Below are 70,777 nucleotides of genomic sequence, written 5' to 3'. Positions count from 1 at the left end.
TTTCACTTTCTATTTACCAGTAAATTGGAAATTAGAAACTGCTCTTGTTTAGTAATAGGAGGAGTGATTTAAAAAATAAATCACTCATGTTTAGTGTATGGGCTGCAATCGCTAACAGAAAAGCGCAGTTTAGGTGGAGTTGGATTGTTGTTCTGGGAGGTGACCTATTCCGTGGAACAGAGATTTCAGAATATCACTTATTTTTTATGGGTTAAATTCCCCCAAGGCCTGTGCCCCATTTAAATCCCCCTTAAGCCCTCAAAACAGGATTTAAGTAGGGCTTAAATGGTGCATAGGCCTTTGGCCAATCCTCCGCATTGGGATGAATTTCACTCTCTATGAATAGATCTTTAAGGCAGCTGTCAGGTGAGCAAATGTAACAGGCTGAATTTGTTGTAGCTGATGACCCACAGAAATGGCACTGCTGGAATTAATGCATTCAGGGGTGGAACAGGTAAAATCCAAGATGATTCTGCCCACAACTCTGACCTGACCTGATCATAGCGAGAACCAGTTTGCTGCGCCTCTTATTGGGCAATTCTCTTTGTGAGAGGCTTTGTACACCGTGTTTTAAAGTATTCTCATCTATATCTATATCTATATCGATGTAGGTATAAATATATAACAAGCGGTGGGAGAGGAAGCTTGTTATCTAATGCATTAGGTTGAAGAGAAGGAGGATGAGAGCAATGGAAGCTGGAGAGGGGAAAGTTAACTATTCTAGCCAGAGAGCAGTGATGTGAACTGGGATTAGGCCGAGGGGCCAGAGAGGAATCGGTGGATTTTACAAATATAGAAAGAGAAGAGACAAGAGTGGATGACAGCCTGGATATGAGGAGACGAGGAAAGGAAGGAGTCAAACATCTATGAGGAAAGATTAAAAATACTGGGTATATTTAGTCTTGAGAACAGACGACTGTGGAGGGATATGATAACAGTTTTCAAATGAGCTGCTTCAATGAGGAGGTGATCAATTTTTGTCCATGTGCATTGAAGGTAGGACAAAAAGCAGTGGGCTTAATCTGCAGCAAGGGAGATTGAGGTTAGATATTAGGAAAAGCTTTCTAACTATAAGGATAGTTAAGCCCTGGAACAGACTTCCAAGGGAGGTTGTGGACTCCCCATCATTGGAGAACAGGTTAGACAAACACCTGTCCGGGTTGGTCTGTGTATATTTAGTTCTCTCTCTCGAGGTCCTTGCCAGCCCTACATTTCTATGATTCTGTAACTCCAAGGCTGCAAGCTTGAGTGACAGGAAGAATAGCAGAATTGTCAAGAGTGATGGTGAAAGCAGGGTGTGGGGAGGGATCCAGAGAACAGATGTGTTCAGGTTTGTCTCTATTCAGTTAAGCAGGAGAGACTGGGAGAGATGCAAGCTTGGATGCGGGTGGCAAAGAGCAGGTAAGCTGTGCAGGCTAAATAGATACAGTTCAAGGAATTTAAAAGCTTAATTGGCAAAACCTACAGAGTTTGTACAATGAACAAGCTACATAGTGATGGATTTTTCTCATTTCCCCCATTTTTTCATTTTAAAAAATCCAAGGAAATGAAAACAAACAAATTAAACAAACAAACAAACAAACAAACAAGGGATTAACACAATTTGCGGAATGAGAAATCAACTGCTCAAAAATCAGCCAGACCCCAGAGTTCAGTGTCTCCCTGCCATGCTAATTCAGGCATGTTGCACATACGCAGCAATGTCTTCCTGGGCACAAAGCCCAGTCTTCATCCCTCCTTCATGCACATGGTCCTCCTTTCTCCTCAATGCTCCCTTCTCTCGGTGAGCTCCCATCTCTGATCTCCACTTGGATGCTATCTACAGTAGTCTGATTACCAATCAGTGTGTTAGACCCATTTGATTTAGTCTGTAAGCAATTTGGGGCAGATTACAAACCTCGTTCTCCTAGAAGTTTGTAAAACACTATGCCCACCTAGGGTGCTAAATAATGATGATAGGTGAGCGTTGTTGTCTGTCACATCCGCCTCACTAGTGGCCTGAGCAGTGAGTTGGAATCATTGTGCATGTGACCACAGTTAAGACTTGAACCAGGACCTTTGAGGTCTGTAGACAGCTAGTCTGCTAGACAAGGTGGGTGAGGTAATATCTTTTATTGGACCAACTTCTGTTGGTGAGAGAGACAAGCTTTCGAGTCATACAGAGCTCTTCTTCAGGTCTGGGAAAGGTACCCTGAGTGTCACACCTACGTGCAAGGTGGAAGAGAGAGTTTAGCATAAATAGTTAGCACATATTGTAAAGGACCTTTAAAGGTAGAGTCACCCGTTAACACCTCTGAAGTCATAGGACAAAAAGAGAGAGTTAATGGATTACAGATTGTTGTAATAAACCACAAATTCAATGTCTCTGTTCAGTCCATGATTTTTAATGTCTAGCAAAGTTATGAATTTAAGCTCTCAGGTTTGTCTTTTCAAAGTGTTGTGCAGGTTTCCTTTGCAGATGGGGACTGATAGGTCAGATATAGAGTGATCACTTTGTGAAAAGTGTTCAGCCACAGCTGATGTGGTGTTTTTGTCTTTTATCATTTACCTGTGTGAGTTCATTGGAGGGTGTACTGATTGTCAGGTTTCACTCACATAGTTAGTGCACTGGATGAGGTATGGCACATGTTGTGATAGGCATGTGTAGGATCCATGGATCTTATAAGGTGTGTTGTGGGGGGTGCTGATCATTGTAACAGTGGAGATATGGCTGCAGGTTTTGCATCTGTTGTTCTGGCAGAGTCTGGTGCTGCTTTGAGTTGGTGTGACATGGTCTGCGGGGAGCTTGCTTCTGATGATGAGCTTGGAGAGATTGGGGGGTTGTTTGAAGGCCAGAAGAGGGAATTCAGGAAACATTTCTTTCAGGATGGGGTCCCCATTGAGTTTGGATTGTAGTTTGATGATACCCCATATGGATTCCAGTGTTGGGTGGCAGGTAGGGTATGCGGTCAGAGGAGGTTTTATTTCTGTACTGAAGCAGGTTCTTTCAGGGTATTTGGGTGGCCCATTCTATGGTGCGATGTAGTTCTCTGGTGGACTGTCCTTGTTTGGTGAAGGCAGTTCTGAATGTGTTGAGGTGTATATCCTAGACTTTCTCCTCGGAGCATATTCTCTGTGGTATCTGAGTGTCTGGCTATAGATACCAGATTTCTTGCTGTGCTTGGGGTGGTTACTGGATCTATGAAAGTAGGTGTGTTGATCCGTGGGTTTCTGGTATATGGTTGTCTGTAGGGTTCCATTGTTGAAGCTGATTGTGTGTCCAGGAAGCTAGTGTGGCAGTGTTAGAGTTTAATGGACGCGTGCTGCAGGCAAGCTGAGAGTAAGCACTCACTGGGGGAGGGCAGGAGGTGTGCTGAGCTGTTCTCGGGTAGGAATCATTCCCCCTGAGCAAGCCATAGAAGTCGTGCTGAGCTGGTAGATTTCATGCTGCTGTATGATGTTTTAATGGCGGATACACGAAGAACAAAATTCAAGAGCGAATGAGCAGGTGCCAAGTTCCTGGCCATGCCTGCTAATGACACTAGATGCCAGTAATGATATAGGGTCAACTTCACACAGAATGAAGGGAAAATGGTCTGCCCCTTGTCTCTGTAGTTCCTTGGGGAGTGCACTGCACATGTGAGCACTGTGGCGGAAGCAGGTGTTATGTACCAGGCAGGAGACTAGGATATTTGGAGACTGTTTGCAAGACTCTCGCTTAACATTAGTGCACTTATGTTAGGTACACAGTGAAACCAGTACGGAGACATCAGTCCTATTAAGCAACCTCCTGTTTTCAGAGTCTGCCCCCAAAGTATCCCCATGTGCACGGAATGCAGTCCTATAACACCTCTATTAGCGGACCCAGCACTGTTAAACAGCCACTCTTTCTTGGTTTCTTTAGTGGTAGTTTATCACACTGTATCCAGCCATCCCTTTATCTCTCTCTCTCTATCCACACTACAACTGATGCATCACACTTAGAGCTAGAGTTCAGCAGATACATGGGTCAGTTAATTAGTGTTTAAAGCACTCTTTCCCACTGTTCATTTATTTATCGATCCATACTTCTCCGGGGAATTTGTTGCCCTGGTGTAGACTCTGTCATTGCCTGATTGTTTGGAACAGTATATTGTTTCCTGGGAGATTTGCCCTTTGGCAGGGAATAAATTGATTTCTCTATATGAAGATTTTTCTGAAATGTTAGATGTGATGAGATTCTTTAGCAGACTGTGTCTAGTAATAAGCAAAGGAGTTTACATAAGAAAGAAACCACCAAAACCTTCGTTGAGAGCTCTAACAAAACCAGAACTTTTTTTAGGATTTCAAAAAAGCCAATTATATCAGAAACAATTTCCCCACCAAAATACCACAGCAAAGCTTGTTCTCCTGATACTTCTTGAAAGTATTGGAAATCTCATGGCAGAACCTATTGTGGTGGCATTTCTAGCTTGGTTTACAGACCAGAAAGGTTCAAAAAAGCATCCAAACTTCTAGGTGAGAAATCAAATTTCTCAGCAGTTTTTGGAACACACTGTTTATCCTCAGTCCGTATCATGGTGCCTCATCAGAGCTGTAGTCTGGACATCTTATGCCCCTGTTCTGGACTGTATCTCCCATGAACACAACTTCCATTCAGCTGCAATTGTCTTTCTACTTCATAGGGCTGAGCTAAATTCCCAAAGGAGTTCAAAGGTTGTGTAGGTGGTTTTTCAACTGCTTATCCGACTGTACAGGTCACCTAAAGCAATTGAAAATCAGAATTTTCACCCTGTGGGAAATTCCAGTATTTCAAAATCTGTTTTTGTCCTTGTACAGGATCAGGGCCTATCATACAGCCCCCTCCTCCTGTTTGGATCTGAGTTTGCGCTTGCTGAGCCAGTTTCCTCTCTGGGGAAGTCTGTCTGGAGCAGTCTCACAGAATCCAGGGAAGCAGTTTCCAGCAGAGTTAGTTGTTTTGTTTTTCATTTCAAGCCTTCTTAACAAAACAAGATCAAAGCTTCACAGACTCTTCCCTCAAAAATCTGTGCAGGCCAAGTGGTCCCTTTCCCACAGCTGTTCCTCACACCCATAAGTTTATCAGTCCAAGTTTCCTGGCTTTCACCTCAGAACTCAGTGATGACAGGACTTCATAGTCACTCATCTGTGTATTTGGCTCTTGGAGCAGTTCCTTTCTGCAGTTGCTCCAGCCACAGTCCATCTGGCACACTGCCACGAGCCCCTCAGCTTTCTGGCAGGTATTGCAGTCCCTCCCCTCCATGTCCTGCTGCCTTCTTTTATGAGGATCAGCCAATTAAGTCGCAGCTCTTTTTCCCAGGTGCAGTGGGAGGAGCTAATCAGCCAGCCAGCTGCAGGCCTCTGACCCAAAAGCAATGGTGTCCCCTAATACCTTCAGAAGTCCTGAATTAAGATGGAAAGCTGAAACATGAAAACTTGGCATGGAATAGAAAATTTCAATCCAGAAATATCAAAATGCTTCATTTTGGGTCAGTTCAGCATTAATCTGTGTCTCTCTGCATTATCACGATGCCTCATCGGAATTATAGTTTGGACATCTTATTTCCCTGTTCTGGAGTGTATATCCTATGATGCGCCGTGGTAGTTCAACAAAAGAAGAGACTGCCATGCAACATGGGAGGTATAGTCCATCAGGAAACCTGGCCCATAATGGATAATGGAGGCATGAGGAACTCCAGCAGCTCAGATGGAGTTGACCAGACCCAAAACAAAAAAAATCATTTTGATTTTTCCAACAGAAAATCAAAAATTTTAGGCAACAACAAGAAATGACATTTTCTATTGAAAAAACTTTTCAACCAAAAATCCCCAACCAGTTCTAGTCTGCAGTCATGGATCTGAGAGCTAGGGTATGTTGGTTTTATTTCAGAGAAAGGAGAATTTTGTGGTATAAGTGACTGCTATCCATCCTGGCTCTAGAGAGAGACAGTGTGGCTCGTGGTTAGTTGAGTGGACTGGGAATCTGGACTCCTCAGTGCCATTCACATTTCTGTCACTGCCTTGCTGTACAAGTCAGTTCTCTGCTCCGTGTCTTAGTCTCCCCAGGAATTCAGTGGAGATGGTGATCCTTGCCATTATGCACTTCATGGTGGTGTTGTGAGGCTTAGGGCTGGTCTACACTATGGAGGGGGAATCAATCTAAGTTACGCAACTTCAGCTACGTGAATAATGTAGCTGAAGTCAACGTACTTAGATCTACTTACCACGGTGTCTTCACTGCGGTGTGTCGACGGGAGAGCTTCTCATTGAGGTGGAGTCCTGGAGTCGATGCTAGAGCGATTGGTGGTCGATTTATCATGTCTATACTAGAAATGATAAATTGACCCCCGCTGGATTGATTATTGTGTGTCGATCCAGCCGGTAATGTAGACAAGCCCTCAGTTAACTAACTTTTGTGAAGAGTTTTGTAATCCTCAGATGGCACATGCTAGAGAAGAGCAAAGGACTATTATGGTTGCTTGTATTTGGCACCCACAGATGTCCTAGGCTTTGATGGATAAACTAACACATAGAGAGGGCCAGGAGCCAGATAACTGGAGGCATTTTACCCAGCCCAACCATTTGCCAATAAGAATTAGATATATGAAGAACACGCTCTCTCTTCAGTTTACAGGGAGAATGATATCCTAATCCTGTGTAATAGCTGGTGGAACAGATAACAGACACTCCCATCATAGGCACACAGGCAGCACAAGGAAATTGAGACCTGGAACCCATGCCAAGAATTGAGCACCTCCTGGTGAAAATGAATAGTGAATGAGAGTTTTCCTTTATTTACCCCCCTAAATGTTGTAGATGTGTTGTGGGACTTGGCAGGGAAGCCAGGGAGATAGGATTTGCTAAGCATTCATTTAACTGACTGTCTAAGAAATGTGCATATAAAACACAAGTAGAAACAGACATGGGTGATCCTTCTTTCCTAAATCACTGAAAAAGATTTTGAGATAATGACTTGATCTCCATACATGACCTGCACTGGGAACCATGGCACCTCAAGAAGAAAAGGAGTACTTGTGGCACTTAGAGACTAACCAATTTATTTGAGCATAAGCTTTCGTGAGCTACAGAAGTGAGCTGTAGCTCACGAAAGCTTATGCTCAAATAAATTGGTTAGTCTCTAAGGTGCCACAAGTACTCCTTTTCTTTTTGCGAATACAGACTAACACGGCTGTTACTCTGGCACCTCAAGAGTAATTCAGTGCTGATGTTGTATCAAGTGTGAAGAATGCAACTTGTTTCCCATTCATTCCCAGATATATTACGCCTTGTTCCTGAATGCTTGAATGGTGGAAAAGTTGATGGTGTCCATTGCAGGGCATTCTGTTCTCTGCTACTAGTTTCACTAGTGATTTGTTGGAAAATTAATGTTAGTGGTTGAGTGGGAGATGTGACTGCGCTGTTGGGGGCCAGAAGGACAGTGTGTCTAGTCTAATTCTGCTCTCACTCACACCACTGTGGCTCTGGAGTAACTCTGTTAATGTCAATGGAGTTACATTGGTGTGAGACTGGCATAAATGAGAGGAGAAGAAGGTGGCCCATTGTGTGGTAGGTACAGCCCATAGGAGTTTATATGGTATTATGCATTCAAAAGGAAATCTGCTCCATGCAAATCATAGAATCATAGAATATCAGGGTTGGAAGGGACCTCAAGAGGTCATCTAGTCCAACCCCCTGCTCCAGGCAGGACCAATCCCCAACTGAATCATCCCAGCCAGGGCTTTGTCAAGCCTGACCTTAAAAACCTCAAAGGAAGGAGATTCCACCACCTCCCTAGGTAACACATTCCAGTGCTTCACCACCCTCCTGGTGAAAAAGTTTTTCCTAATATCCAACCTAAACCTCCCCCACTGCAACTTGAGACCATTACTCCTTGTTCTGTTTTTGTCGGGGTTTGAATTCCACTACCTGAAACTTAGCAGTATTAGTTGTTCAGGTTGTTACTGGAATCTCATCCTGGCATCTCACTCCTCAGAAAGTGGGAGCTTGTCCGCCTGGTAAATGGAAAGTGAAATAACTGTATCGGTTGTCCTTGACACCCTTAGTTAGTTTGGTGTAAGTCTGTGTGGATACTCTTATTTTGGTATAAGATTGTCTTTGTGTTGATTTAATTAAGCTGGTAGTTATAGTTATGTTATATGGAAACAGAGCTCTTATATTGAAATAAGAGTGTGCATACAGGGACTTAAACTGAAATAACCCAAGGTGTAAATTAGAGCTGATTGGTTATTTCGGTTCCATTTACTGCATAGACAGATCAAAAGAGAAGGGCTAAGCCATGTGTTCTTGAGGTGCACAACATTCCTGCCAGTCAGGGGGGAGGGGCCAAGTCCTGCCAGTCCACCGAGTGTGTATAAGAGAGCCCCTGACCGCAGCAGCATGGAGTACTCCAGGACAGGAGTGAGATAAGTTGGCTGAGGTGTGTGATGAAATCTGTTGCTTTCCTGAGTCCTAAGCAACCCCTCCTTTTCTTGCTACCCTCACTCTAATAAAGTCTCTTTCTGTACCTCCAGCTCACTGTCTGACGCAGGAAACTGATGTGGGGAATATCAGCCCCCGTTAAGCTGTGGGCAACACACCGCAATGACACAATATCACAGTAACCACTGCCACGTTTCATTCTTGGTTCAAAAAGGACTTTCTTGTCCCAGGAGTCACGTCAAAAACGGCCTTGGCGGGAACAACATCCGAGCAGCCCACTGCATAAAGGGCTTAGTCTCAGAATGGTTTGGAAGCCAGACAGAATGGAATAGTTTTCCTATTTTCTTTACAGCTGAGAAAACACAAAAAGTCACAGGAGCATATTTATTACGATACTTCTATTCCAAAACTTGCCTTATTTTAAAAGAAAAAAGAAATAAAATTGTTTCTCTCCCCCCCCTTTTTTTTCTTCTTTCCCTCCCATTTCCTGGAGCAGGCTGGGATTTGAACAGAAAAGCTCTCAGTGCTGGAAAAGAGCTTATAGCATGTGAAGACAATGGGGGATTTGTTTGTGGAGGTGATGAGGGAATACTCCATATTCTCACTGAAACAAAAAGCCACTGACAGTTCTGAAGGCACCTGGGACGCCCCATAGATATGTACATGAGGGATCAAAGACCTGACATCCCCCTCTGTCAAGAGGAGGTACCTTTTCTTAATTCTCCTTAAGCCTTCATCCAAAGTTTTGCCATCATTATTAAGTCTTCAAGTAGCTGAGCTGTGAGAGTTAGTTGAAATACACCAGATTGGATGGAGGTGGTTGGTGTTCCCTGGAGAAACTGAGGTGCATTCCCTGGAGGGGAAGAAAGAGAGAGAGACTAAATCTTTGAGGGATGAGAATCCAAGACTAAAGTATTGCTGGTTTGGTCTCTTATTAGATGCCTCTTTATATCCAAATTTTAAGAACTATGTTCTCCTGGAAAATGTTGCTATGCTAAAGGCACAAGCTCCTACCCATGAATGCTGTTTTATTACCAGTCTGAAACCCTACTAAGGTTTATCAAAAGTTTTCCAAATCTTTTAATGTGCCTGGGTCAAATCAAAGCATGGAAGCTGTGTGGAGCATGGTAGCATCAGATGAGTTTTGCAATGAGATGACACTTGTATTGTCCTGAAGATGGTCTGTTGCAATGATGTAACGTCAAGATGCGTCATTGTGTCCACTTTGTCCCAAATTTCAAAAGCTGACAATCTCTCAGTGGGTAACAGGCTCAGAAACAAGAAGGTGTGAAATGAATCCAAGAAAAAGAGGGCATTAAGGGTGATTAAAGTAAACTTACTTACTGCAAGGGTGATTAATGTGGAATGGACAGCCAAAAGCATAAGGAGAAACTGTGGAGCTTATAGATTCAAAACAAAGTGCTTAGTATAGATTCAAAAGCAAGCTAGAAAAAGAATGGAAAATGCATTCCAAAAAACAAATATATTGGATAGACAGACTGGGCTCTAAATGGGCCACATCTGCCTACCTTCCTGGGATGTTATTGTGTAAGCACTTTGTTGGATCTAGAACTTTCCTTGCCTCTAAAATGCAATTTTTACTCTCACAAGGTTTTCTGGTTCTGTGAAAATCTGGGGAAGGGGTCAAAGGAGAGAGGGGTTTAAAAATTCCAAAATGCTCAGATTTTTCAAATATGCACTTTTACTTGCAGTCCCCTCGTGACTGTTTGCATACAATCCCTGATGCGTGAGCTGAAACTAGAGGTTACACACATGCATAAGTCCATCTTTGAAAAAATTGGGCTTAATATCAAATGGCAATAAACCAAAGTTAAAATGACAATTGTTCTCCAGGGCAGAAATCTCCTGTGCTATCCAACCCTTCTCAGTTCTGGATGGTTTGGAAACTCAAGGTCTTTTTCTCAATTATGTCCAGACCTGGCTGAATTAGGAAGTGCATAAATAAATCCAATGTAAAATGCTAACCAAGCCTCATTCCAATCTCAGTTAATGCTTAGAAGAGGAAGAATGTCTGGAATTTTGGGTGACTGTTAAGTCTGACTGTTGTTAATCCAGACTGGTTGATCTAGCATGTGCTCAGAGACTCCATGTTGGTAACAGTGACCCTGTATAACACCTCCTACCTCCTCCTCTCCCTCTTTTCCACAAAAGCTAGAAGAAATTGTCTTGCAAACTCCATCTGCCCAGTTTCAATGGATCTGCAGTCTCGCTAAACACAAACACAGCCTTTAAAGCACTTTAAACACACCCTGGGGGGTGGAAGTTGTTGTTTTCCCATAACACAAACTCTTCTAAGATGCTCAGTACAATCCTGACTCTCCATTTGTGGCACTGGCTGCCATCAGAAACAATTCTCAACCTATGCTGGTGCTTGGTAGATCCTGTCTTCTCGGTATAACCTATTCAGATACCCACCCCCCAAAGTACCCATTCTCAGGATCTCTCTGCCTAGGGGTGAGGTTTTCTACTGGAGGATAATGACACCCACAGGTAATTTGGGTTTGTCAAAAGGGACCTCTAGTGACTGGTGTGAGTTAACAAACTAATTTTCTAGCAGTACAGATACTCAGGAGCGTTCAAACTGAGGCATTTATAGAACTTCTTGGTTGTATATTTTACTTCTTATGCATTTTATGGTAGGCAGTTTATATCCCTAACCCTATGCTAAAATTCATCTTTGTAACACTAACCTTAACCATAATCCTAACTACTAACACTAACCCTATCTATGACCATAAGAGTAACTGACCCTAACCACAACTTTAATTGTAACCCCCACATTAGCCCTAACCCTCAAATGATGTTTTATGTACTCAGAGAGGTTAAGAGCCCTGACAGACTGGAGCAGAGGGGAGCTTTGGGCCCTGTAAAGAAGCTTCCAGTTTTCATTTAAAGCATTTCATTTTCATGTTCATGCTTTTCCTTGTGAAAAGCCTTGAAAATGCAACTGATGCAGGGGAGAACTGCCCCCCCCATATCCCAGCCAATGGGAATCCATTTCCTAACTGTCCACCCAACCTATCTCTAGACCAGGGGTGGGCAAACTTTTTGTCCTGAGGGCCACATCGGGGTGCAAAACTGTATGGAGGGCTGGGTAGGGAAGGCTGTGCCTCCCGAAACAGCCTAGTCCCCTCCCCCTCCCCACCCCGACCGCCCCCCTCAGAACCCCTGACCCATCCAACCCCCCCCGGGATCCCACTCCCCCCTGCTCCCTGTCCCCTGACTGCCCCCCAACCCCTATCCCCACCCCCTGACAGGCCTCCCGGGACCCCACCCCTATCCAACCCCCCCTGCTCCCTGTCCCCTGACTCCCCCCTGACCCCTATCCACACCCACACCCCCTGACAGGCCCCCCAGGATCCCACCCCTATCCAACCCGCCCTGCTCCTTGTCCCCAGACTGTCCCAACCCCTATCCACTCCCTTGCCCCCTGACAGGCCCCCTGAGACACCCACACCCTATCCAACCCCCCCGTTCCCTGACCGCCCCCCCACAGAACCTCTGCCCCATCCAACCACCCCCTCCTCCCTGTCCCCTGACTGCCCCCCAGGACCCCCCACCCGCTGCTGCTGTCGCGTGCACACACTACCGCCCCCTTACCATGCCGCTCAGAGCGGCAGGAGCTCACAGCCCTGTGCGCGCGGAGGCTGTGGAGGAGGGGGGACAGCGGGGGAGGGGCTGGGGATAGCCCTCCCAGCCAGGAGCACAAGGGCTAGGCAGGATGGTCCTGCACTTGGAACAGTCACATGATTAACGGCCCCAAGTTCCTTCATAGAAGCATAGAATATCAGGGTTGGAAGGGACCTCAGGAGGTCATCTAGTCCAACCCCCTGCTCAAGGCAGGACCAATCCCCAATTAAATCATCCAACAGATTTTTGCCCCATATCCCTAAATGGCCCCCTCAAGGATTGAACTCACAACCCTTGGTTTAGCAGGCCACTGCTCAAACCACTGAGCTATGCCTCCTTCTTTTCCTTGAAAGCCCATGACGTATCCCAGCCATAGCAAGCACACATCACTCCGGGTTTGCTCAGCATCGTACTGGACTGTACCTTCACACGCTGAGGTCTTTAGGCAAGGGCCTGTCGGTTACAGGAGCGCTCTTTAAAACAGAGATGTTCACCCGCTGTCGAGTGCCAGGCGAGCTGACATCCCTACAGAAACAAAACGGAGTCACAGAATAGTAGAATATAAAATCATCACTGCTACTGATGGCAAATTATCCAGGACACTCTAAGCAGCACAGAGCAGGGCTCTCAGATTTCCCTGCGGTAGTTAGAAGAGTGAGAAGTGGAGAACATGTTGCAAACATGACCGTGAGGAATAGGCACCTGATTGAATGTCGCACTGGCCAGGAGTCAGGGCTAGGAAGCTGGCACAATGCACTCCACACACTATTATTCTAATTTGTTTGAACTGCTGCTGAGAGAAAGAATTCACTGTCTGTGGGATGCTGCAGGTGAGGGGAGCTGGAGGGAGGGCCTTTCTTTTTCAGGAATAAACCAAACCTGGAAATGTTCCTGTCTCCCCTGCTCTTACGGTATGATGAAATAACCCCCTGTGCGAAGGACCAGCGCAAAGCAAAGTGCAAGGTGACCAGAGGCCCCGTTTTGGCTGGGACAGTCCAACTTTTAAGCTCTGTCCCGGCCATCCTGACTTTTTTGACAGAAATGGGCATTTGTCCCGTTTGCTCTTCCCAGCTGATCAGTTGGAAAGAGCAAACGGACAAATGCCCAGTTTACCAAAAAAAGGGGAGGAACATGGGGGGCGGGGAGGCAGCAACATGAGGTGCTGGGCTGCGGGGCTCAGGAGTCAGCCCCAGCTGGCATTGGGATCAGCCCCAGCTGCAGCTGCAGGCGGAACGGGGAGGTCAGCCCCAGCACCAGGCGGTGGGGGGGGGGGCATCAGCCCCAGCCACGGGCAGCACAGGGCTCAGGTGCTCAGTCCCAGCTGTGGGTGGCACAGGGCTCAGAGCTCGAGGAAGGGGGAGGTCAGCCCCAGTCCCAGACAATGCTGAGCTTGGGGTGAGGGGTGTCAGCCATGGGTGGCACACAGCTCAGGTGCTCAGTCCCTTGGAACTTAGAATCATAGAATCATAGAATATCAGGGTTGGAAGGGACCCCTGAAGGTCATCTAGTCCAACCCCCTGCTCGAAGCAGGACCAATTCCCAGTTAAATCATCCCAGCCAGGGCTTTGTCAAGCCTGACCTTAAAAACCTCTAAGGAAGGAGATTCTACCACCTCCCTAGGTAACGCATTCCAGTGTTTCACCACCCTCTTAGTGAAAAAGTTTTTCCTAATATCCAATCTAAACCTCCCCCACTGCAACTTGAGACCATTACTCCTCGTTCTGTCATCTGCTACCATTGAGAACAGTCTAGAGCCATCCTCTTTGGAACCCCCTTTCAGGTAGTTGAAAGCAGCTATCAAATCCCCCCTCATTCTTCTCTTCTGCAGGCTAAACAATCCCAGCTCCCTCAGCCTCTCCTCATAAGTCATGTGTTCTAGACCCCTAATCATTTTTGTTGCCCTTCGCTGGACTCTCTCCAATTTATCCACATCCCTCTTGTAGTGTGGGGCCCAAAACTGGACACAGTACTCCAGATGAGGCCTCACCAATGTCGAATAGAGAGGAACGATCACGTCCCTCGATCTGCTCGCTATGCCCCTACTTATACATCCCAAAATGCCATTGGCCTTCTTGGCAACAAGGGCACACTGCTGACTCATATCCAGCTTCTCGTCCACTGTCACCCCTAGGTCCCCTTCCGCAGAACTGCTGCCGAGCCATTCGGTCCCTAGTCTGTAGCGGTGCATTGGATTCTTCCATCCTAAGTGCAGGACCCTGCACTTATCCTTATTGAACCTCATCAGATTTCTTTTGGCCCAATCCTCCAATTTGTCCAGGTCCTTCTGTATCCTATCCCTCCCCTCCAGCGTATCTACCACTCCTCCCAGTTTAGTATCATCCGCAAACTTGCTGAGAGTGCAATCCATACCATCCTCCAGATCATTTATGAAGATATTGAACAAAACTTGTTGGGGGGATCAGCCCCATCTGTGGGTGGCACAGGGTGCAGAGCTGAGGAGATGGGGGGTGCTGAGCCTGGGGTGGGGGGGCAGCCATGGGTGGCACACAGCTCGTGCGCTTAGCCCCTTGGAGCTCCGGGGGTGGGGGTGGGATTAGCCACAGCTACGGGTGGCGCCAAGCTCGGGGGTGGGGGTCAACCACAGGCAGCACAGAGCTTGGGGCAGGTCAGCCATGGGTGGAGAGGGCTCGAGTGCTCATCCTCAGCTGCGGGCCACAGGGGGCTCAGAGCTGGAGGGGGTCAGACCCAGCCATGGGCGGTTCAGAGATCGGGGAGGGGGTCAGCCCCAGCCTCAGCCTCAGCCCTGGATGGTCAGCCCCAGCCCTGGATAGTGGGGGTGGCTGTGGCAAATCCTACAGGTGGGACAGCGGGGCGGCTCTGACTCAGGCGAGCCCCGGCCATCCCGTTTTTACTTTAGGAAGTGTGGTCACCCTAGCAAAGTGGGACTCCAGGGATGGATGGGGCTTGTGCTGGCTTTCCATACATGAGTGAATTTCACCCATTCAGAATAATCATACTCTTCAAATTCTAACCAGCGCGAGCATGAACCTGCTCTCCTGCTTCATGTGTCTCCCTGGCAATGAATACTGACACAGAAACAACTTTTTTGTTACAGCTTTTGAGTGCTCAGTGACAATACCAGCCTATAATAGGTAAAAGCCCTGGAGGTGTTTTCAGACAGCCAGGGCCCATCATATTTGATTTCTCTGTTTCAGTGCTCTTTAAGATGCTTCAATTCCAGGTTTCTTCTGCAGAAAAACCCAGACAAAAGAATGCCTGTCTCTTTGCTAATCCAAGGCTATTTATTTTAAATCGTTTTCAGCATAATGCTGGCGCTGCTGAAAGGTTCCAGATTTTTGACTCTGGAGAAGTGACAGCTTGTCTTTAAAGCTAGAACAGGTACAATGCAAGCTGTGACAGTATGAGTTTCCAACATGCTGACCCCACCAATGTGCCTTCTGCCTTGGAGGACTCCCCCACCACAACACCTGGGGATGATAGGGGAATTCCATCTCCATGGCCCATTCAATCCTTGGCCTCTCTATTGATTCTGTCATCAAGAGATCCAATTAGTCCCCAAGGCTGCTTATTGTAATTACATATTTTGCACGATGTGCTCACCTACCACATTAGATACTGGACTGAGCACCCCTTTCCCCGCTCCCAATTCATTTAACGTACAGTGGATCGTCAGAGGGTAACAGCTGTATAGGACCACACTTCAAGTTGACAGGTGTAATTTTCAGCCTGAGGAAACATAACCTACGCTAGCTCTGATCAAGTTAGCACACTAAAAATAGAAGTACAGCCGTAGGAGGGACAAGCCCGTCTGAGACACTTGGGTGCCCATCCCCTCCCACCATTCGCTCTGCCTCAGCTACACTCTAGACTATATCTAGTGCACTAACTTGATTGGAGCTAGTGCAGGTATGTCTCCTGAGCTAGAATTTACACCTCCAGTGCTCAGTGTAGACATACCCTAAGTCACCAATGGCCTGGGCCTTATTAAAGCTAGGGACCTATTGGTGAAAGGCTCCCTATTACATAAACAATCTCCTGAGTCATGCTATCTCCAAGGATTTGTTCTTTCTAACAAACCAGGAATACATTGCCGACACTTGGCTTGAGTTTTTTCCCAGTGCTACAGTCCTTACCTAGAGACTAGAACTGAGTCTGTCTGCTTTTATGGCTTTGTGTCTAAAGTGGGACTCCAAGCTCCTTGGCATACAAATAAACAAATAACAGCCAGCACTGATCTTCAAATTTAACAGTGATGGGTACGTAACTTTAGCAGCCAGAGAGAAACTGGAGTGTTTCCTCATGATACAAATTAATATCTTACTCCCTGTCTCTTGCTGGTTAACTTTCTACTCAACCTCTGCATTGCTGTTTGACAAAATGCCATGGGGGTACTGTGAAGACTGAGCAATGGCAGTCTTATGCTGGTGGGGTGGGGGTTGTTGTTTTTTTAATGTATTTATTTTATAGGGAGCTTTTGGTCATGGATGCTACAAGATAGATAAAAAATGTGTATGAAGTAAATATTCGTAAAAATGACTTTTTGTACTGCCTAGAGCCAGACACAATAAATAATACAATAGGAAAGATTGAGACTTCTCATAAATATTTCAGTCTTACCCTGCAGCACCCACTTCTGTTCCAGTCGTAGACACCCACATGACTCCTGGCTGGGATGATTTAGTCGGGGATTGGTCCTGCTTTGAGCAGGGGGTTGGATGGATGACCTCCTGAGGTCCCTTCCAACCCTGATATTCTATGGCTCTCCTCAGTGTTGTCTGGCAGCTCCTTCCCCACCCTCTATGCACATAAGTCCTGACCGTCAACAACCCAAATATTCCAAATCTGGGCCCACACACATCTCTGCCAATGCACCTCAGCCCTGACCTGCAGCAGCCCCTGCTAGTTCAATGTTTAGCCTCTCTTGAGTAGAGATTTCCAAAGGGTTTAATATTTGTTCATGTAGATAAAGTACCAGGTTGTGATTTATAAACACATTTTCTCTTTTGGCTTAAGTAGGATTTGAACCGAGTTCTTCAGAAGTGAAAGCCTAATGACCTGACTTTATAAGATGTAATTTATATTTTCCCTTGTCCTGTGCCATGCTTTCAAGTATGCTAGTTAATGAACTTTACTACTGAGCCAATAGATATGTACGCTGTCTCTCATAATGTTCTGTGACTGCAGCCACATCAACACTAGCTGGGCTCCCTCTAGCTTTCCGAAGACAAATAGCCAGCATTTGGATAGGTGACCACCGAGGAAAACCTAAATGATCCAGTAGGTGGGGCTCTTCCTTTTGACTCAGTGTTGAATCAGTGTTGCCCTGCAGAGTTAGTGGGTGCTGTGCCATCTTGTGAATGAAACATAAAACTGAGGTCCTGCCCACTAGTGGTTATTTAAAATCCCATGGCATTATACACAAGACTAAAGGCATTAACCTGGCTATTCTGGCCAAATTCCAGTTTGCGTGATTCCTTTCTGCCTCCCTTCAGTCCTTCTGCCGTTTCACCTGGATACAGGACAGTCCTCCACTGTCTCTCTGAAACTGTTCTGAAGTGGTGAGTTCCCCTGATGAAGGGGATCCCTGCGCAATGTATATGTCATGTAGTCCTTACAGTGAAGTTGCTAAAGAGCTGTGGAATCCATTTGTATTTAAAGTGGTATAGACTGTAAAGGCAGGATTATTGGTTGTGTTGTGACCTTTAGCCTTTTCACCCTGAAGGGGCCAGACTTCCGCTAGAATAGTTGTACAAAAATTACATCCAAGCAGCTGGCCAAGGATTCCATGTTGGCTTAGTAGAGGAAGGATATTGGTAAAGTGAAGAAGCTTCTATTCCAGGTGGTTCAGGCAACGGTGTAGGGTTAGCTAGAGAGGGCATCTGACCCAGTGGTCGTTGCTGGTATAGCTGTAAAACAAATGAGAAACTCCATGGCAAAATTGTCTTTCTGAACAGAGGTGAAGATCACAAGAGAGAGTGTGAGAATAGAATAGTAATGTTACTGCACATAATGGACACCCTTGTTTGGAGCAAGATGCCTTGTCCCTCCCTCTATTAGACAAGGTGTTGCTCTGAAAACTCTCTTTTGTTGATGGTCATATGTAAAAAAACCCTGCCAGGGTGTGTTTGGGTACTGTAGGTTAATGGGCCTGTTCCCTCTTAAGAGTCCTTGAAGGGTCCATTCCATTATAATCACCCAGCAGTAATTAACCCCTGCCTCTAATTTGTTGTTTGTTGCAGGTAAACTATGACCACTTTACTATTAGTGTTTGTGTGTTTGCGAGTCATCACTGCAGCCATCTCTGTGGAAGTTTCAGGTATGTACAGTCGGCGGGACCACTGTTCAGTGCAGAGGACCATACATGTAACAGGCCAACATGCCCCTCACACAGCAGACCCATGCAACTTTACAGGTCTACCTATGAGCTCACTAATTTCGCCCACCATTGCCAAGGGCCTCCTCTCTGGGCTGCTGCAACGCCATGACATCCTGCTGTTGCTGTGCTTGGTAGGGTGGAAGATAGTCCCAACTTGTAACCTAGCGCCAAGGCCCCCAACCTACCTTCAATGTAATAGCATAATATTCCACCAGGGCTGTTACCAAGGCTCAGGGGCTGCTTTAGGAACATCAATTACTTCAAATTATATTATTAGAATATATACAAATAGATATATTTCCTAATATTGTGGGTGCAGATTTACAAGCTAGATTGAGGCTACTTTGAAAATGTTGGTAGTTATGACTGATGTGTGTTATTGATTAATCCTTGCTTTTTCTCTCTCCATATTGGGACTGGGCAGATCATGGTAACACACTGAGTGTGAGCATACCTGAACGGTCTCCCCTGCGTGTCATCCTGGGAAACTCTCTGACCATCCCCTGCTACTTCATCGACTCATTGGATCATGTCACCCCAGCCCCCTATACGCCTCCTCTGACCCCAAGAATCAAATGGAGCAGACTCTCCAATGGGAAGGAAGTCGTCTTACTAGTGGCCACAGAGGGGCAAGTTCGAATCAACACTGAGTACACGGAGGTGATCTCTCTGCCCAACTATCCTGCCATCCCCACCGATGCCACCTTGGAAATCAAAGCGCTGAGGTCCAACGACACTGGGATCTATCGTTGCGAGGTGATGCATGGTATTGAGGACAGCCAGGATACGATAGAGGTCATAGTGAAAGGTGAGGCCGTTACTTCAATGTTTCCTCTTGGTGATAGTGTTGATGCTTACATTGATTTGCCTGTGGAGAAAGAAGGAGGAAGAAATCTGACCAGGTGCATTATGAATAGGAGTGGAGGCATTTTACCCTTTCCATGAGCATCTGGCATCACTCGCTGTCATAGACAGGATGCCAGACTTGGTAGATCATTGATCTGATCTTGTATGTGAGCAGGAGCCAAACAAGACAGGCCACTGATTTATTCTAATGTGGGCAGGATCTGGAATGCCATATTAAACAGACCATCAGTGTCACCCAGTGTGCTAGAAGATGGCACCAGTCTGTTTTGATATGGGCAAGAGATGGAACGCTGGATGAGATGGATGGTGGTCTGATGTGGTGTAGCAGGAAACAGGATATTGGACCTATGAGGATGTTTGGTCTCACCTAGTATGTTAGGAGATGAGATATTTTCCAGATGGCCCATTGGCCTGTTTTGTTAGAGCCGTTCTTATGTTCTTTCAAGAAATGTAAAAGTGGTTTAGTTAGCTAATATGTAGACAATATAACACACAATTAACTTTCCCCCAGTTAACACTGTTACTCTCATCAATAAAATTGTGAGTAAGAAGAAAAGGGGCCAAGAAAGAAAGCATCCAAGAGGTTTAACCCTTCTTATGCCAGGCCTGAGTATGCATACAGCCACACACTCCTTTTAAAGGCCACTCTATATGGAATAGTATGGCTTAACTACATTTGCAGTACATATAACTATTCAAAGCACATTTGCTATAGTATAAAATGTATGTATCATCAGGGCAAGGACCATGCCTTCCTGTGTGTTTGGACAATGCCTGGTGCACTGGAGCCTCAATACTGATTTGGGCCATTGGACATTACCACATTCAAGACTATAATAAAATAGTACAACATTGTACTTATAACACACAATTAGCCAATTTCCATAGAGTATTTTTACAACACTGTGCAATGCCATGCCAGCCACTTTAAATGTCTTGAAAGTTTTGGATCCTTCTGACGGGGGTGTATTTGTTGCATTCTGGGATGTTGGTTTATGCTGAAGCAGTCAGCTTTAAAACACTGGATTTAGATGTAGCATTAGGGTGCTCCAGCATCACAGGAGAAAAGAACCTGGACTGGACAGCAGGTCTGTTCCTGTAGATTTTTCTGTTCACCAAAGGGAGTACATCTAATTCCCCTTAAACTGAAGCCTGGTGGCCTTGGGATGGTGGAATATACCATGGGGAAGAACAGAGTCTCTTCAGGGCACTACCCACGCAATACGAATGATCTGTGGCAAACGCATGAGTTTCTACATGAGATAGAATGCCTTTTCTCTGACTTGCTAACCCCTTTGAAAGGGAAACTGGTGAGGGGCTGCTTCTTCACTGACTGATGTGTGTGTGTGTGTGTGTGTGTGTGCGCTGGTGGATGTGTTTTCCAGGAATCGTGTTCCATTACAGAGCCATCTCCACCAGGTACACTTTGGACTTTGAGAAGGCAAAGCAGGCATGTATCCAGAACAGTGCTGTCATCGCTACCCCTGAACAGCTGCAGGCTGCGTATGACGATGGGTTTGATCAGTGTGATGCCGGCTGGCTGGCTGATCAGACTGTCAGGTAATCAGCTGAAAGAGGGGAAGGAAGGTGGCCAAGAGGGAAGAAAAGAGGGCTATCCAGGCAGAAGGGGCTGGAAATGGGATACAGAGCCTTTCACACCTAGGTAATTAGTTTAAATCCTGTCCCAGGTAAATAATGACTAGCAGTTACCATCTGATAGTCATTTGGTGTGGAATGAGCTGGTGGATCTCAGTCCATTTCCCAGTAGGTAGGTGTCCACATCACAAAACCACTCCCACAACTGGCCCCCTTTTTTGGCAGTCACAGCTGAGAAGCTAAGGACTGAATGGCCCAGAGACTTGAGAGCGGTGGTTTAATCCCAGTCCCCATGCCCTCTACTTTTGCCCATGTGAACTGCAGAGTTGCTATGCCAAGCTCAGCAGATGTGGCTCTATTTTGCACACTTCAGGTAGTCATCTAGCAGGGCTCAGAGGAGTCTGAAAACCAGCAACTCCCCCTGCATCAGTATCTTTGGGGAACATCTGGAGGATCCTCTCCCCTCACCTCCAATGTCAGGAATGGAAGGGAGCAAGTCCACTTCTCCTTCTTCTCCTGTCTTGGAAAAGTTCTGGGGGTTTGGCCTGCCTCCACTTCCTCCCTCCCCCCAGAATTCTGATTCTCCACCACCTGTTCAGGTTGTCCTGTTGCCTCCTGCACCACAGAGCTATGTGGCAGTCATCTTTCCAATGAAGCTTCTATCTGCTCACTAGACATTTCCTGTGCATGCTCTCTTTCTCACTCTCGCTCTCAGGTACCCAATGCACCATCCCCGAGAGGGTTGCTATGGTGACAAGGATGAATTTCCTGGAGTGAGGACCTATGGCATTCGGGAGACAGACGAAACATACGATGTTTATTGTTATGCAGAGGAAATGCAAGGTGAGCTTGGGTTTCTCTTATGTAATTCTCAAGGGACTGAGCTGGCAGTATCATGAGCATCCTCACTGCAGACAAGGATAAAACAAGAGGCAAAGAAGCTAGAAGTCAGAGACATTAGAGATTCAAAAGCCATGTGAGATCCCATCTAGTCCCATCCCCTGCCAAGGCTGGATTATCCCCTAAAGCCTATTTTTCTGGGCTTTGTCCACTCTGGTTTTAATTGATTAAAGCAATGGAGCTCCCATTATTTATGTGAGGGAACGATTCCACATTCTGGTATCTCTCATTAGGAAATTATTTTCACAGGTGCTGACCACCCAGACCTACAACTGAAGTCAATGGGAGCAGTGGGGCTCAATACCTCTGAAAACCAGGCCCCAAAATATTCCTTATCTTAATGTCATTGCATGAGTCCAAGTAGAACGTATACCCCCTTGTTCCTCCCTAGAAAATTTCTCTTCCTCTTTGAAATTTGCACCTTCCTAATATTTGTAGACAGTGATCATGTGCATGTCCCCACCCTTAGTTGTCACTCCTCTTAGCTGTACTTATCTAGTCTCTTTAACCTTTCCTTCATCCCACCAGCCCCTAGGGAAGGAAAGCAAAGGGAAGAGAGAGGTAGATGGAAGAGGGATTAAACACTACAGTCAGTCCTTGAGTCAATGGCTGTGTGATTGCAGGTGAAGTCTTCTATGCCACCTCCCCAGAGAAGTTCACCTTCCAGGAAGCTGCAGAGAAATGCCTCAGTCTTGGGTCCCGTTTGGCCACCACAGGAGAGCTGTACCTGGCATGGAAGGCTGGAATGGATGTGTGCAGTGCAGGCTGGCTGGCAGACCGCAGCGTTCGGTATCCCATTTCCAAGGCACGTCCCAACTGTGGTGGGAACCTGGTGGGGGTGCGGACAGTGTACCTCCATGTCAATCAGACGGGGTACCCTCACCCTCATTCGCGCTATGATGCCATCTGCTACACAGGTGAGTTGCACTGGTTTTGTTGAATTAAGTACCATGCCTCCATCAATACTTGTTAGCAGCAGATTCCAGGAGCTGAGTATGGGGCTTCCCAGCCAGAGCTGAATTATCACACAGCCACAGAAACTAAAGATGAAAAACTCCTGTTAAGTCCCATCTTGTCCAATGCCTGATTGTCATGCTCTGTTTCCCAGTGCTGTGTCTACTTCTGGTTTTAGTGAGTCAAGAGACAGGACTTGGGAGACCATTTCATAGTCTATTCTATAAAAAAAATTAAATTAATAATAATAAATAATAGTAATAAATAATAAAAATAGTCACTCCCCTAAACTCCCCTCTACTTTTGGTACTTCCTTCAAATACTTGCGGATGGCTATGAGATCCCCTCTTAGTCATGACAGTGCAGGATTAACTCAAATATTATGGCGATGGCCACCAACATAAGAATCAGATACATCACTTGTCATCTTTCCCCATCGATCATTTCTGTTGTCCATCTCTGAATGCCTTTGACTCTGTTGCTAGCCCCACCTCACAATTAACACAGAAAAACTTCATACCGTTTCACTTAAAGAAGAAAAGCAGATGTAAATTTACAGGCGCTCTCCCCCTGCCCCTCCATTCTTGTCCAAGCAGAGAGAGAAGAGTTCAGAGCATATGTCAGCACTGTAGTACAAATGAGTGTTCTCAATGGGAGGTGAGTGTAATATGCCTCTATCCACTCCAGATTGTCAAACACCTTCCAAGTTTGATGGCTCTCCAGGAACCAGGCAGCAGAGGTCAAGATCTTACATATTAAGTAATTTAATATTATAGATAAGAGAGCAGAAAGAAAACAATAGGTCAGCTCCTGAGCAGCAGTGCTTTGCATAGTGCCTATGGTAGGGGTCCATGTGCAAGGGCTCCATTTTGCATTTCCTTGGTCCTGGTGTAGCCGTTGTGCAAGGCTGGCTGCTCCGTGCTAAATTAGAGGGCTGCTTAGGCTGCAAATTTCCATAAGGGGCTCAAGTGGCAGCTAAGGATAGGCCTGGCTCATGCGCATCTCAGCTACACCCTCTATCTGCTAGCCATGCCCCTGTCCTGCTATGCCAATTGCCAGCAGCAGGGAGGGAGGGTTGTGTGTGTCTACACCAGGTGTTGGAGGTTCAAATTCAAAATGAGTGGGGTTATCTTCCCAGGGCCAGTGAAGCCCACTTTGGGATCAGATTATGCCAGCCATGTGGCACAAAGTGGCCTCACCACACCAGCAAATCAGGCTCAACATGTCAGTGCCCCGCAGTCTCTCTCAGGTGCTACTTATTAAACCACTTAATATGACAGGTAAGCATTTGAGCTTTGATGCCTGGATCTTGGAAGCCTCTCGGGTCTGTGAGGTACTGGCAACAATGAACTAGCCGGGTAAAGGAAATGGAATTTGAAATAAACCAACCGAGAAAGCAAAGCAGCATTAGGGTGGAGGTCTGGTCGTATTTGTTCTGCAGTGTTTACTCCTGTTTTCCCAGCTCCCTCCGTGCACTGCTCCCCAGCTCGGTCCTGCCTCAAAATAGGACAGGCACTTCCTTGGCTCTCCACATCTCTCTGTGCTTCACTCCCAGGAATTACAGGAGCACTCCCTTTCTTCTCCCCATTTTGAGCTTTGTTTTTTAAATTACCTGCTGCTGGCACTAGAGGTCACAAAAGACTAGATTAGTGTGAGATGCGCTAGCAGATTAGAGTCAAGAGTATGGGGAGGTGGAGAGAAGGGTGCTCTGACTCCCTGACTCATATGACACTCCCCTTTTAATTCAATTAAATTCCACTGTAGAGCGCTTTAGAGAGAGGAGGAGCAGGAGGAGGGGAAATGGTCAATATTTTACTTTTTTAAAGGTAGAGTTTTACCCTCCAAACAGGGGCACCCGGTACCCAGCAGGCCAGTGCCCCACAGGCTCACTGAGTTCATTTGCAAGATGGACTAGCTCCCAGAGTATCCACAAGCTCGCACCCATTGTGGCATCTGCTTACATGGTCTATATCTCCCATCACACATATGCCTTGTGCAATAGCATCTCCCTTCGGAACACCTGTACAACTACCCCATTATCTACCCTAGTTCTGATCACATCACCAGCCCCATCTCCCATCACACCCATCCTACCGCCTACCCAGGTTCCCATCAGAGCCCCCACAACCATCCGATCACCCTCCCTGTCTCCCATCAGAGCATCCGTACGTCCAGCCCCTTTCTTGAGTGTCCGCACATAGATTTGTTTCCAAAGCCTGGGCCTGTGTCCCTTGGAGACGCCAGTAAAGGAAACATTTGTTTCTTGTTGTAGACGAGGACTTTTTAGTCCCTGAGAACTTCACCATCTGGACCGTCACTCAAACCGAAGTGGAGATACCTCTCCCACACAATGTCACAGAGGAGGAAGCCCGAGGGAGCATTGCAACTCTAGAGCCAATCGACTTCACACCCACTGCCTCAGAGCTGGACGAAGGCTTCACAGTGACTCCAGACCTCTTTGCCACTGGTATCACTGCTGAGACAGCTTTCACGGAGGCAGAGAATGTGACTGAAGAGGGAGTCACAGCTGTATGGGTGACTCCTGAAGAGGTCACCATTTCGGTCCTGGACACTCTTTTCACCAGTTGGGCACCGGAGGTGAGCTCAGCGAAGGAGGACTTGGGGGTGACTGCCACGCCAGAACTAGAGTCTGCCTCAGTGGAAGAGATGATTGTGCAGGTGACAGCTGCTCCTGAGAGTGGTCTCATTCCTGAGCAGCCCATTTCTCCCACTGGTAAGTCACAGGGACAACAAGAAACCTCACAACCCATTTCCTCCAGGGCCAGCCACACCGCTGCTTCAGCTGACAAAATTGGAACACTGTCCATCTAGCAATGGATTTGGCTCTACTGGGGAAAGTGTGTCTGGTTTGGGCACTCCCAGCCTTTCCCCTGCCCCTAGAAGTTCATGGCAGGAATAGCTATCTGCCCACGGCCAGCAGCTCTCCTTCTGTGCATGGCACAGGAATGGTCAGGGGAGCCTGGAGGGCACCTCGTGAGGGTGTAGAATGACCCCCTCTGTCTGAGGATGAGAGCTGCATTGGCCGACACCAGATTCCAATGGTCTCTGTGCATCCCCCTGCAGCTGAAGGGGAGGTCACTGCATTGCAATCATTGTGGGGAGGAATGGGAGACCCCCAAGATAACCCCTCTTTTTATAGCCTCTTTAATAACAGCAGAGACTAGTAAACAAGGGACTTGGATCAATATGGCTCCAGGAGGTACTGCTCCTACCAGGTTGGTTTTGAAGGCCCTTCTTGAATATCCATCCAGGGTGCCCGGGGGTCTCCGTGTCCCTACGTCATTGCTCTCGCCCTTTCCCCCCAGGTGTCGTGTTTCATTACCGACCGGCCACCAGCAGGTATTCCCTCACCTTCACCAAAGCCCAGCAGGCCTGCCTGGATAACAGTGCTGTCATCGCCACACCCGAACAACTGCACGCTGCCTACCAGACTGGCTTTCATCAGTGTGACGCCGGCTGGCTGAGGGATCAGACTGTCAGGTAAGGGGAGGCCAGGTCAGGTAAAGATTACCTGAAAGAAACATTCAGCCATGAAACGGAGTCACCTGGGTTACAGCCAATGTGCCGCACAGCCCCACCTGGACGCAGGACCCAGTGACAGCACAGTAGCACCTGACGTGGATAAAACACAGGTCGGTCTGTAGCGTAATGTGCTGCTGAATTGTGAACGTGTTCTCCACGTGTGCCACATTTTCCCATGTTGAGGATCCATTACATGTTTCCAAATCATACTGATGAAAAGTCCAATACAAGAGCTAGGTATTACCATTATTATTCTTGTTAAGGACTTTGGGCACCTCTAAATGCTCAGTATTATCATTATTCAGTGGAGAGCTTGCATCTCTTCCGCAGGAACACCCACTGAGATTCTTCAATTGCAGTGTATGCAGGACCCTCACTGGGGCAGCCCCTTTCTTTCTGTTTTGGTAGATACCCCATTGTGACCCCACGGAATCAATGTGTAGGAGACAAGGACAGCTCCCCAGGCGTGCGGACGTATGGCAAGCGCCCAGCTTCTGAGATGTACGATGTGTACTGCTACATTGACCGACTGAAGGGTATGTTCTCCACATGCCTGTGAGCATGGCTGTTAGGGGGTGTGTGTAATGTACAGCGGATGGGCAGAAATATCCATAGTTGTATGTGTCAGTGACTCACACTTGACATTTTTCCTCCAGGTGAGGTGTTCTTTGCAACCCAAGCAGATCAGTTCACCCTCCTAGAAGCCCAGGAATACTGTGAGAGCCAGAATGCCACGCTGGCCTCTGTTGGGCAACTCCATGCCGCCTGGAAGCTGGGCCTGGATAGATGCCGTGCTGGCTGGCTTGCTGATGGCAGCATCCGATATCCCATTGTGACTCCACGTCCTGCTTGTGGGGGAGACAAACCTGGTGTGAGAACCATCTACTTGCACCCCAACCAGACGGGATTTCCTGACCCACTGTCAAGGCACCATGCCTTCTGTTTCAGAGGTACCGACCCACTCTTCAAAGCCATCTGCCATAGCACACAATGCTGATAGCACAGGGTTCTACGTTCATTTTACTCTCACAGAATTAGAAAATTTGAGATGGAAACAAGCTATGAAGTCTCCTCTGCCCCTACTTTCTCCAGTCTAATTTAGTCTATCTCCTATTAAGAGAAATGCCATGTATTTAATTATAGACCATTCTATGTTGCTTGTCACCCTGGTATTGGGATAGTTTATGAAGCAGCATCAGGCTTCTGAGAGAGCCAATGCCATCACAGAAATTCTCTTCAATATCTTTCTGTTCCAGCCCTGCCATCTTTCGACAAGGATGAATTTGTTGAGGAGCAGATTGTAACCCAGGTGATCCCTGGTTTGGAGGAAGTGCCCTCTGGGGAGGAGACAACTGTGGAAATGGAGTTTGCCACTGAACCTGAAAATCAGACAGAGTGGGGAACAGAAGTCTTTCCAACTGACATTTCCTTGCTATCAGGTGGGTCAGGCAGTTCCCTGCTCCCAGAGACTAACTAGGCTGGCAGAGGAAACATTTAGGGCAAGGGCAATCCAGAAACAAAAATACTGTGTCCTTACCAAGGAGAATCCCTGTCTGAATCCAGCTGGGAAGTAGCCTGATGAGGGAGGAAGCTTTAAACTGCAGCTCTCTCTTCAGAGGGAGTTGGTTCTCTGGCTCAGTAATCCAGATTTACCTCACATGCACCTTTTAGCCAAGCTCTGAGGCCTAGAGCTCAAGCCATCACACCCCCGGATCACACAGTGAAACATGGTATTCCTCATGGATGCTACATTATTCACAGACAACCCAAGGCAAACGGGGATTAATATGAATGGACAAAGGCTATTCTATGACAAGAAAGTGTGGGCTTTTAGTTACTTAGAGCAAATAAAACCAGGGACTCTCAGCTGTTCCAACTCTGCTTGTGACCAGCTTTTTGGTAAGGGGGCCCGGAGTGGTCAGCTGACCAAAAGTTTGAGGCATCTTTGGGTATTTTTAAGCTGTTAGCAAAATTCAGGTAGTTCATTATGGCCCCAAGTTTCAAAACTGCACGTACAGAATATGTGCAAACAGTTACCACAAATGCAAGCGTCAATTTTGTACATGCCCTTTTACACACACTGTTCTGGAAAACTGAGCTCAGACTTTTTTTATTTTTTAAAACAGATGATTCGGTGCACTTCTTTTTAAAATAAATATAGTCAAAGCCAGCATACTGGACTCATCAGCCAACCCTACACCAACAAACCAGTGCCAACAGCCCAGCATTCCTGAGCTATCCTACAATAACACATCGATGTGCACGTAAAGAGGGAAAATCAGTCAGGAAACAGATTTCAGTTTCTGACTTTCAAGGGGTGGTGCAGCTTTACTGGAAGCAACACTGAGATAAAAAAAAACAGCAGGATAGGTTTGGATTTTTTCTTCTTCTAGGTATTATCAGCAGAAACAGCAGCAGTTTCTATCTGCTAATGGTTGCTGGAATGCTGGCTTTGTTCTGGTGATTATCCTTTGGGAATTTGTGTTGCATTTGTACTGTCACAGGAGGTGATAAATTGAACCACTTTTCCAGAGTTATTTGAGATAATCCTCATTAACAGAGTTTAGGGGAGGGAGGGCGATCTGGAAAGTGTATAGGATTTTCTGCCCTCATCCTCAGAGTCTGTCACTATTTTATTAGATGTCAGTTTTTATGCACAGTCAAACAGGAAATTTTCAATAGCTCCTTGACACTAATTTGTAAAATCCTTCTTCCTCGCTCTCTCTCTCCCCCCCCACTTCCCCCGCTTCTTTTCCAGTGAGTCCATCAGCTTTCCCCCCTGTTAGTGCAATACCAGATGAACCCAGTGGAGAGACTGCTCTCAGTGGAGTGCCTTCAGGGGAGATATCTGCATCTGGAGTACTTGAAACCAGTGGTGAACCATCAGCTTCTGGAACATTTGAACCTAGTGGAGAGCCCTCAGGGATCGAAGAAAGCGGAGTGCCATCTGTAGACCTGGATTTCAGTGGACTTCCTTCTGGACTGCCGTCAGGCGATGAAAGTGGGCTGCCCTCGGGCATTATTGAAGTCAGTGGGTTACCTTCTGGCGAGGAAGAACTATTAGTGTCTGCTTCTGGAATCCCGGACCTTAGTGGGGTAACATCTGGACTGCAAGAAATCAGTGGAATTCCAGAAATCAGTGGGCTACCTTCTGGAGAAGTCTCTGGTGTTGAGCTTACTAGTGGCCTGCCTTCCGGAGAGTATGATGAAAGTGGACTCCCATCTGGTTTTCCAACTGTCTCTCTTGTGGATACTACTTTGGTGGAAGTTGTAACAACAGTAGCAGAAAGTCAACTGGAAGGAAAAGGAACAATTGGGGTCAGTGGAGAAGAAGACCTATCGGGGTTACCATCTGCTGAATGGGACATTAGTGGAAAAGTCAGTGGGTTGCCCTCAGGAGTTGATATCAGCGGAGCACCGTCGGGGATACCTGATATCAGTGGCTTTCCCTCAGGAATCGATTTCAGCGGAGCACCATCCGGGATACCTGATATCAGCGGAGCACCGTCTGGGATACCTGATATCAGCAGCTTTCCCTCAGGAATCGATTTCAGTGGAGAACCATCTGGGATACCTGACATAAGCGGCCTTGTAGACCTAAGTGGCCTCGTTTCTGGTGTTGATAGAAGTGGAGAGCCCTCAGGCGTTACCTTTTTAAATACCAGTTTGGTTGAAGTGACGACCCCATCAGTTACAGAAGCAGAAGCAAAAAAGTTTTTGGAAATCAGTGGATTGCCCTCTGGGGACGAAGATATATCAGGCACAGTGTCTGGAATTTTAGATATTAGTGGTCAGCCTTCTGGGCAAATAGACTTCAGTGGAGGGGTTTCTGGAGCTCCTGAAATGAGTGGACTTCCAAGTGGAGTAATTGACATCAGTGGAGAAACCTCTGGAGTTGAGGTTGTTAGCGGCCTGCCATCTGGAATTTATGATTATAGTGGACTCCCATCTGGCTTTCCCACTGTCTCTCTTGTGGATACAACTTTAGTGGAAGTTGTAACACAGACATCTGTTGCACAAGAGGTAGGAGAAGGGCCATCTGGGATATTAGAAATCAGTGGACTTCCTTCAGGGGAAAGAGAAATATCTGGAGAAGTGTCTGGAGTTATGGATATTGGTGGGTTACCATCAGGGACAGTAGACATCAGTGGAGAGCCATCAGGCATTCCATATTTTAGTGGAGACATTTCTGGAGTCACAGACTTAAGTGGAGAGTCCTCAGCAGTGACCGGAGTTAGTGGAGAGGCCTCCGGACTTCCAGGCGTCACCTTGGTCACTTCTGATTTGGTCGAAGTTGTGACAAAACCAACAGTTTCACAGGAGCTAGGTGGAGAAACAGCTGTGACACTCCCCCCTATTTTTGAGTCAAGTGGAGATGGCTCTTCATCTGGGGAAATTGGTAGAGAAGCCTCTGCATTTCCTGAAATTACTGTAGAAACATCTGGATTTCATGAAATTAGCATAGAAACATCTACAGTTCCTGAAACTAATGGTGAAACATCTGCATTGCCTGAAATTACCATAGAAATTTCTACAGTTCATGAAACCAGTGGTGAAACATCTGCAGTAGCTGAAATTAGCATAGAGACTTCTACAGTACATGAAACCAGTGACAAAATATCTGCATTGCCTGAAATTAGCATAGAAACTTCTACATTTTACAAAACCAGAGGTGAAACATCTGTATTACCTGAAGTTAACATAGAAACATCTGGCATAGCTGTGGTCAGTGAAACTTCTGGAGCACCGGAAGAGAGGAGGGAAGATTCTTCAGGAACACCCACACACCCACTCTCAGATGTTTCAGGGGAAACCTCTGCTCCAGACGTTGTAATTAGTACCAGTATGCCAGACACTGAATTAACACAAGAGCCCATGGGTCCTGAAGAGGCCCGGCTTGAAATACAGTCCTCTACTCCCATGGTATCAGAACAAGAGACCGAAATAGCTGTTGTTCTAGAAACGTTAGAGATATCACCCACTGCCACTGCTATCTTGCCTCAAGTTTCACCAGAAGCCACCAATGTGCCAGAACCCACTGCAGAAGGTATTGTTAAAAATATGTATTGCTTTTCCAGCCCATCTTCTTTTATAGAAAAGGGTGGGATTTCCCTTTTTTATACAGCAAATAATTATTTTTTTTATTATTTTTCACTAAAATAATGAAAAAGGGCATTTAAGAAATATTTTATCTGAACAAAAAGCTATAGGGATGTAGGATTTGCCACACCAGATCAGACCATTAATCCCTCAAGTCTACTATCCTGCCTCTCACAGTGGCTGATAAATGATGGAACAATCATAATGCACCTGGCTAAGTTGTGCAGCTCTGCACATGAAGGGAATGTGAGGGGTTGTTCTTTTCTCACACCTGCAGCAATCAGGTTATGCCCTGAAACACAAAATATCCAACTGCTTTTATCTTAACAAGCATAACTATCAGTGCTATTATTGGCCACACAATTATCCAGCCCTCCTCCATCCCCATTATTTGACTCTGACCTTGTGTGGCAGTGGAGTCAAACTAAAGTAGACTTAAACCAAAGAGAACTGCCGAGTAACATGGCAAGTAGAGAGTGAAGCAGCACTGAGCCATGGACGGCAGGTATCTCCCCCTTATGCAGCATCTGTAGTCATACTGCATAACAGCAAAAGGCATCAGTATAATTTGGCTGATATCCCTCTCTCTTGGGAGTTACAGTTATACCCAAGACATGTGATGAGAAGCCCTGTGGAGCGGGAACCTGCCAGGAAAGAGATGGAAACATCACCTGCTTGTGCCCGCCTGGGTACATGGGGGACCGCTGTGATATAGGTAAGCTCTGGCCTCTGTTTTGGTGGGGATGTGCAGCAACTCGAGAATATTTTTTAACCTAAAATGAGTGCTGCTGTGGATATGACCATGAGCACAGCATATCTGGGGGAAACCAGGAGGAGTTCACTTTCCTTTCACCATCATTGCTAAATGTTGCTCCAGCCCAGAGAAAACAGGGAAGCTCTGTTCTTCTCCTGAAGCCCTAGAGAAGGCAGCTACTCCTTCCACTCTGGATCAATAGGAGAATTTCATCCTGGCAATTGAGGGGGTGAGAGGAAGAGGCAGAGAAGCACTGTAGCATGGGATATTCTCCACTGTCCTATTTCCTTATCCCCTATCCTGACCTATGTATATATACCCCTATATCCAGAGCATTAGGAGCTATATGTACTAATGGATGGATGCCTTGTGTTTCATGATGTTTGTTATGGTGCAGTAGGTCTGCTATTGTGGACCTCCTGGCTTCTTCTGTGGCATTCAAGGGATTCCAAAGGTCAAAAACAAGCCAGCAAGAAAATCAGAATTTTCTGCTCTCTGAACTGCACCTGCTGGAGGCAGTATGTGCACATGCCAAACCACATTCCTAGTCCTCCATATTGTCCCTTGGCAACTGTTGGCAGACAACACCTCACCTCCCTTTACTTAGCGTGGGTGCCCTTCTGCCACCAGAATCCAGCTGTCACTTCACTGTCTATGGCAGCTAGGAATTGTCATACCCAAAAGAGACCTTTTGGTGGACATTCATCCCCATCCAAGGTGCAAGGCACTTTGCATCAGTTTGTCAGGCCCAACTATGCACTGGGAATGAAAGAAAATATATTTCTTCAAAGCTTTAAAGGAGGAGACATGAACTGAGGTTCTGCTTGATGTATTGGGTCTTGTGCCTCTGTTTGCTGGAACTGGCTGTATCGGATGATGCACATGAGATGACGTCTAAATCAAATTAACTCGTATTTTTTATTGGCTCTTTTGGCACATGTCTGTTTCACTCCACTTTCAATCTGTGGATTGGTGGGCTCATTCACTGGCGTACGTATAAATTGTGACGGTACTTAAGATTGTGAAAAGAGCATGTGTCTTTCATGGCTGACAACCAGCTCAATATTATTCAAACAGTGAGGGTGTAAACTGCCTAACCTGATGTTACTGTGAAAAAGTCTTCCCTTAGCAATTAACCAGGAATTTTCTTCCACCGCGACCACTTATCTGGCTATTGCTGCCTGTCAGGGTGCGGAGAACTAAGTCAAGGATAACATGGAATTCCTTGGCACTTCCCATTCCTGGCTCAGTTTCACTTTGATACCGAACCAGAATGTAACCTGTGCTAGCCCAAGTCAAGGTTGCAATATGCAAGGATGGACATGCACGCTGTATAAAATATGGGCCTCTTTTTAAGAAACTTTAGGTCTGCATTTGTGTGTATATTTTATGTGCTTAATTGTGCCTCTAAAGTTTTTTGAAATTTTGCCTTCATATATATTTGCTTATATATGGTACAATCTATGAATGCAACCAGACTTGCTCAGTCATTTCTAGTTAAAAAAAAACACCACCATCATCATAGCCCCCAGAACTACTTTCTCAATTTACTTTAACTCAATTAAACCACTAATGCATACTGCTTTGGGTTAGGCAGGGGCTTTTTTTGGAAGCAGCGCTTCTACTGGCTGGAGCAGAGAGCTGGGCTCTAATTCCATACCTGCCACTGAATCACAGAAGAGTCTTGGGTAAATCACTTTACGTTTCTGTGCTTCACTTTTTGCATCTAAATAGAGATGTTAATAATTACCTGCCTCTGAGGTAGGTTGCGAGGTTTAATTCATTTCTGTTCATAATTCAATTGATAACCTCAGGTGGATGATGCTATAGTGATACAAAGGATCATTATGTCTATGAGGTCTCAGTTGGCCATCAAACTTGTTATATTTCTGATACATCAGTGCTCTCTTGCTCTCTCCCCACTTCCTTCTCTTTTGTCTTACTAATAAAATTTTTATTTTGTCTGGTACTTTCTTTGATGGTGTATCCTGTGCATGTGATCGTCACTTCAAACCCCGCCCATACCTTCGGTAGCCAATCAAACGGCAGTCTTTCCATGTTTGCAAGGTTACCAGCATGACTTGAGATATAGTTCAGATATGAAGGACCAAGCCCTGAAATCAGAGCCTTGTCACTTCTTAATACATAAAGATGGAGAACAGGTGACAGGAGCCAGCCTCTATCTTCATGAAGCTTCAGTATTGTGGAGGCTACATGACTCACTGGACTCTCCTTCTCATTTGAGTTGTAGTCTCTTCCCTTTGCTCATGAATCAGTGAAATCAAAGGATTCCAATATCCCACTTGCACTTGTTCTCTACACTGTCACTGAGAGGACTATTCAGGACTCACCTGAGTACCTCAGCATGGTAGCAGGGGGCCCATGCTGCAGGGAGTGGTGTGGGTGATTCTGTAGGGGGCACTCCTCCTTATGAGTAAGTATTGACCATGGTACCCCAGCACAGTTCTAGGTGCACTGTGCTGCAGGGAGAGATGTGATTTAGAATCTGTGTTCAGTGACTATTCCAGCATTCAAGCAGAAAATGTGCCTTTTAGGCTAGTAAAGCTCATTTGCGAACATATTCATGGAGAGTGAAATTCACCAGTGGGCAAAGAGCCCACACAAGTCCTATTTCAGAGCCGAACTTAAGGGATGCCTGGTCCTTGTACTAGACTTCCACAAAAGGGTGAATTTAATCTAGAAATAAGAGCTAAATGTGTAAACAAAGTGATTTTTTTAAGATGGAACAAATATTCACAAAGATTATTTTGCAATGTTAGCCCAATTCTTCTATAAAGATAGTATTCAAAGTGCTTTGGGATCCTTTGAGATGAGAGATGCTAGAGAAATGAAAGGGAGAATCTGCATATTGAGAGCAAAAATAGTATTTAATAATGGACCTATGCTGCCTCCTTCTTCTGGTTCTCCTGGTGCATCTTGTCTTCCTAATCTAGAAAGTGAGCTCTTTGGGACACGCACTGTCTTGATAGCTGTGTCTGGTGCTGTGCTGAACATTGGTTGGTGCCAGAAGAATAATCAAAAAAGATAATTAATAATAAAGCAGAATGGAATCTAGTTCATCTTGCAAGAAGTAGCCCAAAGCAAAGACCCAGCTGAAGTGGGCCTTTAGTGCTAGTTTTTCATACAAATTCCTACTATGCCTACTTTGGTGAGGTTTTCAAGTGGATTCAGTGATCAGTTTTTTTAAAAATGAAAATTTCTCTCCTCTACCATACCATATGATTCCCCCAAGATATCAATGCCAGAAGCCAAAGTCGGAGTTGTGTCAGCCAGTGGATTGAAGGTTAACCCTTGGATGCTGGCATTTTCCAGGCTTCTAGCCAAGGAATGCTCAGGTCCATGTGGGCATGTCAGTTGTCAGCAATCTGTTATTGCCCTCAGAATTAGGGCCCCACAAGAGCCTCAAATTTGCAGGATGACCCGGGGGGGGCAAGTGGGGCAATTTGCCCCAGGCCCCGAGCCCCACAGGGGCCCCCCATGAGAGTTTTCAGTGGCAATTCGGCAGCAGGGGGTCCTTCTGCTCCATGTCTTGGCGAAGTGCCCCAAAGACCCAGAGCAGAAGGACACCCCCCCGCCCAGCTGAAGACCCCAGACCCCGTGAATCCTCTGGGCAGCCCTGCAAATTTGAAGTCTTGTTCACATAACTGGTCTCTTCATCCAGACTCTTGCCAACTGTGTGCAGAAGCCTGTTACAATTGGCAAAATTGGAGGGCACACAAGTATTAGCAAAAATACTGTACTGGCATTTCAGTGAAAAAGCTGTGGTTTACATCTTTTGAACTAGCTGATGGTTTTAAAGACTTCAGTCAGGTCAAGGAAAAAACTGACATTTGCTGAAATGTCAGCAATTTACCAAAAGATTTGCATCTCTCTGGATCTGCTGCCCATCCAGCCAAAACAGCTGAAGTGTATTAGGTGATTTTGAAGGAGTCCTAATGGGTGAAATGCTTCTTTATGGCCTGAAGGATATATTTTATTGATTAAAAGAAAGCAGTAGAAGAAAAACCTTTTTAAAAAAATCACACAAGTGATTCATACAATTCTATTTAATGGGAGAGTCAGGCTATGAAGGAGGGTAAGGTAGCTCTAACAAGTTCCAGCTGAGATCTGGCAGATGTCTTTACTGGCCAATCCAGTTATTTGGTGTCTGTTGGCTGTTTTATGACATTAAGTCAAAGGCTTATTTGCTTATGGAAAACCAGCTCTGAGGATACAACTTAAAATAATGGCCTGTTGTACAGATAAAGTGAGTTTTCTTTTACATATAATATTGTGGAGCCAAGGATTCCCGAGATTCCTGAGCTCTCAGTGCTTGCAATCAAGTCATCACTTGTAAACATAGCACTGAGAGGGAGAACCACAAAATAAACATGTTTCCTGATAAGTGTCTGAGCTTTGTAGTTTAATAGAGTATTTTCTATGTTGTGGCAGGTTATTTTCTCCTCCTCTGTATCCTGAGGCTTAAATTTCATTTTTTTATATATTTTTCTATGGCTTAAATCAGAGAAATTAGACTCTTTCCATCTGCTGCCAAGTCACTACTCAGTTGTACTATTGCCAAGAGCCATTACTTATCTCTCACATCTAAAAGAATTGTTTTCTCCAGCTGCTTCTTTTCCACTTTGATCAGGATCTGGCAACAGAGGTAATGTGTGAATGGAGTTATCTTTTAGATGCCACCTTACTGGCTTTGGGATCTTCTTCCCTGCTTAACCCACCAGATCAATGTTCATAATATTCCCAAAAAGAAAAGGAGGACTTGTGGCACCTTAGAGACTAACCAATTTATTTGAGCATAAGTTTTCGTGAGCTATAGCTCACTTCATCGGATGCATACCATGGAAGTACCATGTGAATATGATGAGAGTCACGTCTCACTGAGAAGTTGGGGTGCTGCATCCGTACTGACAGCTGTTTTCCAACCAGCCTGGACGAACTAATCTGATTGTCCACCGGGTACAGACAGGGTCGCACCCGCCGATAAGATGCTCCCCCTTCCAAGTCTATTTCCACGGTATGCGTTCGATGAAGTGAGCTGTAGCTCACGAAAGCTCATGCTCAAATAAATTGGTTAGTCTCTAAGGTGCCACAAGTACTCCTTTTCTTTTTGTGAATACAGACTAACACGGCTGTTACCCTGAAACCTGTCATAATATTCCCAGGAATTCCTGGAAACCAGAAGCTATGATTTCTGGCAAGATTTTCTTGGCTCTCTAAAAAAATATTGTTTAGTTGGTCTTTTGAGTCTCTATTTAGTGGTTCATACACACCAGGAAACCCCATAAAAGCAGGTCAGTGTGGGGGCTGTTGTACACTTTGAAAATGTGTTGCTTTTCAAGCTGTAGAATGGAGTCAGGATTTTGGATGCCAGATTGTATTTCCAAACAGATTACTGTCATTCCCAAGAAAACTGTAGGAATTTTTCTATGTTAGAGTGGTGTTTCATATCCTTGCTGCTTGCATGCTGTTCCTCCTTAGTGAATATTTTAAACACAAAACTAAACTTGTTTAATCAGTATTCAAATCTATCAGTGATCTAAGTTGCCTTTTTAATAAAACACATGTATTGTATCTTTAAAAAGTCTGTACCACTGTTACTGCCAATAACATTTTAGATAATTAAAAGGGAAACAGTTCTGAAACTCTAATGTATTTTTCATCACTGATGCTGTTTGTTCATGTTTGCAATGATAGTAAAATGGTCAGTTTCATGTTTGTTTATAAATGGTTTCTCTTCCAGTTTCTCATGTTCTAGAACAGTGTTATTGTGTTTAAGTTTGCAAGAGTGCATGGGAAGATCTAGTTGTACACTACTTGAACAGAGTAGGAGTGAGTAAATTCAATACATACCTGGGAACATTAGAGCTTAGGAAGGGAATAACAAGCTGGTGAAGCTATTTTGTGTTTGCCTAAATGAAGCTTCCAGAGTAATCCGGCTACCTCTCTGCTTTCATCAACCAACAGTTGACATTTATTAAATAGGACACCCTGTTTTCATTTTTTTTTTTAAATCATGAAAACATTTTTTTTAAAGTGAGGCTTAAAACGCTAGTCCCTTTAAGAATACATCAGCTAGAAAACCCATGTTGTGACAAGACATTTGAATGGTCTTTTTGAACGTTCTATGATACCACGGTGAGTATAAATCATCTTCTAAAGACCCCTTATTTCCGTGATGCCCTCCAGAAGTGAGTTAATGTTTTAAATGTGCTCCCTGTTCTCGGCTCCCCATTGCATTCTGTCTTCTGTGTCTTTCTCTTAGACTGGAAGCTCTTCAAAGCAGGGGTTGTCTCATTCTGTCTTGTACTGCCCCACGTACATTGTTAGCACTTAAATAATAATAATAATCTTTTCTTCCTATCCTGGTAGAGAAGCTATTTGAGGGGGACCAGCAAGGGAGTCGTGAGAAGACAAACATGCATTTTTAGGAAAATTTACATAAAATAACAAATATCCAATAACAGTGGCTTTGCAAATTCCTTCAGTGTTAAGATACGTGACAGCTGCCAGCTGCTGAAGGGTCCTTGCATCCTCACCTCACCTCTGAGAGTCTCTGTTGTGCAGGGTTGAATGGTGAGCAAGACTGTGGATGTGTAATATGTGCTTGTAGCAACTAAAGGGATAACAAAAAATGTCAAGCATTAAGTAAATGGGTGATTTAAATTTCTTTTACTGAAGTTTCCTTTTCATGTAAAGCCCCAAGCCCAGAGCTCGTGTGCAATATCATAGTTCCATTCTCTAGTGTATCTAGGAACTATATCATGAGTGATGCTAGCCGGTGATATTATTTATTGTTCTGAAAAATCTCTAAGACCAAGTACTACAGGGTGAATGGAGAATCGGCCACACCAACTCCATATGTCTTGACATGTGTGAGACTCTGAATTTACCAGTAACTGCTGAGACCAGGTGCTTTCTAAATACAGAGGAAGGCACAGTCCCTGCCCCAAAGAGTTAACAGGCCAAATGGCTAGTTTGATATTTATTATCCTCATGTGTTTCAAAATATTTGCAGCATGCATTTCAAAAAGTATTTCTGTATTTCCTTGCGTTATTTTTACAACACTGTTAAAATGTACCCTGTGTGTCTATATATGGGGTATATATATTGAGTATCCATATAGTATATATAATATGTACAGTTCATAATATATACAAGCACAAAAGCAAGTTCCATTCTAATGTTATTTCCTGATTTGATGCAGTGCGCTAGCCTGCGTGTGTATTTGCTGCCTTCTTCCTCCAGGGCCTGAGTAGGTGGGACCACTGCAGATCATCTGCATCTGAAAGAGACCTTGGGCACATAAAATGTTAGTCCCTGTCACTGAAGACAAATGAAGAACCCATTATTCCCTGCTAAACATTCTGCTTTAGCTCCTGTACATGCTTTATTTCCATTTCTACAGCGTGCTTTCCACTTAATAGAAGCTAATGGACAAAGGAGAATCTTTCCTTACTTGTTCAGGTGGAGACCACTGTGAATGGCATCAACTTCTGCTGCTACTGTTGCTGGGGAACCTGGTGTGTACTGGGATTTTAATCTCCTCTCAACACATTTCAGTTTCCCTTTTGTGTTTTAAATCTTCTAAGTTCCAAAGACGTGAGCAGATAAGTAGTAATCAACCTGACTCATCCATTCTTTTCTACTAGGTCAATAATTCCCTTTTTGTTCTGGAAAGTCCCAAAATGCTTATTAGCATTGATGAAAGCTGGGCATTTCATTTCCCTCCCATTACACTAAAAAGAATAGCTCAGAAAACATTAATTAGTATTTTAATGTAGAAGCAGACCCTGCACTCATGAAGATCCAAGTGCAAAGCTGGTTTAAGTGGTTGATAAGCCATTTGGGGAATATTTGCAATACCTTTGGGGACACAAATTAGAATATAAATAACAAGGGCTCTCAATCCTCATGCTTCAAAGTGCAAGCTGACTACAAGCTGCTGCAAGGAAGACTTTCCCCCATCATTTAATACTTTACAATTTGATGTGCTATAGGAGTTTACACTTTTCTCTGAAGCATCTGGCATGGGTCACTGTGGGTGACTAGACAGATAGACAAGGTAAAACACTTGTCTGTTTTCTTATGGCTGAAGAGAGGGAACTTGATTAGGTGGATCACTGCTTTGCTCTGGTATAGCTGGAGAGAGGGTACTGGACTAGACAGACTGTTAGTCTGATCCAATGAGGCAGAAGACAGAATATTGAACTGGATGGATTGTTGTTCTGCTTCATTATGGCCATGTCCACGTCCTTCTCTGATTCATCTTCTCTGAGTCTGCTTTCCCACTAACTCTCTAGCACTGAAGTGCAGTGTGAGGTATCAGCCAGATGACTTCTGTTAAAGTCAGCATCTTTAAGACTTTCCAGGACGTCAGAGTCTGAGAAGCAAGACTTTGAAAGAAAGAAGAAAAGTCTCACTAAAGGAGCTAACCAGTGACTACTATTTTTTGTCTACAACCCTTTCTGTAGGTATTTGGGCACAGTTACATTCTCACTCTTTGGAGCTTGTCTATGGTTTCTTGCACTGACTTCATCTCTGCCGTCTTTTCATTCTAATTAACGTATTTCTTCCTTCTGGTTTCAAGACTCACTGAGGAATAGGATTAAGTCTCATACTGGAGAGATGTTAAGAAAAAAATGTAGAAGGATGGATTTTGTGACATATTAGATACAAACTGTCCATTTTGGTCTCATTCTGAGCATGATACCCAATTAATCCAAGCCGCTTCCCTTCCTTTCCCTTCCCGAACTGGTGAGAGCTAGGCATGCCATTACAGTGATGACATGTACTGTCCATGTTGGGATAACTGACAGACTGGGAGACAGAAGACTTGGGGCCAAATCTGGACCCACCCAAAGGGCTCTTTGTATCAATGGAGCAGTACAAAGAGTCCATAAAACTGTCCTAAATGGGCAGCCAGCAGTTCACACAGTGTGGGGAAATCCTTGACTGGTGTCAAGCTGGCACAGCTGGCTTTATGCTAGCCCCCTCACTAGCAGCTGTGCTCTGGAACAGGTGAGGATTTAGCCCTGGGAGCTCAGGCTGAAGCATGACATCTGGACTATGGTTAGAAAAAGTCAAAAATGAGAAGCCAAGGAGGGAGAGGGAAGATATGACGCTGTGTTTGAGATGTTCCTCTTACTTAAGAGAAGCCCCACGTCTGTCTTTTAGACTTTAGCTGATGGAGGCTGACACAGCCACAAGTTTGCACATTTGGTCAAGTTAGGCAGCAAAGATGGACAAGGAAGAGACACAACAGATATCCAAAGATACTGAGCAGGATACTCTGAAAGGCATCCCTCCGACCTCTGCTGATGTTGCCCTGATATCACCATAGTGTTGTCCAGTGATCAAGTGACAGAAATTTGAGTGGAAAATGATGTCAGCTTCCTAGGGTGGGTTGGGCTTTTTGCTTTCATTTCTTCAACAGTAGCAGCAGCAGTAGTTCTTAAAAGAAACCCGTAACCCACTCTCGAGCGCTCCCAAAACCATGGACGCTCCCTCCTGAACAAGCAAAGAAACAAGTTCTCCTGTTGGTGGAGTTCCCTGCCCGGAGTCCTAATGGCAGCCCTTGATTTCTTGCAGACATTGATGAGTGCCACTCAAGCCCCTGTCTGAATGGAGCTACCTGCGCTGATGGCATCGACTCTTTCAAATGCTTATGCCTTCCCAGCTACGGAGGGGACCTGTGTGAGATCGGTACGGCCTACCTGGCTTCAGCTAATTTTACTAACAGCTGCACTCCCCCAAAAAAACTTAACCCCACCAATCCCGCCCTCATCTCAAAAAGCTAACTCCTAACAGCAGAAAAAATGCGTCTTACTGGGCAAAAGATTACGCTGTTTGCTTACAAGTGATTATTGTTTTTTGATCACAACATCTTGTTTCTCTGGGAAATTTCTCTTAACTTCTAGGAGACAATGGGAGCTTTAGAGCTCCTAGGGAACCTGGTGTCTCCTTGGCTTCTTAGAAAGGGAAATTATTCTCTTTGTTGTAGTTTTCTCTTGTAAAATTGCATAAAGGACGTGATAGTGTGATACTGTTTGACATAAGCACAAATATGCTTTTGGACCAAAGAAAACCCTTCCAATCCACCTGTAATAATCGGACACTGTCCCAGGTACATCTTCATGGCATGTGAACCTTCTCTGCTCCTCTGTGATTTCAGTGAAAGATGCATGAACTGAGCCATGTGAAATGACCGTGTTTCATTTTGTGCGGATTCACCCATGAAGGGCTTTCATTCACTCCTGTGACTCTTCTCCGTCTCCACCTGACCTTTGTGTCGTTTCCTCGAGTGAATGTGACTTTCATGGCGACAATGGCAAGCAGTGTGAGTCACAGAGAGGGAAACTGAAATATCCTGATTTTCTATCAGAGTGACACTTTCTTGTGTGCACAAATGCCGTTTGGTTTGGGGGAGAAAACAAAGGAAGATTTTGTTTTACTGCAAGTCCCTGAAAGCCTGATTTTCTGTCCGTTTCTCAAGGAGGAAAAATGTTCCTGCATTGCTCTGCAAGGCCAGGGAGAAGCAGGTTGAAAAGTACTACCTGTTCACCTTCAAATGGGCAATAGGAAAGAGCATTTGATCTTCCCTCTCTCTTTCTCTGCATCTCTCTTTCTCCTTTTAATATGAGTGTGTGGAAGAGCTCATGAAAGGAGAGGAACTGATAGGAATGGCTGCGCTTGTGAGCAGGCACCATGCAAGCTTCCTTCACTTACCTCTTCCAGTGTACCTCAGTCCTGACCTTTAGCACCTCCTGCTGCTCTGCTAGAGGAGCCTCGCCTGAGAAGAGGCAAGAGACCTCCTATAATAGGGAGTATTCCGCCTAACGGCTGTATTGAAACACCACTCCAATGTTTGACCCAAACCTAGTTTAATCTCTTCTCTTCATAACAGTGCATCTATTAATGGGACCTTGACATCAAGGGGTATCTTTACCCTGGATTACCCTGGGACATATGAGAGCAGCCTACTGCTCTAAATATCAGTGAAAAAGCCCCCTTTAATGCCCAACATTACCCCCAAGGTAGAATGTATGATCTACTTTCCCTTCTCTAACTTATTTGATTCCCTAAGAACATCATGAGCTCTAGCATTTTAGACGAGCTCTTCTGTGCCATACACACCAGTCAGTCATTCTTAAATGCTTCTAAAGCCTGGAGAGAGTGCCACTTCATGGGATTAGATTTTACCTGCAACTGCTCTCCACATTTTTGCATAGGTAACTGCTATATAGGAAAGCCTTGCATTTTCTGTTAGAATGTCCTACTGAGACTGTGCATTGTGTTCCATCCCAACTCAGTGGTTGTGATAGTCTATAAAGGGGGTGTGACATAAGCCACCAGAAAAAGAGACTTCGAAAGGCACGTTACATACTCCCTCCCCTGCTCTCGGAGATGTGGTGGAGAAGATCCAGGTTTGTGAGTGCTCTCACAGCTCCTGCTCCCTAAGGTTGGTTCAGCAGAGATGGTCTGCTTGGTCTGTAGAGGAAGAAGGCAGAAAAAGAGAATTCAAAGGACCCACCAACTAGCCAGTCTTTGGAGGGTCAGACATTGAAGTCTGCATGGGGTTTGTGTGTACCCCTGGTTGAAGAGCTTCACAGGAATGGAGTAAGAGGAATTGATGAGTTAAAGGGAGATGGGGTACTCTGGAATGCAAAGGTGGACAATAGCCAAGGTGAGAGGTTTTTTCATGAAAGTGGAATATAAAACATCTGCCCTGCATGGGGTTAGAGGGACATTTGCTGAGTGGCCAAAAGGAATAATGAAATCCCACCACCCTAGGCAACAAGGAGCTGAGAAAGGATGATAGATGGAAGAACTCTCTCTGCCACTGAAAGGCTGCTACTAAATAAATCTCCATCTTGTCACCACTAGATCTTCCTTCCACACCAGTGCTCCTCTTCCTCATCTATAGGCTCATCATATCTCATCTGCCTCACAGTGACAGTTCCTCTCTGACTTTGTATCTTGTCTTGGCTGTTCTGACTCTAGGTGCTAGTCAGTGGAGGAGGAGATAAGAGATGATGGGACATAGTACATTCAAGCCCAAAAGACATAGTAATTCCATCGTTTGAGTGCGACTGCTTGCAATGCAAGGGTCTATCTCGAGGAGATGGTTTTATCATCATAATAGTATCTGCCCCAACTGTTGTCATTTCTGTATCTGTCCCTGTTTCCTTTTGGTTTACAAAAAGAAGGTATTGGTATGACTTTGTTGATGGCAGAGAACAAAAGATTCCCCAAAGTGCCATCTTTTGTTTATTCCTTTGCATCTGCTCTACCCTTTTCCATTTTTTAAAAAGACTGCGTTCTACTTCTCTGTATTTCCTGTCTTACATCCCTTGCTTACCTTTTCTCTTATGTCCCCAAGGCCCGCACAGCTAGTCTCATAGTCCCTGTGGCCTGTGAGTCAGTTGCCAGAGTTTCTGTGGCCCCAAGTATTCATTTCCAGTGCCCACATTTCCTAATGTAGGACTCATCTACCAGCTAATGCCCTTTCCTGCGTGTCTATTCCTTGTATGACCTGAGGAGAATCTCCCATACACATCCTCTCCACACTGGACTAGAGCTTCAGTTCAAAAGAAACAATCCCCCTTGTTAAAATAAATTAAACTGGTTAATTTCTCTGCAGGGAAGAGGATAGGAGCTAACTTCCCTTTTAAAGGCTTTCCCTTTCAAGCTCTGGCCCCAACCATAATATAGAGCCCGTCAAATATTTTGTGCCTTTAATTTGCTTTGATGGCATTTCTCAATAATCACCAGCAATAACCACTTAAAGCAGGCAACAGATTTTTGCTTTTTTTCTACTCCTTTTTAAAAATATTTTCTTTAAGTTTTTTTTTCTGTCTCCCATATGGTAAGTCCTGCCCTGCCTCCCTTTTCTGTGATCTCACCAGGTTGCTTTTTTCATTTGAGAAGGCTCAGAATAATGATGTAGCCAACTGAATCTAAACTCTGACCTCTCCTGCCCTTCCCTCCCATCTCTGATGCATTAGCACTGATTGTGGGGAGTAAAATGCAGGTTTTAAAGGTGAAAGCTGTTCTCCAAGGCGAGCAAAATCAGCAGGACAACTCTGGGGGGGTGGGAGGGGGGGAAAGTGGTGTTGTTTGGGGCTATTTCTCAAAGCCAGAGTCTCAGAACCTGACTTGGAGTTTGAAATGTTCAGGAATCTGTCTGTTAGATTTTTCAAAAGTGCCTATCACCATGTAAATTGCAGGGCCTTTAACCTACTTCCCCTCCATAAACTATTCCTTGGTTGCCTTCTGATCATTTTCCCGTGGATGTAACATACAAAAATATCAAAGTTTATTCTTTCGTGGGTGTAACCATGTGTTGTATTTTTGTTCCATGAATGCTTGGGCAGCCAAGAGGTGAGTTGGTTGGCACACTGCCCTCAGGCATGCGGTTCCCTTTCATTCCTTTCTTGTGTGTTTCAGACCTGGAGGACTGTGACGAGGGCTGGACCAAGTTCCAGGGCCATTGTTACAAGCACTTTGAAGAGAGAGAGACGTGGGTGGAAGCTGAGACCCGGTGCCGGGAACATCAGTCCCACCTGAGCAGTATCATCACTCCAGAAGAACAAGAGTTTGTAAACAGTGAGTGCTGGGGGTAATGGCCAGGATCTGAGAGTGGCTGGGCACAGATCAATCTGTCCATTTAGGGGTGGGGGTGGGCCGAGGTGGGGCAGAGCATGTGGGGAGCAGCCCACACCAGCCAACAGAAGGAGCCAAGGGGAGCCAGTCTCCCTCTACCCTCAGCACTGGTGCCACTGTGCCCCTGGCTACTAAGAGGAGGAAAGGCAGGGAAAAGCCCTGCTGGCTGCAGGAGACTCTGCAGGGCTGGTCCATGGGGCTGCCCAGAGCAGGATGGGTGGCAGCCCTGACTGTTCTGCCACCCCCCTCTCCAGTCTGGGTAGAAATAGCAAGGCCTGGGAGTGAGCTGGGGTGGGAGCAACATCTTCCTTACACTGGAGCCAGTGAGACAGCCGCCCAGGTCAGGCAGCAGCTCCAGATAGCTCCAACCCAGAGCGGGAGTGGGTTTCGCCGCAGCGGCTAGGAGGAGGAAGCGCTGGAGGAGTCTGGACACTTCAGGAGAGGGGGGAGTACCTCTCCCATTTTTCCAGGGGCGGAGGAGCTGTGTTCCCTGCCCCCTGTGTTCAGAGACGAGAGCACACACCATGGATCCGGTTGGAGTGGGATCCTCAGGCAGCTGGGTAGGGGAGCAGGACCCTGTTCGACCAAGGTTCAGTCTAAGGGGATTAGGACAGGTGAAGCTTCTGCTGTGTTCCACAGCCTTGTCCGGGGTTCCTGGGAACATGCCTTCTGCTGACACCACCCGTTTGTCCCTTTAAATGAATCTGAATGCCAGTCTGCAATTCCCTCACCCCCATTAGTGAGTTGGGGAGGCGTGGGTGCCTGCAGGCATGTGAAAAAAGTGGCCCAATTGGTCTTGTGTTGAGGCATCAAGATTAAACCATTCCCTTTGTGCTGTGGCCTCCCTCTCTGTGGCCTCGCTCTGAAGGGCTGGTGGACCGCAGAGGAAGAACGACCCTTCGCCCACATGAGGACTAACACCTCCAACCGTAGTAGCCGCATGGCAGCCGCTGGCATGGGAACAGCAGACAGTCATGGGACGAATTTGGCAAACTGGAGCCACCTTTACAGTGACATTCCAGAGCATTGCCAGCTTAGACGCTCTCACTTCCTAACTGAAGGAGATTTATCCACCTCACCTTTAACCAATCTGGCTTCCTCAATCAGAACTACCCCTTGTCAAGCAACCCTTGATGTGGTCCAGATATAGACCATGTAGCTATAGTGTTCAGATCCTTGGCAGAGCCCTTTGGTGTCGCCTGGACTAGCATGGGAGAGGTGAGTGATGGAGGGACTCCTTTTCCCATTTCTTACCCGTCTCTCCCTGTTTTTCTTTTTCAGACTACGCCCAGGATTACCAGTGGATTGGACTCAGTGACAGGGCTATCGAACACGACTTCCGCTGGTCCGATGGAAATTCCCTCGTGAGTTGTGTGCAGGGGTAGGGGGGTCTTGTTTCTTCACTGAGAGTCATTTCAGGAAAGAACCACCCGCTTCCATGCAAGCTTTGACTTTTTGTGCTGTGTCAGGACATGAAGCTGCTGCCTGGGGACAGAACCCTAGAGCCATTGGTGTGAACAGTGGGACAAGCGCTGAGTGGAGCCAGCCATAAGCTATTTTGGGGTCAGGAGGGACCGTCATTTTGTTCTCTGTTTGTACAGTGTCTAAAACAATGGGCTCATAGGCACTACCATAATACAGATAATAAAAATACATGATTTCCATTGATGAGAGGGACAGACCCAGGAGGAAGAGAGAGAACCAGTCAGAAAAACAGAAGCAAGGGAGAGTGAATGAACAAAAGCAGAAGGAAAAGAGCCGAAAGGGAGAGAGAAGAAGCAAGGGGAAAGGGAGAGCTGAAGAGAACAAAGCAAGTGTCTTCATAACTTAGAGGAAGGGCTTCTTATCTCTTCACAGCAATATGAGAACTGGCGGCCCAGCCAGCCCGACAACTTCTTTGCGGCAGGAGAGGATTGTGTGGTGATGATCTGGCACGAGCAAGGCGAGTGGAATGACGTCCCATGCAACTATCACCTCCCTTTCACGTGCAAGAAAGGAACAGGTGAGTCCTGATGCTACTCATTTCTGGGTTGGGGTGTTTGTCCAGGCTTAGGCTACAGCTATTAAACCGATAGCACGAGAGCAGCCAAACTTTGCAGCCAAACCCTACCAAGCACGAGAGCAGCCAAACCCTACCAAGGGTCCCACTGGCAACTTGCTGGGTGCTAAGGGCTATATGTAAGGTGGATCAAATAGAGCAGTTTGCAGATCCTTTCCTCCTTAATTTACATGGGCAGCCTATGGGAGATGACTCGTCCCAGAAAGCAATGTGGCTTCTGCTTCGATAAGATGCAGCGTTGCAGGCTGGGATACGTACCCTCCACGGAGTTGACCGAGGCAACTGCAGGACTCAGTGGTCCACATTTGAGTCACCCCTTGACTCTAACAGAAATAAATACTGGCCAGAAACCCAGGAAACTTAACTCATTTCTCGTGAACCTTAACTTTTGCACAGCGACCTGTGTAAGATATTAGTAGAGGAAATGAAGACATATCCTATGTGGATTTGAAACAGCAAAGAGGATTTATGGAGGCAGAATTAGAATTGGGCCAGGACCCCAGTACGAACACACCTCAAGTCTTGGGAAAAAGTGCCCTGAAATCTTTAATAAACATTCATGGTCAGGACCTTGGCTTGATGCGTCATCCCAAGGATGGTACTTCCAGCAGCACCGCACCCCCTAGCATTATGCTGGGCCACTAGACTCCATCCCTCCTACTGAGACACCCACCCACCTCTTCAGCACAGCACTGTCTAGAACTGCCTGCAGCATAGTACTCCCTAGCACTGCACTGTGGGGGGGTGAGTCAGTGCTGACCCAGAGCACTCACCACTGGGTCACTCTCACTGCTCTTTGCCACACCTGGGTCCTCCTGGAAGGTCTCGTATCCAAGCATTGATCCCATCCAGCCCTGGATCAAGCTGAAGAGGTGGTGTGAACCACGATTTGAGGACTTCAGTAGCTCAGACATAGGTCAGGGGTTTGTTACAGGAGTGCGTGGATGAGATTCTGTGGCCTGCGTTGTGCAGGGGGTCAGACTAGATGATCATAATGGTCCCTTCTGACCTTAAAGTCTATGATTCTATGATTCTATGACTGCAGAGGGAGTGGATTAACAGGAAGCTTATGGAGGGTGGGAAGTGCCCTTCCATAGCTCACAATCTTCCTGTGAAATAACCCCCAAACATTCCCACTTCAAGGCCCCAGGGGGGGCGGTACCACTCCCATTTCCCCTACCATCAGCCCCCACACCCCCATTTGGAGACAGTTTTTGCCCCTCTTCCGAGCCAGCCAGTAAAGTCTAGTTTCCCCCAAGCCATCCGCTCCCATCCACCAGGCCCCCCAATGGCACAGAAACAACAAACGCCTTCCTGGCAGCAGCTTTCTCCTGCCTGACACTCATTGTGGTCCTGCCTTTCTGGAGGGGAGGGATGGAACCCTTTGGAACCTTGTTGCTAAGTTTCCCAGCCAGCCGCAGAATTTTAATATCCCCCGTGACTAAATTTCCAAGCCAGTGGTAACGGCAGCAGAATCTCAAAAGGAGGTTGGTTTGTAATTAACTGCCTTTTATTTAGTGCCTCCATCTAGAGCCCCCCAAACAAAGGAAACGATCTCTCCTTTGTTAACTGCCTCCGTAGCCCCCAAGTCTGGCTGAGGGACGTGGCAATACAGCAAGTCAGGCCCGGGTGATGGCAGGCACTTAGCAACACTGGCATCAAGTGCTGGCATGTAATAGGTGCCAAACAAAGCTCCAGTGCAGAAGCCCCTTCCTGTCTGGATCCAAGGCATCGGCAGGGAGATGGCCATGCTGTTTGCACTGCAGCTGGGTTTGCTCACCAGCCTTGCAGTGCAGAGGCCTCTGCCATCACTGCAGTGACTCAGACAGGCTGATGCTTTAGCTGTGTTTCACAAGTAATGTACATTCAGGGTCCCAGCCACTCAGGCTCAGCACAGAGCAGCTCATACTTCACCCCATGCAGCGCAGGAGCAGTGAACAGCACACTAGCCATTCAGCCAATTCCTGGTGGGGTGGGAAATGATCCCTGTATATGCAGCTGCCCCTTTCCACCCCAGAAGTGGCTGCATTTCAGTGGTTAGTGAAGCAGTCCTTGTATGTACAGCCTGTAAAGCACTTTGGGATCCTTTGGGACAAACTGCACAAGGGAAACAGAGTTGATTGGTTATTATTCCAGGGACTGTATGTGAATGTGGCCAGCTCCCCTTGAGCAGCACGGTTAAACCCAAGCTGCTTGGTTTGCGGCTCTCGTTGGCTGATTGCCTAGCAGGCACACACTGAGCTGCCAGTTGCTCACTGTCTTGCTTGTCTTTGTCAGTTGCCTGTGGGGACCCTCCTGTGGTAGAGAACGCCAGGACCTTTGGTAGGAAGAAGGACCGATATGAAATAAACTCCATGGTACGGTACCAGTGCAACCAGGGCTACATACAACGCCACGTGCCTACGATTCGGTGCCAGCCCAATGGCCACTGGGAGGAACCACGGATAGGCTGCATAGATCGTACGTATTGTTCCTCCTTCCTACTCTATGCACCATGGCCCCTGCAGGCCTCTGAGACTCCAGGCTGGCACTCAGCCAGGGCCAAGCTGTAGGAGTCCATGGGCTGATTCCTGGAAACAATCCACACGATACAGTGGGGGGGGCGGGGACTTGAATTCAGGAGTTCAGGACTAGAGAGCTGTGGAGGCAACTAGAGAGCTGTCGAGGCAACCCAACCAGGGAGAGCAGCGGCTTTGCCTGACACACACCCCAGCCTCCCTGGCTGTTCCAGGTGTAGGACTGATGGCTTCTGGAGGGAGCTGCCTCCATTTCTTTCTAGGTGGAGCAACTTGAGGGACATGAAGCAGGTGGGTGAGATGGGTGAGAGCCAAAGTGCAGGAGCAAGAGAGATACTTATGGCTCCCAGACAGGGGTGTCCTCCATCCACTACCTCGCCCACAGAAGGAACAGGTTTGCTGCCATTCAGGCCAGTAGGAAGGGACGCTTTCCCTCCCTGTGCCAGAGAGTCAAGATTGTTCTTTGTCTCAGTTAAAGCTCGTGTGTTACCAGGATTATTGGATCTGAGATCTCCCGGATGGTCTGGACCACGGGGATCAGCTGGAGACGCAGCCTTGACTCTTCTGAGTCAGTGCAGCTGCCAATAGCCTGAAAGCTTCTGCCCAGTCAAAACGCCCTACTCCCTGATGCGCTGGCTCCTTTGAGCCCAGGGCTCCTCACGGCTGTTGAGGAAAATGGGGGACAGCTCATGGGGAGGGGAGGAGAAGCAGCTAAAATGGATCTACCTGGGCTCCCAAGGAGGGAGAAATTTGCACTTCAGGGCCGGGGCGGGGGGGGGGGGGGAGAGAAGCTTATATGGTTTATTTTGGCAATATCCACAACTGAGCTAAAGGCACTGAGGGAAGGAGTGAGGAATGGGTGCATGGTGGGGGCTCCCCTTAAAGGAGAGCTCTCTAAGACTCAGCTTAGCCTGTCTACCCAGCCCTTGTTCTCTGCATCCCACTCCCGCAGTGAGGCTCTGAACAGAAGCAGGAAACATAAAACATCAAGGAAGGATTAGCCCAAGAGCTATGCAACCATGGGTTAAATTGGAATTATCCCCCTTTTACAGATGGGAAGACTGAGGCACAGGCAGGGGAAGGGATTTGCCCAATGCCACACAGTGTAGCAGTGCTACAGCTGTGGACAGACCCCAGAGCCCCTGCCTCCCTAAACAAAATGTTTGGGTGCATTATGGGTGCTTGGGAGGGGCGGTCTCCTTCCTTGCTGGGCCATTGGTCTGAGCTGGTCTGGCTGCCTCTATGCGCGTCTGCTCACAAGGAGGGGGAAGAAATACAGACCATATCGGACGGACAGCGGCGGAGTTGTCTCTGAACAGGATGCTTTTGAACAGGCTCCCAGGAGGCACCTGACTCTCTTTAAATTCAGTGTTTGCGGGGGGGGGACAGGGGCCGTCACAAAGTGCCCTGAAAACGCCCCACTGATTCCTCCGGTCCCAGAGCACCAGAGGCAAGAGAAGGCCTGATTGTCTGGTGGCGAGTGGGCTGGCGCCGGGGCACGCGCTGCCCGAATGGCTGGAGGCAGAGCTTGCAAGCAGCCCCCGCAGTGTTTTTCCAGGGAACGAGAGGCCTGGGGTGAGCCAGCTAAGGACAAGCAGGGGCTCTGTAACTTTCTCCCAGTAACAAGGTGCCTTTTCTTCTCCTCCTCTTCCCACAGCCTCCATCTACAAACGCAGACTACACAAGAGGAGCCCAAGGAATCGGTCGAGAACCAATGGCAGAGCCGCACAGACACCCACCCGTTAGAGGGGGAAGCGAGAGATTTTTACGGAAATTATATTAGCAGAGGCAGTTTCTTCTTCTTGATGTTGTTGTTGCTTTTTTGTCATATAAGGAAAAAAAATATATTAAAGAAAAAACCCCACCTTTGTGTATATATATAAAAAAACAAACCAACCTCAGCGCACCAAAGCAAAGGGAATTAGATTCCAGCGTTTTGACTAGCCGTCCGGTTCCGAATACCTTCGTGCCTTCGGGGAAGGGGTGGGAGGGTTGCAGAGGGCGGGTGGGGGGGTTAAGTTAAATAATAAAGAAGATTATTTTTTCCTGATTTTATCCACAAACAATGTAATTATTTCTGTTATTTAATGGCTGGGGTGGACGCCACCTTTGTTTTATTTTAAAGAATCCTGCAGTACGGCAGGGGGTGGTGCGGTGGGGCAGTCAATAGCTGTGAAGTGTTGCTGAATGTATGAGAGGGGCGTGTAAAGTGGGGGACCGGAAGGGCTAGAGTGAGATGGAGGGACGAGGCGGGAGGGAAGCCTCTTGGTTTTGGCCCCTCCCCTCTCTCCCACCGCTGGTTCCCGGCCGCCGAGTCTCCCCGTCCCCAGGCCGCATGGCGAAGCAGCTCCCATCCTGTGATGGCGCGCTCTTTCTGGGGGACCGTGCAGGGCACCAGGGTTCCCTGCACCTATTTATATTTTTGAAACATGATGATGATAATGATGAGAAATGATAATAAAGAGAGAAAAATTGGAATAGTCTTTTTTTGGGGGTGGGAGGGGTAATTTAAATGCCTTAGTCAAAGTCTCCAGGATGCTGGTAGGAGCCTGTGTGTGCGTATCCTGAATTGCGCTTTTGCTCATGACGAGGGGCGGGGAGACCCAGCCTGGGAGGGGAGCTTTGGGGTTTTGTTTTTGTAAAAAGCAAAAAAAACCCAAAAAACAAAAAAAAATCCTTTTTTTATTATAAGTCTTGTGCCTAAAATGAGAACCTGACACACGGCAGTGCCTGCTGCTGTCAGCGCTATTGTGAAACCTGGACAATAAAACCGGTTGTATTTTATTCTTCCTGTTACCTGGTGAACTGCGTGTAGGCAGCTGTGTGGTTGTGTGCCACTGTATGTTTGTGCGTGTGTGCTTGTGAAATGTCTGTGGTGTGAGTCGAGCAGCCCCTCTGTGCCCTACCTACACAGGCTGGGAGTCGGCTCCAGCTTCAGAGCCTGGCTCTTTAGCTCATGCTGGAGAGGCTGGTGCTTTTAGCTCTAAAGTTCCAACCCCCACCCCATGGTTCGGTACCCTGATGCTGGCCACGATGGCATCCATCACACGGGCACCCGGGTGTCTGTCTGTGGGAACACTTTGAGTGCATGTGGATGCGTGTTAGCCGGGCGGAGCAGTGTGCACACCGGGGTCCCCTCCCCAGGCAAATGTGTATATGAGTGGAAGCAACAAATGTGCCTTAAAAGCCCAAGCAAAAGGTGCCTTCCTGAACAGGCCGGGCAGTGTGCTTGTTAGGGGGAACGCAATGGGCATCCCATAAGCCTTTGAGCCCAAATGGACTGTGACGAAGTTTCCTGTTGTTGCTGCTTCTCCAAACCTCTCTGGTCTCCCCTGAAGCAGGAGCGTTTATCAGGCTTAGGGCAGTGAGGTCTAGGATGCAGCACAGCAGGGAAGAGGGTTTCTCCCTTTCAGAAGCCCTCCCCTGAATGTCCCATCCCAGCCTTGGAGCCGCATCTGCTGCTGTAGCTCGTTATAGCCGTGGGGTCTCTGGCTTGGGAAGGGAGTTCAGTGCTGGGGACCGGTGCTCCATGGACAGGTGTGGAGAGTAGGGCCTGTCTTTATCCAGGCAATGGGAAATCACACTACTCCTCCACACACATGCTGCTCCCTGCAATGGGGGAGCTCTTGGAGGTACTAACTCCTCTCTCTATTAGCGAACTGTGCAGGGAGCAGCCTTCTTGTTGGGGGCAGCAGCCGAGGTCTCGGTATCCCCCAGCTTCAGCCAGACTCACCACTGCAGGTAGGAATCTGGGGGCAAAACCTACATCCTCAGGGCACAGCAGCTGCAGCAGATGAGTTAAAGAAGCCCCACCCCAGCTGCACGGCATAGCCAGTCACAGCTATCGCTTCCCTCTCCCCAACACAACACAGCATCTCTCTAGTGGAGACCACTCCCCCCCATGCCATTGCACAGATCCCACTTTTCCTCCCATATGCAATCAGCCAGCCTCTCTTCTTCCCTCTCCTCCCATTCATGATCCTGCAGGCTTCCCCTCCGCTCACTTGGGTTACCCCCCGGGGTACATACCAAATACCCCTGTGGGAGCCACAGCTGCTGCTCCCATGGAAAATTAACAGTAGCAAAGTATTCAATGCACTTCTAGCTTCTTTTACTACAAGGCGGAGACACATGCCCAGTCAGCTCTCTGCCAGCCACCAGCACATCATCAGTAGGCCATTGTTTGGGAGGCCCTGGTCACGCGCTCCCCCGACTGCAGTGTCTGAGACCGGCCCAGCCATACCAATCTCCTATCATGAAGACGTTCCCCCATTAACCTTTAAAGATGATTCAGCAGCCTGTCAAGCTCAGCAATGCTCAGCATTTCCCGTCTGGCCTGGGCAATTAATTAGCCCTAATTAGAGAAACAACTGACGAGACTGCAAATACGAGAAGCCCAGTTCCTAGACCTGTGCTGCTGATCTCATATCCAGAGCACCAGGACCTTTGGGAGCTCACAGCTGAGACAAACTCTGACACATTTCACCAGGAGACAGAGGGTTGCTGGGGTAAGTCCGGGGAGCTGCAGCCCATAATAGAAATGGCATTTTAAGGGCATGGGAAGGCACCTAACTTACCGATATAGGGAAGCACCAGTACTGTGTTGAGTAATTTGTTTGGAAAATCTCCTGGTTGTTTAAAAACTCCAAACCATCGGGAAAGCGGACACTGATCTGCTGCCAGGAGAGTTATGGGCCACTGGCAGACAATGCAGTTCAGAGATGAGCGGGCTTCCCACTTCCCCCCACTTCATCCCCAGGGAACACCCCTCCATCCTGCCCTCACAGCTACTCCAGCCCAGGGCTCCCCCCCATCCCCCATACACAACTGCTGATGCGCCTCCACCCGGATCTGCAGCCTTCCACCCTGCTCTTCTGCTCCTGCCTTTCCCCACAACCTGCCGAGGAACCTTCACTCTGCCTTCCCCACGGCTCCAGTTCTGCTACTTCTCCCCCCAGTTCTGAGGAGGCTCCTCAGTTCTGCCCTAATCCCCACTCTGCCCCCCGGGCCTGCTAAGCCATACAGCTTTGTTCATAGACCGCTCCGCTGATGCCCTTCAGTTCTTATCTCCAACACCTCCTGTTCTTCCAAGTCCTGGGTGCCCCACTTTGAGCCCAGTACCCCGAGTGCATTCCCTTTCTAAAATCCTTCGCAGAGTGGTGCCCCCAGAGCTGCTGCTGCTGGCCGGGGAGAACGCCGCAGAATTTGTCCTGCCACCCAGGACACAGTTTCAGACCTCTGGGGCTTTCTCCAAAGCTTTATTTGAAGAGGTCCAGGAGAATACATCTTTTCACAATAAAACGCACAAAGACCGAGCCCCTGGGATTCAAGTGGTGCCTGGGAGAGGGGCCGGTGGAGAACAAGGCAGGCAAACCGGAGAGTTCCACCCAGTACACACACAGTACCACCTTTCAGTGCCCTTGGAAACCGCCAACCTCAGACTGGAGTCTCAGAGAGTTGAAACACAGCCAGATCCTGCAGAGAAAGAAGGGACTGGAGGGGGGCGGGCGGGGGAGAGAGGGAGTCTCCCGGGACACACGAGGCCTGAGCTGTGTTAGCTCTGGGCCTCTAGGCTTAGAATTATGCCTAATATCTCTGACCTCATCTGCGCTTCATTGGGAGGGGAAGGGGAAGGACTTTGAGGGCAGGGGAAGGATGTTGGTGAGTTGTGAGTCACTTGTGTGTGGTTGATCATTCGCCCACATTAACTGGGGGATGGGGGAGTGTGACGAGCCTTACTTTAAGTTCTGGCTTGCAGTTGATTTGGTGCCTTCTGTGCTGGCTGGGATGGGATGGCAGAGCAGTCTGTGCATTAGAGACAGCTGTTCCCCTTTGGTACCAGTGAAACTGGAGCATGTCCACAGAGCGTTTGCCTTTGCTATCCCCCAGTTGCACGCGCTGTGCTTCTCCAGTGCCTGGATGCGTCCCTGCTAGGAAATGAATGTCTAGCCCAAGTGGATGTGCGTGAACCTGTCACTTCTTATCTAGCTGACCCTGTGACCAAGGGATGGAGCCACCTGGTACCAGACACTAAGCTCCCCAACCTGAGAGACCATTGAGTCTCCCTCCACTGGCTGGGTGGAAGGAGATCCGGTGCCCCATTCCTAGCCACGAGAGAGACGCAGAGATGGCACTCGGCTGATTAGCGAGACGCCAGGGCCCAGCAACCCAGAGAAGTTTCCCTTTAGTGAAAAAAATGTAAAATAAAAAAATAACAATTGAAATTAAAAAATACCCCAACACCCTGGAAACCTGACCCTTTAAATCCAGGCAGCACCAGGCAGGGAAGTGTCCACTGGCAAAGAGGGAGCCCCTCCCCATTCCTTAGTTCAGCTTGTAGCAATAAACCCCAAACTTGCCCTTGTCGGGGAAGCCGAAACTCCTGACCCCCGGCTCCGGTGGGCCGCAGTTGGGCCGGGGGAAGGCAATGGGGTAGCGGATGCTGCCATCTGCCAGCCAGCCAGCATCACAGCGATCCAGGCTGAAGAACTTCCATGCCGCATAGAGCTGCCCCACCTTGGCAAGTTCAGCCCCGTCATCCTGGCAGGCCTGCTTGGCCTCTTCCAACGTCAGCTTCTCCGGGTGAGCCAGGTAGTAAACTTTCCCTGGAGGGGAGAGGCAGAGGGGGTGGTCACTGGGAGGCGGAGGAACACTGAGCATGGCCGGCCCTACAGGAAAACCCCTCGCCCACAGGAGGTGCTAGGAATGGGAATTCACATAAGTTAGGGAGTTCAGAAACAGGCTGTGCTCTCCCTGGCACAAGAATGGGGAAGGGGCCAAAGGGATTTGATACCATCTAAACCAGAGGTGGGCAAACTACGACCCGGGGGCCGCATCCTGCCCTTCAGACATTTTAATCCAGCCCTTGAGTTTCCGCCAGGGAGCAGGTTCCGGGGCTTGCCCCGCTCTGGTGCTCCAGCCAGGGAGTGGGGTTGGGGGGCTTGCTCTGCACTTGACGTGGCTCCGTGCGGCTCCCGGAAGCAGCGGCATGTCCCCCCTCCAGCTCCTACGCGTAGGGGCAGCCAGGGGTCTCTGCACGCTGCCTCTGCCCTAAACACCACCCCCGCAGCTCCCATTAGCCGGGAACCACAGCCAATGGGAGCTACAGGGGTGGCACCTGCAGACAGGGCAGCACGTAGACCCGCCTGGCCATACCTCCACGTAGGAGATGGAGGGAAGACATGCTGCGGCTTCTGGGAGCTACTTGAGGTAAGAGCTGCCGGAGCCTGCACCCCTGACCCCCTCCTGTGCCATGACCCCCTACCCCAGCCCTGATTCCCCTTTCACCCTCTGAACCCCTCAGTCCCAGTCTGGAGCACCCTCCTGCACCCCCAACCCCTCATTCCCACCCCAGAGCCCGCACCCCCACCTGGAGCCCTCACACACACACCTGCATCCCAGCCCCATACCAGAGCCCGCTCCTGCATGCTGAACTCCTCATTTCTGGCCCCACCCCAGAGCCCGCACCCCCGCCAGAGCCTTCATCCCTTCCCACACTCCAACCCCCAGTTTCATGAGTATTCATGGACCCCCCACCCCATACAATTTCCATATCCAGATGTGGCCCTCGGGCCCAAAAGTTTGCCCCTCCCTGATCTAAACACTTCACCACACATCAACAGCTGGGCATACCAGCTTTGCCAGGCATGCCCCAAAGCCTGGGGAGTTCTCGCAGTGCTGGTTCTCCTGGGTTTGTGGCCCCTTTGTGTCCGCAGAAGGAAGAGTCAGGCCCTGTATTACAGAACCGGTGGTTCCCCTGATGCTGGCACAGGCTGGTGCCATGTTAGCCATTTGAATGACACAGCTTTGCCAGTCTCTCTCGCCTTGCATCCCAAACCGATTTGTAACCGAAACGGAGCAATTGCTTGACCCAGCGACCTCTAGCATGGGGCATGGATGCAGTTTACCAGCATGCAGTAATGCTACCTACCATTTCAGTCTGGGCAATGGAGGAGAATCCCAGATCTAACTGAAGGTGTTCTGAGAATTTAGGGAGGTGGATGGAATTACCCAGGTTAGAATTTGGCTGGCTCAAACACCCCGACTCTTAGAGAAGTTCTACTGGGTCTTCGCAGGCCCTCAGTTTTACATGTCAGCGAAGAAGTGTCCCTTCCAACAGGCGGCACCCCCTGCCACCACACTGTGCCCTGCAAAAAGAGCGCCCCTCTACTGGTCACCCCCCTTCTCTGCAGCATCAAGCAGGTCTCCCACCTAACTATGAGCCCTGCAGATGCCAGGCTCACCTTTCAGAGCAGAGGAGAAGCAGAAAACGTCGAAGTAGTGCAGGTTCTTGTGGCGCTCGCCGTAGCTCCGAATGCCGGGGGCCAGCTTGCCGCCACAGGGCTCCCGGGGCACGGAAATGGGGTACTGCACTGTCCCATCCAGCAGCCATCCGGCATTGCACCAGTCCAGCCCCTCCTCCCAGGACTTGAAGAGCTGCTCGAAGGACGCAATCACAGCGTCCTGCTCCTCGCAGGCTTTCTTGGCTTCATGGAAGTTGAGTCGATAGCGACCGTGGTAAGGCTGGTATGGGAAAACCACCCCTGGAGAGAAAGAGAGAGGGAATGGCTGGGTCACAGAGCCACTGTGAAGGGTAGCCCCCTCTGGCTATGCCCGCAACCTGACACACACCCCTGGGGTGGACGGTACAGATCCCCACCAACACATCCAGTGTGGGGCTCCCAGCAAGCAGAGGGTGTTACAGCAGGACTCTGCCCCCTCCCAAGCTCATAGCTCCAAACTCACAGGATCAAGACCTAGGCACAGACGAACCCCAAACCGCGCTAGGGTTCAGAGACGTCCCAGAAGCGTCTCCAAAGCCCCTTGTGAGAACAGCCTCTCTCCTGGGGTTTCACTCATTGGATCGTCCAGGAAAGAAAGGCCCCTGAGCACCTCAAACTTCAGGCCCAGGATCTCATCTGAGTTCAGCGCAGCCCCTGTCTTATTGGAATCAAGCGGCCAGTCCGAAGACCAAAGGGACAGGCAGCATCAGCCCAAAGGGACAATGACACATGTCAATGGTGACACCTGGTGGCCAGAGTGAGGCATGATCTCTGCGTGCTCAGAGTTAATTGGGAGAGCTTTGAAGGCTGGTGCCAGTAGCCAGCGAACTTGCCCCTCACTCAAAGCCTCCGTCCTCCAAATGGCTGGAAGGCGGCTTGGTACAAGTCCCTCTGCTGCACTGGGTGGCACTGGGTCAGGAACACAACAAGGTGGCAGGAAATGGGACATTTCCCACCGTTCTGGGTGGCTGTGAGTCTGGGACCGCGATGCGGAGCTGGGGTCTGAGCCTATGGAGAAGGAGAACATCCTAGGGGGTGACTTTCCGTCTGGATCACAGAGCCACAGGTGGGGTGTTTCACACCCTGCTTAGTCTCTTTCTCCAGCACCAATTCCCTGTGCAGTGTGCCCTGCGCTGCACAGATCCAGCAGCGAGAAATTAGGCCAGGGATGGGGGGAGAGAGACACACATGCGTTCTGTGGTCTGATGCCCCCTCCTCCCACCTGTGAGAGCTACCATCTTAAAAAAAACACTAGTGTATGCCTTAGTGACAGGCCCCCAGTCCTGCAGCATTACAACTGGACATCACGCCGCGCCCCTGGAGTTGGAGGTCACTGTTAGCAGGACTTGACCACGGAGCCTTTGGATCTTTAAACAGCCGCCTCTTCTGCTTGGGGTAAAACGCCCAGCTCTGTCAGCGCAAAGCCAGCAGCAGACTCCTTCACCCAGCCTCCACTAGGGGGAGCCACACTGAGTGGCTGTAGGTTACAGGTGCACTTCATAATACACCTGTAGTGTGAGTGTCGGCTGCACTGGACGGAGGGTGAGCCACAGAAGCCTAGTGCAGTGTTATTTGATTGCTGCAGTAGTACTGTACCTAAGGGCCCCAGTCAAAGATCAGAGCCCCGCTGTGCTAGGTGTTGTACAAACAAGGAATAAGAAGACATCCCTTCTTTCTCCCTGCCCCAAGGAGCTCCTGCGAGTCTAACCTGACGTAACGCAAGTGCAAGGCGATGGCACGTGGCAATAACACTGCAGGGATGCCGATCTGGGTGAGCAGGGCCATAGGATTCGGAGGCAATTTTTATGAGGAAGGTACCTTGTACCTTCCTTCACCCTCACCCACCCAGTGGGAGAGCTTCTTCCTGAACTGCTGTGTCCTGGCGCACACACAACCCCCGTGTTGGCTGGGCATGGGAGTGCCCCAGAGAGGGGCAGCCGCAGAAGGACCCAGAACCTACGCTGATCCCACTCAGGAGCCTCAAAGGGGACAGCTTCTTGGGTGCCAGTTACTGTCCCCAGTAACCCCAGGGAAATCTCTGTGTGAGGGGGAGTTGCCCCATCTGTTCCCCTGCCCCTTCTCCCCCACCCACCATGGCACCGGACGCCAGCCCGCTCACCTCGCAGCTCCAGCTCCACAATGCCGCTCTCGTCCTCCAGCCCGTCGATCACCTCGCAGCGGTACTTGCCGTAGTCCTGCAGGCGCAGGTCGCTGATCACCAGGGACGCCTCCTGCTCACCCCGCTGGCGCAGGTGCACGCGGCCCCGGAACTCGCCGAAGCTACGGTGCTTCAGCCCGATGGCCACCAGCACGTCCCGCTCTTTGGTGTTGTCCTCCCGCAGCTTGGACCACTTGATGCGGATCTTGCGTGGCGTCTGCAGCGTGGGCTCGTAGTGGTAGCGGCAGGGCAGAGTGATGTTGGCACCGCGGTAGGTGAAGATTGCGTCTTCCGGGGTCTCCACCACCAGCTTCACGCCATTGAAGTGAACTGGTGGGGGAGAGGGGCCACAGGGGGAATGAGTACTGCCAGGGGACCCCGTCCCTCCAGCTCAGGGCGCTTCTGCGGCCCACGGGGGAGTGGATTCCCACATATGCTACAAGGGAAGGGGCAGCCTACCCCACGGGCATCCCCACTAAGGGGTTCTAGGGCAGTTACGGTCCAGCAGGGCAGCCAAGCACCCTCCAGCAGGGTGTATAGGGACCTGGGAAGAGCTAGGCGTGTATAGGGACGGGAGGGTCTGTGACAAGGAAGTGGGGAGGGAGCAATCTGCCCTGCTCTGAGCACAGTAACTCCTGCAACTCACCACACCATTGACTGATACCAATCTGGCCCTGTGAGCCCCACCTCCTGCACTATTGTTCCCACCCCCCTTGTACTCTGCCCCTTCCCTCACACTATCTACCCCCTCCTCCTCCACTCGCTCACCCTCCCCACCCCCGCCATTCATCATCACTTCCTCCTGTGGCATCCCGTGCCCCCTCCCGCCGCTCCTGCGTGAACGTAGGAGAGGGGTGGAGAGGAAGGGAGGCAGGTGGCATCAGATGCTGCTGGGGTTGGAGGGAACCCAGTGCCCAGCAGAGGGCAACTTCTCTGTGGGGCAGCACCTATTTGAGCCCAGTCCCCACCAGCCGCACAAGTGTGCGAACCTGAGGGTCCCCTGGGAGGGAGAAGGGTTGTTCAGGGTGGAACAAGAGGGTAGATCTGGAGCCTCGGATGGGATATTTGGCCTGCATTTCAGGAAACCCTTTCGGACAGCAAACGCCCGTTAGGCTGAGCCGTCATCTCAGAAGGGAAGGGGTGCGAGTTGCTGGGGCCGCTTGCAACTGGAGGAGACGAATCTCCAGGGAAGAGGCTGCAGGGCCAAATCGAGCCCCAGCCTGATGGGCAAGAGGGTGGACCCGACCGGATGGCAGCTCCTCAGCTGCTCCACCTCTGCTATCTCTAATTCTGTGACTGCACAAGAGGAGAGGACCGGGGGGGGGGGGGGGGAAGAGGGGGGAGTGAGACAGATGAACAGGGCAGAGGACCCCATCAGACCAGGTTCAAATCAGTTCCATTCTACTCCCCCAGGGATCTTCCAACTGGAGCGAGAGCCAAGGGGACGCAGTCCTGGCATCCTGGCAGGGCAGAGGAGGGCAAGGGGAGATTTGCAGGTAAGGCGATGGGGGAAAACTCCCCTACGTTCCACCCGGCGGAGGGGAGCTTTATGGGAGGGGGATGTTATCAGCTGGCTGTGGGGTGAAACAGCCCCAACATGCCTGGTGTGAGCCTGGCAACTGTCATTCTCTCCCTCTGAATTACCCACCCGAAGTTAGGAGGCAAAGACCCTCGACTCACACCCACATCCTCCGCCCCTTGACTGCCCCAGCCTCCTCAACAGCTCCCACCCCGATCTACACCTCCTGGCAACACTCCGATCTTTCACACCCCACGTGCCTACTGCCTCAGGAACGGGGAAAGGCAGTGGGTGATCGATGCCTGCCCGGCCTGCACCAGGATTCCCGGCCCATAAACACGAGCAGTAGCCTCTCTGGACCATGCACTCCTAGCGGCTGGTACTAAGGGCCAGCCCCTCTCCCTGTCGACCCTGCCCTCCCCACCACACGCACCTTCGCCGTTGCCATTGCCGTTGCCCTTGTCGTTCATGACGTGGTCGTAGTAGAAGCCGTTGTAGAAGGGGAGCCCACAGCTGCCTCGGCCCAGCTGCAGAAGCGTCACAACCAGGGATAGCAGCAGCATCGCTCCCGGGGGGCGGAGGAACGCCTGCCTGCCCAAGAGAGCGAGGAGGCTGTGGCAATGCACAGGGGGCTGTCTCCCCCTCGGCCCAGCCGCTGCTAGCCCCCCTGCGGCTTTGCACAAGCGAGTCGCTCTGTGTGCAGTTCTCGCGTGCTCGCCCGTGCACACGCACGGGACAGAATTTACATGTGCAAAAGTGAGTTTGCACTCCCCGCTGGGCTTGGGGCACGTATGTTTTGTCATTTGCACACACTGAGCTAGTGCACACACCCCGTACAGGCAGCTGCCTGTGCATGCACCGTTTGAAAATACTCCCCTACCGTTTAAAGTATAGCCTGCTGGGAGAGGCTAGGCCGAGGATAGCAGGGGCATATTTCACAGCCTGAGCGCCTACTGCCATCCCCCACAGTGCCAGCTTAGGGTTGCCAACTTTCTACTCGCACAAAACCGAACACCTTAGCCCTGCCTCTTCCTGAGGCCACACCCCCACTCACTACATTCCCATTCCCTCAGTGGCTCGCTCTTCCCCACCCTCATTCACTTTCACGGGGTTGGGGTGAGGGTGTGGGCTCTGGGTGGGGCCACCAATGAGGGGTTCAGGGTGCAGGAGGGGGCTCTGGGTTCCAGCTGGGGGTGAGGGCTCTGGCTGGGGGTGCAGGCTCTGGGGTGGGGCCAGGGATGAGGGGTTCAGGGTGGGGGTTGGGGCTCGAGGTTGGGGCGCAGGCTTACCTCGGGTGGCTCCCGGTCAGCAGCACCGCAGGGCTACAGCAGACTAGTCCCTACCTGTCCTGGCTCCATGCTACGTCCCGGAAGTGGCCAGCAGGTCCGGCTCCTAGGTGGTGGTGGTGCGGGGGCATGCAGGAGGCTCTGCATGCTGCTCTCACCCGCAGGCACCGCTCCCGTTGGCCCTGGTTCCCGGCCAGTGGGAGTGCGGAGCCAGTGCTCGGGACAGGGGCAGCGCGTGGAGCCTCCTGGCCCCTCGTCTAGGAGCTGGACCTACTGGCTGCTTCCAGGGCACAGCTTGGAGCCAGGACAGCTAGGGGCTAGCCTGCCTTAGCCCCTCAGCACCACCAACTTTTAACAGCTCAGTCGATGGTGCTGAGCGGAGCCACCATGGTCCCTTTTCGACTAGGCATTCTGGTCAAAAACTGGATGCCTGGCAGCCTTATGCCTGCTGTAGGGGCTCCCCACACAGCGCTCCCACCCCACTCCTCACACGGCCGCCGGCACCAAAACACAGCCAGTTTGCTAAATGCCAACGTGAGCTTTAACCTCTCGGATGGTACACTTAGAATCCAATTACATCTCTGCACCAGGCTGCTGAGCCCTTCCGAGGACTCCAGTACCCGTCTGGAGAATAGCCACAGAAGCAGCATTGCAAACCCCTATTTCCTCTCCTGTCTCAATGCCAACAATCCCCTGCTCGCCACTCGCTGAGCTTTCCAGGGAAAGCACGTGAGGGCAGGATGAGACAACAGGTGTTTCAGAGAGTCCATGGACGTTCTCGCCCTCTGGGCAGCTTCTCTTGTCAGGGGCCGAGTTTGCAAGGCCTTACGCTACTCCTGGTGGCATTTCTCTGTGTGTAATGTGATAACTTTTGAGTGCTGCATACAGAGCCCAGGGCTTGTGGGGGAGAATGGGGGACCCCAGGATGGGGAGCACAAAGACCCTATGGCATGTGGCAGAGTGGGGAATGGGTGGGCACACAGAGCCTCTGCCACGGTGGTGAAATGAGGAATAGGAGGCATGGGGTGGGGGAGGAATGAGAGGACACACAGAGCCCATGGCATGTGGGGGAGGGGGAAATGGGAGACAGTGGTCTGGGGGAGGGGACATGGGGGGAGAATGGAGAACCCTGGCATGGGGGAGGGGAGGATTGGGAGCACACGGAATCCCTGGCATGTAGGAGGAAAGGGGCGGGGAGGGAAGAGGCAGGGACTATTTTCTTCTTGGTCTGTGTTTGTACAGCACCTTGCACAATGGGTCCACGATGGGGAATCCTAAATGCTATAGTAATACACACAACAATGAGGGGGCACACAGAGCCCTGGTGTAGTGGGGAGATTGGAGGATGCTGGTATGGTGAAAAGGGGCACACAGCATTCCTAGCATGAAGGAGGGGGCGAGGAGGGTCGTACAGAGTCTCTGAAATAGAAGGGGATGAGAGGGTGGCAAATAGGGGACTTGTGAGGGGAATGGAGGACTCCAAAGAGCCCTGGGGTGTGCGACCTCCTAGTTGAAAATCTGAGGGAAGAACCTGGAGTTAGTTCTGGGCAAAACTGTTTGGCTGGAACTATTTTCCATCGAAAACAGCAGATTCAGAGACACTGGAACATTTTGCAAATTTGTGTCAAAACTGCGTCAGAAACATGGGAAAGTTTTGAAAAAGCGGAAACGTTTGGATTTTTCAGATCAAAATGACTTTTTGTTTTGAAACTTCCTTCCGTGTCATTTAAAACCAGTCACAGCCCCATGAATATGGTTGGAACTGGACCTCCAATTTCAGCTGCCCCGGAACCACTGTTTTCATTCTCGTTTTTGGAATTGCCAGGGACCCCCCAAAACCCATTCCTCACCCAGCTCTCCAGGGAGCTTCCTTCCCTCTCTTGGTCCTTTAATGCCATTGGACAGAACCCTGCCGAGCACACTCTCAGGAGCAAACCTGCCCCAAGGCTATCCTTGGCAGGGGACTCTCCCGCTCTTACATCTAGGACTAAGCCATGTTATCACTAGGACAAGAACTGACCGGGTTTGTCGCGTTCAGAAGGTGGCTCTTTAACATACGGCAAGTGGGAGACATTAGAGCTGAACTAGGGAAGAGAACAATTGTTTTGCAAATCCCAGATCTCTTTAGGGGAAGCTCCTCAGACCCTCCGGCATTATGAGCAGACACTTCTTAAGGCTTCATAGGCCATGGAGAACCAAATCAAGTGGAGCCAGCTCAAGACCGACTAGGTGCAGTTCCCAGAGATTTATAGATTCTCAGGCCAGCAGGGATCACTGTAATCATGTAGTCTGCCTGCCCACATACCATAGGCCATAGCAGTTCCCCCAAATAATTCCTGGTTTGAACTGGAGCATATCTTCCAGAAATATTTGGCTGGCTGCAAGCTCCCTTAGAGCCTGCAGAGGGCGCCCTATACTCATCAGCTCTGCAGTCTGCTACTGGAGCCGGTCCCTGGAAGGAATTTGACATCGGTGCCCCCTGTTTAGACAGGGTTTACAAGCTCCTTTGAAACCGCCACCATCCATCCGTCTGGGGGATGTGAGAGCAGGGAGCGTGCAGAGACCGGGCAGCTCGAAGGTATGCAGCCCTTTCCCTTCAGAGTGATGCATGCCAGAGCCACACAGTCAGCTCCCTGCTGCACCAGCCCAGGAAACTGCCTGGACCGGTGCCCCAGGGTACGGGGGTTCTAGTCCTAGTATAGGATCCTCACACCCAGCCAGCTGGGAGCGAGGCAGCTTGTGGCCAGAGTTCAGGGCAGTGAGTGAGGACTCCTGGGTTCTATTTGCACCTCTGACACTGTCTCTCTGGGTGACACTTCCCCTACCCTGCCTCAGTTTCCCTATCTGGAGGGAGATACTGGCCTGAGATCCTCAAAGGATGGAGCGGGCCACAGGCAGAGACCCACTGCTCTATAGTCCACTAGCTACTATTGTCATTTACACACCTCTGAAACCAGGTCAACCAGGGATCCACCAGGACCATCCTTCCAGCATGGGAAGTCCAGGTACATACGAACCCACGTGCCGAGCTGAGCCTCCCGGGATTCTGCATTTGAAGCTTGGGCTCCCTTTATCTGGCTCTTGTGTTTCATTTCGACCCACACCAGCCCTCACCCCCCTTCTGCCTCTGCCACTTCCTTCTTCTCGCCCCCAGCTATTTGTCTTTCCATCTGTAGCCATTACTTTGCTCTGTAATGCACCTGGGATCCAGTTGCCCCGAAGGACCCCGTTCCGAGTGCCAAGGGCTGGTACTATCAGAGCCTCACCCCCGGCACAGCAAAGCATTCGCTAGCCCCTTGCCCTGTATCCAGGGATTCCCTTACCCCAAGAGTCACCCTTTGAAACAGATCATAGGTTGGTTTTAAGCCCCAGGCGATCACGCCTGTGCTCTCTGTCCTGTCCCAGCAGAACCTCCAGCACCAGCCTCACTCCCAAGGGGTCTCCCAACTCTGGGCTTGGTTAGCAGGCAGATTCCATGCAGTTAACAGGGTTCCTGCAGTCCCCCACTAACTTCCTGGGCAGCCCCCTACTCTTTCCAATGTCCCCACCAGCGGATCCACGCTCAGTCCCACTGGAAAGGGGCACAGAAAGCAGGATTCCTGCTCTCCCACCCCATCCCCTGTGCAGAAAAGCTCTGGGGTCTTCAGTCATCCCCTACTTACCCGTGGGAGCCGGTCAGTGTCCTCGGGAAAATTGAGGAGCTCCTGGGTTTCCCTGCCTGAGTCAAGCTGGAGGGCTGAAGTGAAATGTGTTTAGGGCTCTTGCATGGGCTAAAAGGAAACAGCAGCAGGACAATCCTCACTACTCCAGAGCCAGCCTCTTAAAGGGAAACACACTCCATTTCCCATCCGTGCCTCAGGGAGCGGAGAGTGGGGGCAGAGGAGGGATGGAGAATGACGGTCACTGAGTTTCCAGTCTGTTGTCCAGAATACAAAGGGGAGTTAGGATAGTGCTTCCGCAAGCGATCAAAGAATTTCCATTAACATCTCGGCATCGTCCTAGGCCAGTGGATCTCAGACTCTGACCAGTGCCCCACAGAGCCCTTCTGCACACTGCTGCCCCTGCACTGGAGCATGGAGAGGGAGCTGGCCCAGGTGGGGATCTCGTCTCTCTAGAGTGGCCCCCAGAAGACATCAGATGGAAGCCATTGGCCAAAGAAAGATGGCCACATCTGTGACAGCCTGCCCCGCATCAGAAGGGGACTAAAAAGCCGAACAGGGGATTCAAGCCATGGCACGATGCCCTGTCCCAGGCAGGTATTTGGTGGGGTGCATCACCTCCCATCATTCTGACCTGTACTGTCTTCTAACCTTCGGCCATAGAGTATATTGCCTGTCATCAGGTCAAGTGTGCAGCAGTCCCACTCCTGCCTACGGGTGAGGCTCTTTGAGACTCCAGGAGGGAATGGCCCATGCACTGAGAGAAGGCACCATGCCAAGGAAACCATCGCAGAGCCTGGCACTGCCGGACATGGGTTAGCCAGGCCTGTTGGCAGCCTCCCCCTTGAGCATCTCCTGAGATCACAGTCTGGATGGGGACTCTGAATCCTGCTAGTCCAAGGCACGTACCCAACTCAGATGAAGGTTTTTGGGTTTTAGCTTCGTGGGCAGAGGAGGAGCCATGGAGCCAAAGAAGAAACAAGGGGCCATGAGAGGAGACCTTGGCAGGGACCAGAGCAGCAGCTGGGCCAGGGAGCTCCCCAAGTGTGCACTCTGATCTCCCTAGCAGAGAATGCTTTGATCAGAGCTATGGGCTTTGCTGGGGGTCAGGAGGAGAAGGCTGGGATGTCACAAATAAATATTTCTTTGCTTGATCTCAATGAGTTGCGAGATGCCTGGGCAGTGTGATGATGGGCACCACGTGGTCGTTAACACAGATAAATAAACAGCCCACACAAGCCCATTCTTGGGTTTCACACGGGGCCCTGGCCTAGTCACTACGTCGCTGCCCACACTTGGTGGCCTGGGAAAGGGTTGCATGGCTAAGGGCACCAGAGAAATCTGACAGAGAGGAGGGGGTTGGTTGTTCTTCTCAGTGCAATGCCTTGGCAGAGCGCGGATGGCGCACGGCTGCTGGCCCTCGGCTGATGGCAACAATTTGGCCCTTTTGGGTATTCGATTGCTGCCATTCTCCTGGTTTACAGGTCAGCATCCACATACACGTGTGCTCAAATGAATGCATACACATGCACACACGCAGGCATGCACATGGGCATGCAAACATTAGCCTCAGTGGTGAAAGTCCTCGGGCTCTAGCCCTGCCGGGACAGAGAATGGGTGGACTGTTTCCCCACTCAGACTCCCTGAGGCCAGGGATTCCACAGGCCCTGTTTATAGCTCTGTGCTGCTGACAGATCTGCAGGGTGTGAATGAGAAGAGGAATTAGAGAGCTGTGTGCACAGTGACCCCTCTGACCCTTGACCCTCTCTGGGCCGGGGCTCTGCAGCCACACATCTCAGGTTTGTTATTTTATGATGAGGAAATGAGCTGCCCCTGAGCAGAGGCGTTGGGGCCCGGATCCCGCTCAGCCCTCCAACCTGGATTCATTCAAACCGGAAAGAAAACAACTCTTTCAAAAACAAACCACCAGCTCTTCCCAGCCAGGCAGGCTTTCCCGTGGCAGGTCGGGCCTCGGAGCTGGGGGCAGCCTTTCCTGGGGTGAACTGGAACTCAGAGCTGGATGGGGTGGTTCCTTATGTGCAAAAGAATCAAGGGCCTTAGGAGCTAGAACTGAATACCCAACCCTCAGTGAGCACACAGACACTGCCTGGCTCTGGGACTGAGAAGTACAGCTTGTGCTTCACTATGGTACCAGCCAGGGCCTGTCTGTGTCCTGTTCAGTGTGGTCCCATGTCCCTGAAAGTTGCACCCTCTCCTTTGATCTCTGTGAGCTCAGTGGTTTGAGCATTGGCCTGCTAAACCCAGGGTTGTGAGTTCAATCCTTGAGGCGGCCATTTAGGGATCTGGGGCAAAAATTGGGGATTGGTCCTGCTTTGAGCAGGGGGTTGGACTAGATGACCTCCGGAGGTTCCTTCCAATCCTGATAGTCTATGATTCTAATAATCTCTGAGAAGCACTAAACCAGCTGCTCCCCAATGCCTGGAAGTTTTTTTACGGGCCAGCCCCCCCACTATCCCAGTCATGAGCCAACCGCTCCTGTCTCTGATAGGAAGCCCTGATGGGCAGCACTAAATAGGTGCTGTGACCTCTCAGCCCAGCTACTCCTTTCCAATGGCTCAAGAGACGTGGGGATCTGGGCCTGCTAGGAAAGGCATGAGAGGGACAGTCCATGATGGGATGCAGAGTGCTCCAGATTGGTTTGTCACTAGTCAGGGGTAACCTCCTCCGCTTGCGTACACGGCTGAACGAAAGAGCAAGTCCCTTTGCTGCCTGTTCTCCCACTGTCTGCTTAGACCAGCTCCCGTTCCACCGCGAGCTGCTGGGGTTATTCGCACTGTGGCAGAATTTATCTGATTTATTGACGAGTTTCTGTTTCCTGCTGGAACACTGTAAACGAGCGGGTGGGTGCACGGCCGGTCAGGCAGACACTCCACACATGCCCATGCCTTTTGCGTGCATACCGGTTCCTGGTCCCTCCAGCGTGGTGTGAGGAAGATGACTTGACAAGGCAGAAATAGGGAAAACATTCCCATGGCAAGCTGGATATCAGACCTCAGTGGGAAATGGAGATTGGAGCTGCTATCTAGCTGTGCTGACTTTGGTGAAATGGCATCTAACCAGGGGGCAGAAGGAAAGACCACAGGGAAGGGGGAAGGACAGTGTTTGTAAGTGAGGAGGAGACGGCCTAAGAAGGTGGGGTGCGTAAGGCTAGTAGCAATGTCTGTGTGGGTGGCTGGGCAGTGCTCGCTCCAACTTCTAGGCTTCGGGGTTCAATTTCAACAGCCAGAGGCAGGCTTAACCTAAGTAGCCCAGAGCAGTAACACAGGGGCTGCCTTTCTAGGGGGGTGGTAGACCGGAGTCACTTCTACCCATCTGCTCTGAGGCCCTGGTGGAAGTTAAGGGTCCCAGAAGGCTTTGGGAAGAACCGGGCTGTCAGACCTAAAGCAGCTAACATTAGTGCTGTAATACAGGGCCCTGCCACAGCTTCAGAGCAAACTTAGCCTGAGCACCGGGCT

The 70,777-nt window shown here is 48.9% G+C and overlaps 2 protein-coding genes across 2 annotated transcripts; one reads left to right on the top strand and one right to left on the bottom strand.

The window, feature by feature from the left end:
- The first annotated feature begins 18,294 nt into the window (after nucleotides 1-18,294).
- On the top strand, nucleotides 18,295-52,143 carry ACAN (aggrecan). The gene is made up of 18 exons (XM_077828190.1): nucleotides 18,295-18,364; nucleotides 18,849-19,232; nucleotides 20,677-20,851; nucleotides 21,603-21,730; nucleotides 22,411-22,704; nucleotides 25,014-25,475; nucleotides 26,068-26,242; nucleotides 26,693-26,820; nucleotides 26,941-27,234; nucleotides 27,541-27,723; nucleotides 29,043-31,331; nucleotides 31,986-32,099; nucleotides 41,749-41,862; nucleotides 45,607-45,765; nucleotides 47,104-47,186; nucleotides 47,680-47,824; nucleotides 50,159-50,341; nucleotides 52,055-52,143. Exons 1-18 carry the CDS (start codon nucleotides 18,295-18,297, stop codon nucleotides 52,141-52,143), a joined length of 5,469 nt encoding a protein of 1,822 aa, XP_077684316.1.
- A 4,578-nt stretch (nucleotides 52,144-56,721) lies between these two features.
- Nucleotides 56,722-62,919, bottom strand: HAPLN3 (hyaluronan and proteoglycan link protein 3). Its single transcript, XM_077828807.1, has 4 exons — nucleotides 62,790-62,919; nucleotides 60,799-61,167; nucleotides 58,641-58,940; nucleotides 56,722-57,002 (listed from the first exon to the last, which is right to left on the bottom strand). The coding sequence occupies exons 1-4, from the start codon at nucleotides 62,917-62,919 to the stop codon at nucleotides 56,722-56,724; spliced, it is 1,080 nt and encodes a 359-aa protein (XP_077684933.1).
- Between the last annotated feature and the right edge of the window lie 7,858 nt (nucleotides 62,920-70,777).

This window comes from Eretmochelys imbricata, chromosome 10 (assembly GCF_965152235.1).
Source record: "Eretmochelys imbricata isolate rEreImb1 chromosome 10, rEreImb1.hap1, whole genome shotgun sequence".
Lineage (NCBI taxonomy): Eukaryota > Metazoa > Chordata > Testudines > Cheloniidae > Eretmochelys > Eretmochelys imbricata.
This window is presented reverse-complemented; position numbering and strand designations above follow the sequence as displayed.

Excerpts from the sequence above, each read along its gene's own strand:
- HAPLN3 (XM_077828807.1), bottom strand. The coding sequence starts at position 62,919 with ATGCTGCTGCTATCCCTGGTTGTGACGCTTCTGCAGCTGGGCCGAGGC. Across the intron at positions 61,168-62,789 it reads CGGCAATGGCAACGGCGAAG|TTCACTTCAATGGCGTGAAG; the intron begins GTGCGTGTGGTG and ends CTCCCCCACCAG. Across the intron at positions 57,003-58,640 it reads CTTCTCCTCTGCTCTGAAAG|GGAAAGTTTACTACCTGGCT; the intron begins GTGAGCCTGGCA and ends TCTCCCCTCCAG.
- ACAN (XM_077828190.1), top strand. The coding sequence starts at position 18,295 with ATGACCACTTTACTATTAGTGTTTGTGTGTTTGCGAGTCATCACTGCA. Across the intron at positions 31,332-31,985 it reads GCCAGAACCCACTGCAGAAG|TTATACCCAAGACATGTGAT; the intron begins GTATTGTTAAAA and ends TGGGAGTTACAG. Across the intron at positions 45,766-47,103 it reads AGAACAAGAGTTTGTAAACA|ACTACGCCCAGGATTACCAG; the intron begins GTGAGTGCTGGG and ends TTTCTTTTTCAG.